The sequence below is a fragment of the Phyllostomus hastatus genome, unplaced genomic scaffold (genome assembly GCF_019186645.2).
Source record: "Phyllostomus hastatus isolate PE091 unplaced genomic scaffold, TTU_PhHast_1.1 phas_scaffold_60, whole genome shotgun sequence".
NCBI lineage: Eukaryota > Metazoa > Chordata > Mammalia > Chiroptera > Phyllostomidae > Phyllostomus > Phyllostomus hastatus.
The window spans coordinates 3,022,614-3,094,702 of NW_025334038.1; the positions used below are offsets into that span (position 1 = coordinate 3,022,614).

Here is a 72,089-nt window from a genome sequence, read left to right on the forward strand (position 1 = left end):
ATGGGACCACCAGGGGGCATCTTAACAGGGAGCACAAAGTGTATGGCCTGGCCTCTGACTTTAAGAAAACAAGGTGCTGCCCTGGCTGGTGTGGGTTGTGGATTGAGTGCTGGCTGTGAGCTGAAAGGTCACTGGTTGGATTCCCAGTCAGGTGACTGGTTTGCTGGCCAGGTCACCAGTTGGGGACATGTGAAAGGTAACATATTGATGTATCTCTTGCACATCAATGTTTCTCTCCCTCTTTCTCTCCCTCCCATCCTCTCTTAAAAAAAAAAAAGAAAAGAAAAGAAAACAAGGTGGTTGCAGCCATATGGGCAGTAGGCAGAGTCACAGCTTACCAGGACAGCCAGGGCACCGGGGTCCTGGGGAAGACTCATGGGGTAGCAGAGAGAGCTATGCCCACTGGTTTGTGGGCTGCTGACTACAGCACAGCAGAACAAAAGGATCCATCTAAGTCCTTGTTACTCAGAGTGTCTGCTACAGAACAGACCCAAGGCGGGTGTACGATATACTATTACCGAAAGGACCCCCCACTAGGTTTGCTATGCCTGCCACCAGAGGAAAGACATCTCTCAATGCCAGAGATTTGTGAAAAGGAAAGGAAATATTTATTGAAAAGCTATACAGACTTAGAATAGTGACTAAATGTCTTCATTAAAATACTAAAGTCCTATAGAATACCCACAGACACACGAAGTCCTTCCTTCTCCCTCTGCCCTTGTCTGGAGTACTGTACCTCAGGAAAAGGAGTAGAAGTCCGTGATTCAAGCTCCTGGCACTATGAGCTGTGTTGCTGCCATGACCTCCTGTTAATCCAAAGCCATGTGGCACCTTCTCATGGCCCCCTAGCAACAGCCTTTTCACCCCTTTTCTTCCAGGCAAGGTCTCTCCTGCTTCCTAAGCCACATGGCAAAAGGGAACACCCCAAAGCCACGTGGTCCTGACTCTGGCCAAAACCATGGGGTCCCCACTCTGCCAAAGCCTCGTGGTTCTCCCTTTCTACTGACAGCCTTGTGGTCCTGTCTGGTATGGCTGCTATGCCTGGGGTTTAAATCCCTGTGCCAATCTTCCTCTGCAGCCTCATTTCTGACTCCTACAATCACTTACATCTGCCAGCATTCCCATCTGCCAGTATCCTTCCAGGTTTACTGTGCTGCCATGGTAAGTCTGGGCAGGTATGGCCCCATGGCATGGAGCCAATCTTCTCTAAGCTCTCATGCAGGTGCTGTAACAAGTGGGAGCTGCCTCCCAGTTACATCTTGGAAGAAGTCACTTCCATCCCCCTGGCTCAAAGCATGGCCACAGCTATTTAACATATCTATGAAACCAGTTAAAGGCTATAGATATGTTAAATGGCCACACCAGAAGTTAGCTGAAAACCTGTTGCTATACAACACAGCTCCCAATGGCCCTGCTCCATGTGTCCCATTCCCCAGCTCAGCCTTGGGTGGGGGGGGCGCGGCGGGGCAGGGAGACATCCTATATATATTTTTTTCTAATATTTCCTGGACACCTTGAGCTCTGGACCCCATTACAAATTCTTATTTGGGGCCCCCCTCTTGGCTGTACCCTGTTACATGTCTACAGATCAACACCATCCATGTCACTTGGGAGCTTATTAGAAATACAGTCTCAGGCCTCATCCCAGACCAATGAATGAGAACCTGTGTGTGAACAAGATCCCTTAAGTGACTCACATGCACATTATATTTCTAGAAGCACTGCTCCTCTAATCTACATTCCAGGCTGCAGTCCTCAGACACAGCACAGACACTGCTCCCTCCAGGAAGCCTTCCCAGCCCCTCTGCAGGCGTTGGGCACTCCTTTCACATCCCCCTGCACTTTGTCACCTGGATCTTGCAGGTTTCCTTACTGGCCTGTGGTTGTAGATCTGCATGTCTGCTCTGCCCTTTCTCAGAGGGGAGCTCTGGCCCAGATCATTCTGTGCTCACCTTGCACACTGCCTAACGCTGAGCAAGCTCCAGTCACAAAGCTCATCAAGCCAATGAACAAATGAGTGGGCGGGCAGACGATTGACAGGACAGAAATAAAAGCCTGACACTCACAGAAGGGTAGATATTTATTTTTGCTGCTTCTTAGACAAGCTCTACAAGGTAAAAATTAGATTCTTTTAATGGCATACATTTTAAACATCAACCTCTGACGTGGCATTTAGGATTCCCAGAGCATGTTGGTTTAGGCACTTTTATACCCAGAGGCACATAGAATTTCCCAGGCTCTAAGGGAGTGATTGGCTCTCTTGGGGATGCTGTTGCCAACTGCTTGGTGAGGAAGGGAAGAACAGCTGCAGACACAAGTAAAGGCCAAGTCCATAGCCCTCCATACCTTTATGTGCTGGTTATCCAGTTGGCAGGTAGGCAGGTCCTTTGTTGTCTGTTCCTTACTGCCACCCACCTTGGCATCCTTTCCCTTCTGAGGAGCACCTGCAGCAGGATGTGGTTGTGAAGGGGAAGGTGCCTACTGGACTTTGCTCTGTCAGCATCTTTGGTATAAGGAATAATCCCAAGGCCCAGGGAGGCTCGGAGAAGGAAGGCAGCCAATAATGACTGGGGTTGGTGATCCTAGGTGGGTTCCAGCTGGCCATATTCTCCCAGTTACCTGTCAGCAGGAAACTACTGAGCCTTCATTTTGCCAAGCAAGGGCTGAAACCTCTGCCTCACCTGCCCCTTTGCGGAGAGCCTCTCTAAGCCCACTCCATCAGGGCCAATTTAGGAGACAAGCACCTGCCACTCAGTGTTGGAGCAGCAGATGGAAAATATCTGCAGAAAGCAATGGCTTTGCGGCACTTCCATCAGTCACTGGTTTAATGAGATATTCTTGCACTTGGCTTTTTTTTTCTTTCTTTTTACTGCAGGACTCTGTTGCACTCCACAGACATGAACTTATGATGCCTCCCCTGGAAGGCAGGGGCATCCTCTCACTCTAGCACAAATCTGCTCAGCCTTTGCCTGCTGGACTCTTTGTTCACCCTAACATGCCCTCTGGCCCAGGAGATCTAAGAAATATGAACGTGACCCACAGTCTCCCACTCAGAGTAGAGTTCACTGTGCAACTCACTGATGTCTCATCAGCATTTTACCCTCTTTGTGTTCAAGGTGCTTTTTCTGAGGAAATGACAGATGCCCTTGTTCTGCCAGGAGCTGGGGGCTGGGGAGTGGGGCTCAGTGGAGAATGCTTGTTCACAGGGGAAGTAAAACCAGTTTTGGTATGAATCAGTGAGGATGGTATATGATTCAGGAGCACATGTCTTATGGCCCTGGCTGTGGTCCAGCCTCTTAGGCTTTGGGGCAGCAGAATTTCAAGCTTGTAGCTTTGGTGGAAAAGACACTCCCGGCTATTTTGAAATGTAACCCTTCTTTAAGAGGAACTTCGACCAGTGTGGTTTTCTGGGTGCTTGGAAGGCAGGCTCTCTGCCCTGTAGCAGCGGAAGAAATTTGAAGAGATCCCAGTGTTTTTCCACAGGACTCATTTAATGAAGACAGCCAGTCCTTCAGCCCCCTGGGCGGGCTCAGGAAAGGCTCCCTGTGACTCTGAGTGCTCTGCCTTGCATTCCCTTCCCTGGCACTGACTGTTAGAGGGCCTGCTCCAGGCCTTCCCGGACACATTCACACTACCGATATAAAAGTGAGAAGGCACAGTGGTCAAAAGAACGGTCATCACCAACTTAAAGGAAGCAAAGAAATTACACTTGTTATCAAGATGGGGTTCATTAGTGGCTCCGGGAAGGAGGTGACTTCACACTTCCACAGGAAGACCAATTTGCAGCCACAGTGGTGATTTCTGACTTAAGGAAAAAAACTCCCAGCTTAAGGAGGATTAGGGGAAGCAGCTTCAGCCCCACCTTCCTCCTTACGCTCCTACCTGGCAAAGGAAAGGCCTTCAGTTGATTGCCAGGGCACAGACACCAGGGCGCAGACACCAGGGCACAGATTCCCTCTCCACCCACCCCCGCTCCACCCAACAGTGGTTGCACCCAAAGGAGCTGCATACCCTTCTCACTAGCAACTCTTCAGCTTGGTGCCAGATGGAGTCAGGCTCTAGGCTGAGCTCCTGTCTGCCTGCCACCTTCGAGCCCCAGCTCTACAAAAGCCTTGGGAAAGTAGCAAAAGAGGAGTGGGATGCACAAATGGATCAACACCAAGGGACAAGCCCCTCATTGCCTTCTCTGTGCAAAAAGTGTGTGTATGTCTCTACAAGTGCCACAAGAATGTGAGCTGCTGTTCTCCTAACATCTGGCACTTGCTTTTAAATCTACAAGTTGAAATCTTAGGGACTCAACAGTTTAGCTGAGTATAATTGCAAATCCTAATATATGTGTGTATATCTCTCTCTCTCTCTCTATATATATATATGAAATATATATGAACCTATATATTACACGCACATGCGTGTCATTCTGAATATTACTGAATACATAAGCATCCCAGGAATTCAGACCTCAAACCACCAATTTGTGCACAATTACACCTTACTGCTCAGTCAGGGAAAAAAGGTCCTGACAGGCTCAGGGCACTGTCTTGCCTGCATCTGGTTTCCAAAGCCAGGTGCAAGCTCCTCACACGTGGCTTGTCTTCTGGGTCAAGGCATGGTCTATTGGCAGTGTGAACTTGACAGCACTGTCCTTCTCCCAGCCCCTCCGGATCTTGGAGAGTCTGTGGCGTAAGCAGGGCAGGAAGAACAGGATCTTGGCCAGGATGACAACGCAGGGCACCAGAAGTGTGAGTGTGAAGGTGGGAGGCAAGTAGAACTTGTAGCGGCTCTCCTCAAAAGCACGGGTCCAGCCATAGGTGAGCGTGTGCAGGGTGCTCAGCACCAGGGCCACAAAACCTAGAGTGGACTGCAGAAGAAAGAAGGCTGGAGTGAGGGCCAAAGGATGACAGACACAGTGATTCCACCATTGGGTCACAGCTTGCCCGCAGAGGGGAAGGAAGGAGTGTGACTTTAGCAGTCAGGGCTCAGGGTTCAAATCCCTGCCCTATCACTCACACTCTGCGTGATCTTATCACTACCTAAACTCCCTGAGCCTCGGTTTTCACAACAGAAAAACAGGAATAATGTTTCTACCCTTAAGGTATGTAAAGATTGATTGATTCATGGGGATTCAATAAAATTACTGTTACTCATACCTTTGGACACTGAGAGTGGACCTCATTTTATTTTATTTGACTTTAAATAATTGTTTATTTTTTAATTACAGCTGACATACAATATTATATTGGTTTCAGGTGTACAACCCAGTGACTAGACACTATACAACCCACTAAGTGATCACCCAGATAAATCCAATACCCACCTGACACTATACATAATTATTACAATAGTATTGACCACATTACCTATACTGTACATCCCCATGACCATTCTGTAGCCACCAATTTGTACTTCCTAATCCCTTCACCTCTTTCACCTGGCCCCCACAAACCCTCTCTCATTTTGCCAGAGGACTTTAGATGTTCAAAGAAGTTTAAAAGTATTTTAGCCATTTTGTGTATGTTTTAGTGTATATTAGAGTAAACAAGTACCTACCAGCACACTGGAGTCTTCATTTCATAGATAATGCTTGGCCTAAGCCCAGATAACAAAGGGAATTGATTTTAAGTTGATTTACAGGTAAATGAAAACTAAAAAATGTACTTGGCACTTGGACTTGGCATCAGTAGTAGCTCACTGGGGCCTAGATCGGGTGACCTGACACTGTGCATAAAGCCTAGGATACCACACAGAAGCTCTTTGTGGGTGCTGGTCCCTCTCTTCCTGCCCACGCACTGAGTCATGAATACCAGGCGGAACTTAACTCTCCTGCTGGAAAGGAGCTTAATGACCACAGGGAAATCCAGACCTTTGCAAATCCTAACCAAGAGTCCAGGCCAGGCTACAACAGAGTGCCCCATTCCTTAAGCCACACACTGGTCACTTCCAGCTGAGATTGGCTCCTGGTCAAGTGCCTACACATGAGTGTCTGTGGGAACCACATGTGAGAATAGCTGGGAAATGCTGCTCTGTAATTCCAGCCTCGGAAACCTTTTATATGTCAGGATTCTTTTTCTTTTCCTTTTTTAAATGAAAGGTTTATTTGCTCGGTACACCAAATAGGATGCAAGCACTAACAAGACAAATATACAGAAATAGGCAGATCAAAATAAAACAGTAATTTAGTTTAAATGAAGGGAAATCTCTTTAAATGACAGCATATTCCCAAGAAGAATCTTTTCTTAATTATTTCAATAAAATAATGGATATGGATTAAGTGGAAGTTAGCTTGTAAATTTTTCTTAAAAATAAAACCCCAACTCTATTAATCCATGCCACTTAAACACAAAAACTAAAATTTCCAAATAAGAGCAAAAGGAGATGAAGGGGTTAGTTACATTTTTTGCTTGAACAGTCCAGAGGAAAATGGTTACTGCAAATACAGCAGGCAGACTATTAACACTGACTGACCTGGAGCTGCACTAAACTTCAGTCTCCATGCTTGTCACTGTGCCAAATGCTCCCTATTAGTATGTGTGGAACACTTTGGTCCACTATATGGTTTAATGTCAAGACATATTTATATATGTGCATATATAAATATATATATATTTAGAAACAAAACAAGCAACAAATTGTGTATGCATCTGTAATAAATTGGGTTGTCTTGGCACATATATATGCACATATATAAATATATAACATTTATATAATGATATAATTTAATGTATAAATATATAAATATAAACATAATGTGTGAATATAAATATTTATATATTTATACATATATATGTATGTATTTTTAAAAGAAATATATTTTTAAATATTTTATTTATTTATTTTTAGAGAGGGAAAGGAGGGAAAAAGAGAGAGAGAGAGAGAGAAACATCAATGTGCGGTTATTGGGGGTCATGGCCTGCAACCCAGGCATGTACCCTGATGGGGAATCGAACCTGTGACACTTTGGTTTGCAGCCTGCACTCAATCCACTGAGCTACGCCAGCCAAGGCTATGTATGTATTTTTAAATATATATATTTAAAAAGCCAGTATACTGCCACATACAAAGGTTTCTCCTGAACTACAAATGATACACTCCAGATTCTACCACTGGTACTGGTCTTGACTGGTGCTGTGAACCTGAGAGAGTCACTAAGCCTCAGTGAGAAGTGATTCCAAACACTGAAGTTGGAGATGTAGGAGCAGTGCTGTGTAGACCAGCACTCTCCAGATCCCAGAGAAGGTAGGCAGATGGAGAGGAGAGCGTACCAAGGGTTGGGGCTTTAGGGGGGCAGGGAGGAGAGGCATGGGCAAGTCTGATTGATTCTGTAAGCACCAAGGAGGAGCCATGGAGAGATATGGGGCAGGAGAGACCTGTATTTGTTACATAATGAATGAAAATAGCAGTCATCCATCAAGCAGTGAACACAAATACATTTTCTCCAAGGACACAGTGCAAAGGTTTCATTGAAATGTGGTAGCATGATGGCACCTCAGGGTCCTCTTTATAGGTCAGTTTTGAGTTTTCCACAGAGAAGCTGCAATTGGCCCCTTGGACTTCCTTTCAGTTCAGCCTGTTAGCACTGAGTCAGGGGCTCAGCTAAGAGACACTGTCTTGTTTGTGCTCCCTCAGAACAGACGTTTAAGTGGGTTTGATTTTGCTACTGTGCCTCATTCTCCCTCTTCCCTAGTGTGGGGGAGCTTTGCTGGTACCTGCTCCAGCACAAACACCAGGACAGTGAACCTCAGTAAATGGAGGAACATGTTTTGGAAAAATTGCTTATAATGCTTTTAATAATATAATAATAAACATTTTCTAATGGCTATTTGTTACAAGTTCGTAGAAAGATTCCCAAGTACAACATTTTTTACTCCAAATAAAATACTAGCTACCAAAGATCCCCAATCTCTGCCCTTCCTAGTCACCTCTGGCCATTCTTGGCTTTGTGAGCACATCAAAGATGCTTTTATCCTTAACAAACTCCTGGCTTAACACAGCCAGTCAGGAAAAGCCATGGTTGGTTCTGTGCCACTACTCAGTTCTGTCATGTGTTATGTTAAAATGGTCAGTCCCCAAATTGAGAACTCTTTGACTATGAGCCACATGTAACCAAATCCTTCTCAATTCCAAATGAATCTATCAGAATTCCAAATCTCCTAGCAAGCTGTGAACAACACCAACCTTTTCTAAGTTCTCATCTATTGATATGGAAGAAAACTGGGTTTCCAAGCTCTGAGGAGATATTTGCAAATCATATATCTGTCGAGTGATTAACATCCAGAATATGTAGATATCTCTTAAACTCAACAAGAAACAAAACAAAACAACACAATTCAAAAACAGGCAAAGGAATTGAATAGGAATTTCTCTAGAAGATATATGAATGGCCAATAGCACATGAAGAGATGTTCAACATCACTAATCATTAGGGACAGGCAAATCAAAACCACAATGAGATACCCATTAGGATGGCTACTATAAAAAACAACAGAAAATTACAAGTGATGGTGAGGATGTGGAGAAATTGGAAACAAGTGCACTGTTGGAGGGAATGTAAAATGGTGCAGCCACTGTGGGAAACAGTATGGCAGTTCCTCAAATAATAAAAATAGAATTACCATGTGATCCAGCAATTTCACTTCTGGATATATATCCAAAAGATTGAAACAGGGTCTTCAGAGAGATGTGTACACCCACTTTCATAGCAGCATTATTCACAGTAGCTAAAATATAGAAGTGCCTATTGACAGATGAATAATATTCTAATATATATTGAAGTATAATATATATTATATATGTGAATATTATTAAGCCTTAAAGAGAAAAGAAATTCTGACACATGTGAGGTAAGCCAGTCACAAAAAGACAGACACTATATGACTCCATTTCTATGAGGCACCTGAGTAATCAAAATCAGAGACAGAAGTAGAATAGTGGTTGTCAGGGTGTGGGTGTGCCAGAGAATGGGACATTTTTATTTAACAGATACAGAGTTTTAGTTTTCCAAGATAAAAAGGGTTCTGGAGGTGGATGGTGGTGATGGTAGTACAACATTATGATTGTACTTAATGCCTCTGACTATATGGTTATATAGAAATGGTTAAGGTGATAACTTTTATGTTATGTGTATTTTACCCCAATAAAATAAAATGGGGGGGGGGGAATAAGAAGGTCCCAGCATCAAACATCAGAAATTAGTCTCAAACAATCCTGATGACCATTCTGACAGTCCCCAGCCAGCCGCCCAGCCCCAAACCCTTGTTCTGCCTACTCATGTGGATTTACGGGGTTTGCTGAGATGGTTGGGAAGTGCCTTTTATCCATGAGAGTTTATTTTATTTTGAGACTGTGGTTTTCAAATCTGGCTATACATTAAAACCACCTGAGGAAGTTGGGAAACCATATTAATGCCCAAGGCTCAGGCATCTAGAAAGAAGTTTGGTGATTATGTCAATGTGTAGCCAGGACAAAAAACCACTGATTTAGGAGATTCTCATCATGCACCCCTTTTAGCTGCAGATTAAGTTCTCATAGCTCCTCTGCCCAGGCCATTAGTTGGGATGAAGCCGGACCTATCTGCTCCTTTGACGAAGACCCACTAAGGGCCTTGATGTGCCCACACTCTGCATCATGGTGCTTCCCAGATGCTGCACCAATGAGAACCCATCCAGGTCTGGGATCCTAGCCCTGGTGGCCTTAGTGAGGCCTTAGCATCTCCCCCAGTGACATGCCCGGGAGCCACTGTCCCCAGCACCTAAGTGGAAAGTGGGTTGTGCTGGGCATGTGGGACATACACAGGGAGTATAGAACTGCTGCTCTGGTTCATATATCCTCATCCTTTTGCTGCCTCAAATCCCATAGTGACAGATGGCAGGAAGCCCCATCCAGGGGCAGGGTTCACAGAGAGTACTAATACTCAAAGGCAGGTCAGTAATGAAGGGACTTGTGACCTTCCAATCCCAGTGAAAACCTGTATGATTCCAGCAAGTTTGTTTTACTAAACTGTTTCCTTAGGAACAATTTAAAAGTCCCAGAACAAGTTCTGGCTGGTGTGGCTCGGTGGGTTGAGTGCCAGCCTGCAAACCAAAAATCCCAGAACAGCCAAGAGGAGGCCAAAAGAAAGAAGCATTCTCATGGGGCACTTAATACCCACACTGCATAAGCCAGGATCATTAAAAAAATTATCTTACATATTATATTATATTTTTTGTTTATTTTTCTTTTTTAATTATAGTTTATTTTCAATATTATTATGTATTAGTTTCACATATACAGCATTGTGGTTAGATAATCATGTATTGGTCTCTCAATATTTCCAGTACCCACCTGGCACTACACATAGCTATTACAGTATCATTAACTATATTCCCTATGCTGTACTTTACATCTCAGAGATTATTTTGTAACTACCAATTTGTACTTCTTAATCCTTTCACCACTCTTACCCAGTTCCCCAACTCCCCTACCCTCTGGCAACCACCAGTCCACTCTCTATGTCTATGCGTCTGTTTCAACATTGTTGGTTGGTTTTGCTCTTTAGATTCCATATATAAGTGAAATCATACGGTATTTGTCTCTCTAACTTATTTCATGTGAGGATGTGGAGAAAAAGGAAACTTTGTGCACTGTTGGTGGCACGCAGACTGATGAAACCACTGTGGAAAACAGTATGGCATTTCCTTAACAAATTAAAAATGGAACTGCCTTATGACCCAGCAATTCCAGTTCTGGGTATTTATCTGAAGAAACTCAAAACACTAATTTGAAAGAATATATTTACCCCTATGTTCATTACAGTGTTATTTACAATAGCCAAGCTATGGAAGAAACCCAAGTGCCCATCAATAGACAAATGGATAAAAAAGTTGTGGTATATATATTCTATGGAATATTACCCTGTCATAAAAAGAATGAAATCTTTTCATTTATGATAGTATGGATGGACCTAAAGTGTATTAGAGCCATTTTTATTATACATAAGCCTGTTAGCAAAAAAGCAGCAGCCAGATGGTGGGTGGTTCCTACTGGTCCTCAGTTACTGTGGCATCTAGGGGCACTGGACAAGTGCTCCCAGAGTTGGGTTGGAGCTAGTTTCTGTCATTATTTCTGGTCAGCGGCTGGAGTGGGTGAAGCCACATGAAGTTCCTCTATCTGAGGTGCTAAGAACTGAACTCCAATTTCTCTGACAAGATGAGCTGCACTTACCTGAGTATTTTATAATCTAACAATTTTTTCTCTCCTTTTTTAAAATTTTACTTTTCAATTACAGTTGACATTCAATATTATTTTGTTAGTTTCAGGTGTAGGTTAGTGGTTAGACAATTATATAATTTACAAACTGATCCCACTGATTTTCCAAGCACCTGCCTAGCCCCATATACAGTTATTACACTATTATTGGCTACATTTCCTGTGCTGCACTTTATATCCAGTGACTATTTTGTAACTACCGATTTTTACTTCTCAATCTCTTCACTGTTTTCACCCAGTCTCCCAACCCACTCCCCTCTGGCTACCATCAGTTTGTTTTCTGCATCTATAAGTCTGATTCTCTTCTGTTTGCTCATTTATTTTGTTCTTTAGATTCCACATTTAGGTGAAATCTTATGGTATTTTTCTTTCTCTGATTTATTTCACTTAGCATTATACACTCTAGGTCCATCCATGTTGTTGCAAATGGTAAGATTTCATTCTTTTTTAAGGCCCCCTAATATTCCACTGTATATACGTACCACTACTTTTTTTATCCATGATAGTCACTTGAGTTGCACTTCCATATATTGACTATTGTAAATAGTGCTGCAATGAACACAGGGGTGAATATATCTTTCCAAATTACTATTTTGGGTTCCTTTGATTAAATGCCCAGAAGCAGAACTGCTGGGTAGCAACATAATTCCATTTCTAATTTTTTAAGGAACCTCCATACTGTTTTCCTGAGTGGCTTCACCAGTCTGCATTCCCACCAACAGGGCATGAGGGTTCCCTTTTCTAATCCTCCTTGCTGACATTTATTGTTTGTTGATTTATTGATGATAGCCATTCTAACAGGTATAAGGTAATATCTCACTGTGTTTTCTTTTTCAATTTTTAAATTTATTGATTTGAGAGAGAGAGAGAGAGAGAGAGAGAGAGAGAGAGAGAGAGAGAGATTTGTTGTTCTACTTATTTAAGCACTCATTGGTTAATTCTTCTATGTGCCCTGACTGGAGATCAAGCCTGCAACCTTGCATAATGGGAAGATGCTCTAACCAACTGGGCTACCATGCCAGGTCCCTTACTGTGGTTTTAATTTTCATTTCTCTGATGATTAGTGACACTGAACATCTTTTCGTATGTTTATTGGCCATCTGTATGTCCTCTTTGGAGAAGTGTCTATTGAGGTCCTCGGCCGACTTTTACATTGCAGTGGGTTTTTTTAGGTGTTGATACAGGAGTACTTTATAAATTGTGGATATTAACCCCTTATCAGATGTATCATTGGTGAATACCTTCTCCTCTTCACGAGTTGTCTTTTCATTTTGTTGATGGTGTCCTTGCTGTGCAAAAATGTTTTAGTTTGATGTAGTACCATTTTTAAATATTTCTTTTGTTTTCCTTGCCTGAGAATATATATCAGAAAAAAAATTACTGCTCTGGCTGGCATATATGGCTTTTATTATGTTGAGGTGTGTACCATCTATTCCCACTTTGCTGAGAGTTTTTACCATAAACTCATACTGAATTTTGTCAAATGCTTTTTCTGTATCTGTTGATATAATCATATGATTTTTATCCTTCATTTTGTTTATGTGATATATCACATTAATTGATTTGCAAATACTGAAACAACCTTGCATCTCAGGATTAAATTCCATTTGATCATGATGTACAATCTTTGTAGCTGAATTCAATTTACTAATGTTTTGTTGAGGATTTTTGCATCTATGTTAATCAGGCATACTGGCTGATAACTATCTTTCTTTCCCTCTTTCTTAAAAATAAAATCTTTTTAAGATGGGGTGGGAGGGAGAAAGAGAGGGAGAGAAACATCAATGCATGAGAGATATTGCCTCTCACATGCACCCAAGCAGAGATCTGGTCTGTAACCCAGGCATGTACCCTGACCAGGACTTGAACTGGTGACCTTTTGGTTCACAGGCTGGTGCTCAACTACTGAGCCATACCAGTCAGGGCTAATTTTCCTTTTTCAAAATGTAATGCCTTTGTCTTGTTTTGGAATCAGGGTAATGCTGGTCCTGTTGAGTGAGCTTGCGAGTCTTACCTCCCTTTGAATTTTTGGGAATAGTTTGAGAAGGGCAGGTGTTAATTCTTCTTTTAATGTTTGGTAAAATTCACCAGTGAAGCCATCCAGTCCAGGACATTTGCCTGTTGAAAGTTTTTGGATTACTGATTTGATTTTGTTGGTTGTAATCAGTCTGTTCAGATTTTCTGTTTCTTCTTGCTTAGGTCTTAAAAGATTGTATTTTTTTCAGGAATTTATCCATATCTTCCCGATTGTCCAATTTGTTGGCATATAATTGTTTGTAGTTGTTTCATATAATCCTTTGTATTTCTTTTTTTATTTCATTATTCACTTTAGAGAGATAGGAAAGGAGGGAGAATGAGAGGGAGAAACATTGATTGGTTGCCTCTCACATGCCAACTGGGGACCTGGCCTGCAATCCAGGCATGTGCCCTGACTGGGAATTGAACTGGTGACCATTCAGTCGCAGGCTAGTGCTCAATCCATTGAGCCATACCAGCCAGGGCAATCCTTAATGTTTCTGTGGTGTCATTTGTCATTTTCCTCTTTTCTTTCTGATTTTATTTATTTGGGTCCTCTCTTTTTTTTCTTTATGAGTCTGGTTAAAGGTTTATCTTTTCAAAGAACCAGCCCTTGGTTTCATTGATCATTTGCATTTTTTAATATTCTATTTTATTTATTTCTGTTCTGATCTTTATTATTTCCTTCCTTCTAGTTACTTTGGGCTTTTTTGTTGTTCTTTTTCAAATTTCTTTAAGTGTAAAGTCAGACTGTTTTTTTAAGATTTTTGTTGTTTCTTGAGATGGGCCAGTATTGCTATGAATTTCCTTTTTAGGACTATCTTCACTGTGTCCCATGGATTTGGGATTGTTGTGTTCTCATTTTCATTTGTTTCAAGAAATCTTAAGCTTTCTTCCTTGATCTCATTGTTAACACACTGTTTAGTAACATGCTATTTAGCCTCCATGTCTTTGTATGTTTTTCAGTTTTATTCTTGCAATTGATTTCTAGTTTCATGGTCAGAGAAGATGCTTGATATGATTTCAATCTTCTTAAATTTATTTATACATGTTTTACATCATAACATGTGGTCTGTCCTAGAAAATGTTCCATATACACTTGAAAAGAATACATTCTGCTGCTTTGGGGTGAAATGATCTGAAGATATCAATTACATCTATCTGATCTAGTGTGTCACTTAAGGCCGGTGTCTCCTTGTTGATTTTCTGTCTGGAAGATGTATCCATTGATGTCAATGGCGTGAAAGTCCCCTACTATGAGTATATTATTGTCAACCTCTCCCTTTATGTCCATCAATAGTTGCTTTACATAGGTGCCCCTATATTGGGTGTATAAATGGTTATATCCTCTTGGAATGATCCTTTTATCATTATGTAATGTCCTTTTTTATCTCCAATCATAGCCTTTGTTTTAAAGTCTATTTTGTCTGGTATAAGCATTAGTACTCCAGGGTTTTTTTCCTGCATGAAATATATTTTTCCATCCCTTTAATTTCAGTCTTGTATGTCTTTCAATCTAAAGTGGGTCTCTTATATATATGGGTCTTATTTTCTTATCCATTCAACTACCCTGTGTCTTTTGAGTGGAGCATTTGATTTATTTGTATTGAATGTGATTATTGATAGGTAAATAGTTGTTGCCATTTTACTCCTCATATTTATGTTTCTTTTTCCCTTCTTTTTGAAGAAGTCCCTTTAACATTTTTTGTAATACTGTTTTAGAGATGATGAATGCCTATAGCTTTTTTTTTTTAAAGATTCTAATTATTTATTTTTAGAGGGAGGGGAAGAAAAGGAGAAAAGGGGAGAAAGAGAGGGAGAGAAACATGGATGTGTGAGAGATACATCAATCAGTTGTCCCTTGCACACCCCTAACTGGGGACCTGACCTGCAACCCAGGCATATGCCCTGACTGGAAATCCAACCAGTGCCCTATATGTGAACTTTTCGGTTCACAGGCTGTCACTCAATCCACTGAGCCACATCAGCCAGGGCTCCTTTAGCTTTTTCTTGTCTAGGAAGTTCTTTATTTCTCCCTAAATTTTAAATAATAGCTTTCCTGGGTAGAGCAGTCTTGGTTGTAGTTCCTTGCTTTTTATCATTTTGAATATTTCATGCTAATCCCTTCTAGCCTGAAAATTTCTCCTGAGAAATTAGCTGAATGTCTTCTGGTAGTTACCTGTCTTTTTCTTGCTGCTTTTAAGATTCTCTCTTTGTCTTTAACCTTAATAATAAGGTTATTAATAAGGTATTTTAATAAGGTATCTAATAATAAGGTATTTTAATAATCATGTGTCTTGGTGTGGGCCTCTTTGGGTTCATCTATGTTTCCACAACTTGTGTATCTTTTTTCTTCAACAGGTTAGGGAAGTTTTCAGTGATTACTTCTTCAAATAGGATCTCAATGCCTTGGCCTCTCTCTTCTCCTTCTGGTACTCCCTACGATGCAGATGTTGTTAGACTTGAGGTTGTCCCAAAGGTCCCTTAAACTATCCTCATTTTTAATTTTATTTTTAAAAGATTTTATTTATTTATTTTTAGAGAGAGGGGAAGGGAGGGAGACAGGGAGAGAAACATCGATGTTTGAGAGGTACATCTATCAGTTGCCTCTTGCACACCCCCAACTGGGGACCCAGCCCACATCCCAGGCATGTTCCCTGAGTAGAAATCAAAGTGGCAACCTTTTGGTTCACAGGCCAGCACTCACTCCACTGAGCCACACTGGCCAGGGCAAAAGTATCCTCATTTTTAAAATTCTTTTTTCTCTTTCCTGCCATGTGACTTTTATACACCATCAACTCATACACTTTATATGTCTTTAACTCAAATCCTACTGATGACCACAGGAGGTGGACACAGACATAAATGAGGATACAGATGCTTTGAGAGACTAAAAAACTGTATGGTGCAGGGCTGGAGAGTGGTCATCCTGGACAGAAACTCAGGTCTGCTGGCTCCAAACCTGTGTCCCCTGCCGAGGCTGCCACACACTGACTGCATCATGCACACCTATGAGTCACCCAAGAAGCTGGTAAAACCTGCCTCCAGAGCCATCTCAAGGCACCCCCAGGCATCTGAGTCCATAGGTCAAGAGAGCTCTGTGACTTCAAACTATTTTCTATAGTAGCTCAGAGTGAGAGTCACACTTGACACTACTGCCCAGTACACAACCAGGCATATCACACATGCATATGTAACTACTCAAGCAACACAGCTTAAAAGAATTTATCCTTACAACATGATATGCACTGGGATGTTTTCTTTCCCATTATATTCTATTTCATGTTTTAAAATCTGGCTGTAAGCTGCTAAATTGATTTCATGACCACCAGTGAGTATCAATCACAGTTCGTACACAGTGACCTGGACCATTCTCTTGCCCAGGGTTGGAGCCTTCTGGCCTTTTCCTTGCTGCCTTCTACTAACTCAGAAATGGCTGATTGGTAGCTAGTCAGAGATAATGGAAATGTGACCACATACCTTAAGAATAATAGCAAAATGCTTTTTATCTTTCTTTCACTCAAAATCTCTCATAGTGGCTCCTGGCATCCTTGTAGGATGGGCTCCAGGGTACTCACAGCTCCTCCTCCTGTCTGTGCTACTCTCTCCTCGGAGAGGCAGAGCATTTGCTGCTTTTGTGGACAGAATGCCAGCAATTGATTTCCATAAGCAAAGCCCTGCCTTTTTCCCATCTCCCGGCCTCTCAAACCCCTGCTCTTACAGTGACAGGAGGACTTTCATATTTGCCTTTTCAACTCTTCAATATTTAAAGCAGAGTGTGGCTGCTGAGGTCCCAGTCAGGTTGGCTAACAAAACAAATCCTCTGGCTTTCCCAGGCAGCCAGAGCCCGCCTTGTAATCTGTGGCTGCTTAAGGGAGCAACTTTCTGGTCAGATGAGCAACCTACAGTCTGTTTTAATTGTGGATAAACCATGCACCCTGGGATACTCCAGGCAGGAACAGAAAAATCCTAGATTTGGGTGTGCAATACATGAGGATTAGTGACAATATATAAAATTCTTTTTTCCCCTCTAATGCTGGCATGTATTGGCCCTGATCACTCATCCAGGGACCTTCCAGGATAAGCAGAGCCAGTAAGAATCAGAAACAGACACACTTAAAGAAAAAAAAAAAACAACCATCACAGCTCTATTTTATTCTAAGGTATATAAGTGGTCCTAATCAAGGGAAATTAATTTGGATTACATAAGAGCCCTGCACCTTCATTGTCCCTCTTTGAATCCTATACTCTGTCCTCACTGCAAAGAGAAGATTGCAACAGATTTTTGCTGACAGTGGGGGTGGATATGATAGCTATTCTCTGTCCTGATATGATAGTAGGGGAGAATCCAGTACTAGTCCCATCCATGGGAGGGGATGAGTTAATTTACCAACACTGAGGGGCTGATCCTGTACTCTGCATGTGAACAACAGCAGATGGCAATGAAATGTAAAAAGGTCCATCCCTGTTGTCCCTATAATTGAAACATGGCTGTGTCTGTCTTGTTCCCTGTCACATCCCAGGCCTAGCACTATGGCTGGCATGCAGTAAGTACTCAGTAATCAGTTATTGAATGAATAAATGCATAAAGAACCTTTTGTCACTAGCAGCATCTCTCAAAGCATATTCTGTGGAGTGCAGATAGTGTTAATGCTCAAATAAGTCTGGTTAACAAGGTTTGTTGTTGCAGACATTATTAGAATCTTCGACATGCCAAAGTGCATTGTGTCTCTCTTGGGAGAAACAAACCTTTACTCAAATTCCTCAGACTACACACCTCCTTTTCTCTGGATTTGTCATAGCAGTGGTGTCATTTGGGAAATGCTGTGTTTCATCCCCTTTCAACTGGTGATCCCTATGCTTACCTCCCCTGTGCCCTGCCCAAATCAAGAGGTAAAAGGAACCAACAGGGCCAGATGGAGAGGGGGTGCTGGGGGGCCAGCTAGGCTTGCTCACTGGCTCACTGACTTCCAGCTAGACCAGTGAGATGTCCAATGATAGTACATCATAAGAATTTGTTCGAGAAGCTCAAAAATTGTAGAAATCGATACTATTTAATCCAGGTTTCAGTGTTCTGTTGTCTAATTTTTTCACACACTTATATCTGGTCTCCACAGACGTCAGAAGGATGGGCTTTTCCCAGGCAGCCCCTTTATGGGGAGACCTGGATGGACCCTCAGGGCCAGAAGCCTCTGGCATCTGACCTAGCAGCCCTGTTGTCCAGATCATCACAACCAAGGCAGTTTGCAAAGAGAAGGCACCAGCTCACGAGACGTGAGGCAAGGCCAGGCTGAGCCTCACTAACAGAGGCAGACCTACTTTACCTGAAAGAAGCTGAACTCCCTCCAGTTGAGTGAGTTGGCAATGGATGGCAGTGAGGTGACAGCCAGTAGGGACAGTGTGCCAAGGGCCAGGACTCCCAGGGAGAGATATATTTCCATCCGCCAAACATTTTCTTCAACCCAGAGGTGACTCTTGTTGGTCAAGACCTGGTGTGGATGGAAGGAAAATCATGAACACTGGGGCTGTGGTTGGTGCCCTGGGATGTGGGCAAGTGAATAAATACCTTCAGATGTAAGACACAGAGTAATGACTAACATTTCCACCACACAGGACACATGCCTGGCTCTTTTCTAAGCTCTTTTCAAGTATCGGATCCTCTAATCCTCACAACCACCTCACAAGGTAGAGGTCCCTCTTATCCTCATTTTACAGAACAGGGAAAAGGCAAAAAGATGAAGTACCTTCCCCATGGTTACACTCAGCTGGGAGATGGCAGAGCTGGAATCAGGGCCCAGACAGTCTGGCTCCAATGTCATGGGCTCCCTTCCCATGGCTTTACAGATCTGCCTGGAGCCAGTTAACCAGACTGGTCACATGAGCCAGGTAAGAGTCAGAGAAGTCAATAAGACATACAAACTCTTCAAACATGATCATATCATCAGTTTTCTGATCCCCAAATCCCCAAAAGGGAGGAAGAAGCTCTCCTATCTTAGAGTCCTGTCAGCCAGATGGGATCATGTTTGAGTTGTCTGCTTGCTTTGTGGATGCTTTGCCTTCCTGGTCCCCCAACCAGCCTTCATCACTACCTTGCACTTGAGGGACTCAAAGACACACCAACAGTAAACCCATCAGCATTTCCTGAGTCAGAGGCTCTGGCTCCCACTTTCCCACCCAGATCCCCATTTCTGTCTGATGCATGTAGCTTTGGCTTAGCACTGCCGGGCAATAGAGACTGACAACCACTCACCAAGCACACCACAGAGCACTTATAAAGTACCTACTGTGTACCAGGCCCTAGGCTGCAGAGAGCAAGGATACCTGCCCTCACAGAGCTTTGGGATCCCCCACTGAGCTCTAGGGACACACAGATCTGAGACCAATAGAGGCCTGGAGATTTCTAGCCCCTCCTGTATTGCCCAGAGTATCTTTGCAGCTGAGCCCCCTGCCAGCCTGACCGACACTCATGCGTACAGTGCCCATGAGGAAGAACTTATCAAGGTCCTTTCATTAGAACCACCATTTCCAAACTAGACCAGGCAGCAGAGCTCCTGGAAGTCAAGGTATTCTCTGAGAAACACCATGAAATGCTGGTGCTTTAATTCTACCAGCAGAACAAGAAAGAGCATTTCCATTAAGAAATATGACAATGCTTTAGTAGGCAGGCCTCTGCTTTGTGAAACAGAATGACTCATACAGGCTTTTGAGAAACTATTTCAGCAGGAAAAAAACAGCCAAGTCCAGTTACCAGATAAAATATTAAAAATGAATCTACTGGGCTGAGCAAAATGGTTGAAAGCTTATGAGATAAAGTTTAAAAAAACTGAGAAAAGCCATCTGTTGGGTACTTTTCATGCAATTTGAGAAAAATGATTGCCTCTGTTCTAATTTGGGTGGGCTGGCTCACTCTGGTGTCTTTAAGCCTCAGAAGAACCAGGAGTCTAGGGACACAGCTTCTCACCCTGACCATGAGTCACACCTGTGACTCTGGACTTCTTTTTCTCCACATAAGAGAGTTGGGTGAGGTCATGTCTAAAATCCTTTGACTCTGCTAGTGTACCAAGCAAATGTCAGTAGCAGCTAGAAAGGTGGCTGACATTACCCCACAGAGGGCAGATGGCTGCTGCGTAACTGAGTCCAAAGACATCTTACTCAGAACTTTGCAGTGTCAACAACCACTAAGTAAGTCATCTCCTTGTTTCAAGTTGTTTGTTCTTCAAGTATACTTTATTAGTCACTGCTTTCTGCATTTTGGAAAAATCAGGCAGTTAATGTCACAAATTAGAGTTTGGATCATTACACACACACCACATAGTTACTTGCAAAATGTCTTGTTTTTTCCCTCCCATATTTCTACTCTGCAGGGATGCTGGGAAGGGGTGGGGGTAGAGGGGTGGCATGGGAGCAAAGGATGGTGTGAAGCCTGTCTGGATCTGGATCCAGCTCCCTTTGATAGCCTGTGAACCCCAGTGCTGTACTCAGGGCTTCCCGGTGCCTGGTGTCACACACGGCTGGAACACAGAACTAGCAGCTCTCCATTCCTAGTAATTCTCCCATGTTTGGAGTTAACCAAGGTGGCCACTGTGAGAGTGATGAGAATTGTTCATCAACAGAAGACAAAATGGTGGCTGGTGTTCACATGGGATTTTGTTTCCCTGTAGGTTGCAGGTTAGCTGTTGAAGAACCCAGGGCCAGGAGGGCCAGCCGGGCTGCAGCGTCAGCCCCTCTCCATGTCCCAAGGGTGGGTGATGGGGGGGGAAGAAAGTGGTGCCAACTCAGAGAAGGGGAAGGCAGGATGTGGAAGGAGCAGCCTGTAGTGGGAGCCGGGGACAGGGAGAATGGCCTCACAGTCTCCAGGCCTGGGTTCCAGTGCCAGCTCTTTCCTGAAGGCAGTCATGGAATCCCAGCTAATGCAGAACAGCCTCAGATGTCCAGTCTCTGAGCCTGAGTACAAGGCTGATTTGCAGACTATCTAGTACCAGTTTGAACACCTCCAGGTCAGGCAACTCACCACTTCTGGGCTGCTGTCTTTGCTCTGTGTTAATTCCCTGTCTTCCTCTAACCACCTCCCCTCCCCAACATACCCAATCAACCCTGGCTCTGCTCTCCAGAAATCTGTAGAACAAGTTTAAGCCCCTTTTTGCGTGACAGGCCTTTGCAGTCTCTGAGAGTGATCTAGTCCTGTGGGAGTGATGGTTGCCCAACAACCTCCACTGGGACCTCCAGCCCTAAAGAACTTTGGAATTGGGGGAAACTACCTGGCATGTGTCCTCTGTGCCCTGGTATTTGCATCACGGCGACACTGAGTTTCACATACTATAAAGGAGAGCCTTGGTAGGGTGGAAAATTTAGAGAATGGCCATCAGAAGGTGGGGCATGAGTTTGCCTTGGGCTCTGGCAGGGAGCAGCATCACCTTCTTCCCCACTCACTGCCTGAAATGCCTGCCACCCTCATCTGCCACCTCCTGGGCAGCAAACACTATGCCAGGCCTGAAGAAACCATGCAGAGCCACCCTTTACAGACGAAAATATCATCAAAGAGCATCAAAACATTAGCACTAGGAGAGACCTTGGTCTATACATCAGGGCCCTAAGAACGAAAGAGGGGTGGGCTATGACTTGTTTAAGGTCAAGGTTTTTGTTCCAATCAGTGATGCTTGAGGATAAGAGCTCAGGGTTCTGGCCTTTAGACTCTCCAGGGCTCCCCAGCCAGCCAAGAGAAGGAACAAGACTATCTAGTCTTATTCCCTTCTGTGATGCCAAGGCCTGGGAGAGTAGGTGCTCAGTGAATGAATGAGTTAATGACCTGAGTTCTGGGATCATTTACTCAACTGTTCATCTGGATTTGCTTCCCCTATGGAAAGCAGCATGGATATGAACATGGATCAGAAGAATGGCTGGATCTGAATCTCAGTTCTGCCACTTAATGACTGTATGACTTTGGTCAAGTTACTTAACCTCTCTGTGGCTCAATTTTCTCATATGTAAAATAAGGGTAGTATAGCATCTGGTTTATAGGGTTGAGATAAGGGTTACATGAATTTATACTGACATCCTGGCTGGTGTGGCTCAGTGGATTAAGCACCAGCCAGTGAACCCAAAGGTCGCAGGTTAAATTACCAGTCAGGGCACATGCCAGGGCCACAAGTCAGGTCCCCAGTTAGAGGTGTGGGAGAAGCAACAGATCGATGTATCACACACACTGATGTTTCTCTCCCTCTCTTTCTCCCTCCTTTCCCCTCTCTCTAAAAACAAATAAAATCTTTAAAAAAAAAATTCACACTGAGGATATAAAGCCCAGCAAGCTCTTTTTAAAGGTTAGTGATTATTATTTTTCCCCTTCCTCTCATTTCCAGCAGGCACCTTGCTTTTCTGCCTGAAATTTGGGGTTCTCCCTTTTGCTTATGAAAGCCCAAGCCCACAGATACATGGTGCCAGGTGTCTGTGGGTGGGAAAGGACAAGGACACTTGAGAAGCTGCCAGCAAGGAAGCTGAGAATGAGTAGGGCTCAGGTCTGTGGTTCATAGGCAGTGACCCAACATCGCCTCCTGGTCCTGCTCTGGGATGTGGCCCAGCCACTGAAAGGATAGCTTCATGGTGGGTGCACCTGGGGAGGGCACAGCTCCACCAGAATCCCTGCATTCCCTTAAGCTAGAACAGAAACTGTAGGAACCATCTGGGCTGGAAAGAGGGGTGGATGACAAGTGTCTTCCTGGCACCTGGGCCAAACTCTGTTGGGTGAATAGTGTCCTGGAGTGGATGGGACTCATATACCAGTCCTGAGGCTGGGGATTGGAGGAGTTAAGCAGGTTGGGGCAATTACAGAAAGGCAGTGTCACTTGCAGACCTCAGTTTGGGACTCAGAATTGGGCCCTGGGAGCTTATATACCAGGAGAGAGCACTAGGGGCCTCTTTCTGTGGGTACAGCTGCCAGCTGATGCTGTCTGTTGCTACCTGGCCTGGCCTGAAAGCCCACCCATTCCGCAGGAATCCTGCTGGCAAAAGAGCAGCATGTGGGTTTCTTAAATGAGTGAAAAATTACTTCCCCCACCAAAAATAATCTTGCTCCTGTAGCCTTCTACATCTCAGCTCATGGCAACACCATTCCTCCAGGTGTTCAGGCCAAAAACTAGGAGTCATCTTTGATAACCCCCATGTCCATCAGCAATGATGTGTACTCTGGCTTCAATATTTCCCCTCCCCTCCGCTGCTCCCACCCCACTCTAAACCTCCATTGCTGGGGTTCCTGCATAGCCTTTAAGTGTTCTCTCAGCATCTGCCTCTGGCCCCCTATTGTCTGTTCTCCACCAACATCCAGAGTGAGCCAGTTAAAGCATCAGATGGATCATCAGTCCTCTACTCAAAAGCTTTTCTGACTCCTTGTTTTACTGAGTAAGGCCAAGGCTCTCCTCAGCCTTCAAGGCTTCCTTGATCTGGCTTCAACCTATCAGGCCACAGTCCTTTCTTCCTTGCTCATCTCCAGCTCATGGCTTCCTGGCTGATCCTCATGTGTGCCAGGCAGCACCCACCTGAGGCCTCTGCTGCTCTCCTGCTAGCTGCAGGCTCACTCTCACCACCTTCCTGCCTTTGCTCACCTGTCAACCTTCAGCAAGGCCTCCCCTGACCACCCTTTAAAATTGTACCCCACTTCTCTCCCTGCTTGATTTTTCTCCTTAGCATTCACAACCTTCTGAAAATCCTCTATAACTTACTGCTTTATTCGGATAAGTCTCCCCTGCCTTGGCTGTGCTCATGAGCATAAGGATTTTCATATTTTTTTCACTGATACTCAAGACTTTAGGCTGTAGGACATGGGCACTGCCCAGTCAGGGCAGAATCACAGGCTAGTGACACAGATGAGACAGTGACCTGCAGGCTGCAGCCACAGGCATGATTGGCCTTGGTACTGGGCACTGACATGGGCTATACCTGCTTAACGGCGAGGTTGACCAGATCATAGCGGTAGGAGAGGCGCACAGGCAGGCAGACGCTGTAGATGGCGTGCAAGGCAGCGCAGAAGAAGCTGAGCAGGCCAATCTGCTTGCGGTGCTGCAGCCAATGGTCCAGCCAATCAGGGAAGCGGCGGTACTTGGTGCCACGCCACAGCTGCAGGGTGGCTGCCAGGGTGCCCGGCAGGTAGACCAGTGACAGCAGCACATAGGCCACACATGGCAGCGTTGTGTTGACCACAGACAGGGGGAGCTTGTAGAACTTGTTCTTGCCCTCTTGCACATAGGGCTGCAGCACATCCCGGATGAAGTTGTAGGCGTAGAAGAAGAGAAAGAGCCACAGGGCCAGGATGGTAGGCACCTTCCAGCTTGGGAGGAGGTGCAGAGGCATGGCCTCCACCTCCCGGGCTGAGGCCAGGGGCCCCATGTCCACAGGCATGAAGCCCATGGTGTGAGCGAGCTCTGAGACAACACGCTTGGCTTCTGGCTGATCACTACAGATGGGCACCTGGGGGAGGAAGGAGAAGGGGAATCAAACAGGCCACTGGGGTAAGCAAGGCCTCAGAGCATCAGGGCCAAACTTCTCACTGAGCAGCTGAAAAACTGAGGCCTAGCTATGCCAGTTAATGGTATAGCTGAGAGCAGAGGTGGCTCTGATTCCCAGGCCAGGGGTATTTCCTTGCCTCCTTGGGGTTTCCCAGACTTGGCTGGGCAATGCCCACTACTCAATAAGAGCACCCAGGGTTTACCTAGCAGTGAACATTTTGCCAAGTTTATCACCATCAGCCTCCACCCAGCCACCCCCCATGTGCCCTTGGAATAGGTGCTTCAAGGACTGTGGTCTGCCCTGGGGCTTTGCATGTGGCCGTGAGTATAGTTCTATCCCTCAGTCTGGAAGTGTCTCTTTTGATCATGTTCCTCAGCCCCCTGTGGCCCTCAGACAACACATAAGGTCTTCCACAAGCCAGCCCCAGCCTCACAATCCACTGCTCCCCACCACAAGCCTTGCCAACACTGCTATGGTCAGTATGGTCTACCAACACTGACGCAGCATGAACTGTATACTGGGCTTTATATCTGCTATCCCTCAGCCCTGCCACAGGCCTATAGATAGGTACAATTGTCCCAGTTTTTCAGGTGAGGAAACTGGGGTCTGTGCCTTTGCAGGCTGTCCCCTCAGCCTGGAATGCCCTGCTGCTCCCTGTGCATAACATGAGGTGGGCCAAGGCCAAGGTCAACCTCAAAGTCTTCCCTAGCCAGATGCTATTTCTCTTCCCTCCAGGCCCTTTCACCTAACATGTACCCACTGTTCCTGGCCTGTCCACACACGTGAACCCTATAATGCAAGCTGCATAGAAGGCCCAGCAGATAGGGATGGCCAGGCACCTGTGTGCTCTCCCACAGCCTGGCATGGAGCTGTGTGTAGGAGGCATCTGCTCTGAACTCACTGGAAGTTCTCACACACATGTGGATCCTGGCTCATTCCTCCAGAAAAATGCTTGGCCTCTTGATATTAAAAACTACCTTGTCTTGGTCAGAGCTCCTACTAAGAAGTGTATGCAGCTCTGGCCATTCTCTGGAGCCATTTTCCACCCTCAGAAAAACCTGCTATTGACTATTTTGAGAAATCTACTCAGTTCTTGGAAGCCCTTGGAATAAACAGATGAAAGAATGTGACACACATGCTTCTTCAGGGCTTGGCACTTAAGTGTGCTACTTTCCCTCTTCTGAGTCCAATTTTAAAAGCAAAGTTTCTTCTCTTTTTGACTCTAATCATAAAAAAGTCATCATCCTTCTTTTCCTCCTTGCCCCCTAGGTAATTAAGTTACCATAGAAGAAAGAATAGGAATTTCAGATTATAGGCTCTGGGTTCAAATCCCACTCACCAATTGTGGGACTTGGCATAAGTTCACAAACATCAAATTTCTCCTCCATAAAATAGAACTTTGCAGTGATGTGAAATGAGCTGAGACAATGAGCACAAAGAGATTAGTATTCTGAGGGCCCTCAAGGAAAATTAGGCATTTATAATAATTATTATGGTGGTTGTTATTCCCCCAGCACCTACCTGCCGGTTCCCATCCCTTGGGCCACTCTGCAAGGTCCAGGCAGAGATGACATTGAAGGCCTTGACCACGGTGCAGGTAGGGAAGAGGGAAGCCAGGTACTCAGCATTGGACTCACGGTGCTGAAGGTGCTCCTGCTCTGTAGGATTGCTCACATCCACCAATATCTTGCCGGCTAGCTGGTCGCTGAGACCACACAGTGAGGAGTAGTGCTCTCGGAATGTGGCCACAAAGATCACCTCAGGGGAGTCTATCGCCTCTGCCTGGAAAGTTACTTGTGCTGCTGACGGGAACAGCCCAACCATACGTTTGGGGTTGCGGCTTCCCACCATCACGCTGAAGCCAGAGCCCACCAGGCGTGTGGCCAGAGAGCGGGCAAAGTCCCCACTACCCAGGATGCCCACTTTGGGGGCCTCATTGGAGGCCTCAGCCAGGCTGCCATCACTATCCACCAGGTGGTGGCTCATCAGTGGCTTGTCCATCTCTTCTGGCATTTTATTGGCTAGAAGAGAAAAGAGGAACCTGGTCAATGCAGGGCTTCTGGACTGTCCTTCCAACACCTCTGTCTCTTGTTTACTGTAACTGCATGGTGCTCAAACATTCACCCAATAGGCCTTCATGAATGCTAACATGTGCCAGCATTGGGGGACAAGCTGAATGAGACCCAGCCCCTTCCTGAGGAGCACACACATTCAGGAAGAAGAAGGGGAAGGACCTTTGCCCTCCATCCTTGGTCTTTCTTCCTAAATTATTTCTTTGAGACAAAATGGCAAGAGTGAGAGTGCTGAGAAAGAAGGGTATGGAATTTCCACAATCACACTGTGCAATGCCGAGGTTATTTTCAAAAGAATTATGTGGTAGACAGTGTTACTATCCATAGTGTCTGTTAAATCCCAACCTCACCGTCACCGAGTGTTATCCTTGATTGTCAAGAAGAGTAGATATATTCTCCTGCTTGTTTACATTGTACATTTTGGAATGGTATCTTTGATGCTGTTCCTTAACTAGGTGGTGAGCAGCTTGAGGACAAGGACCTCATCTTACTTGACTTTGGATCTCACCATTTGCAACAAGGCTGGTGCTCAGTATTCTCTGAATGAATGAATACATAATGAAACCCCACTCTCTGGGGGTTAGGTGGGAGTGGGTCATGACATTGAATGGGATCCTGAGATTGGGTGGGTGCCCTGGGATCTCCTTCACTGAGCCTCAGGTATGAGTAGACATGGAGAAAATCCTGGACTTGGAGCAGGAGTTTATAGTAAAATTATTGGGAAAAATTATATTTTAATTGTCACCAAGTTTTCACCAAAATTTGCTATCTCCTTTATGCACAAATGTAAGCAAAAACCATAGGAGAAGTCACAGTGAGTCTGACACCCATACTGACCAATGTGGCAGCACAAACTTAATTGTGAAAGTTTCCCAAATATTGCGTAAACTTATCACTAATTTAAAATCATTGTAAATAGGATCCTTTAAATATACAGAGCATCTAAATATATAGATATATAAGTATATAAATAGGAGCAACTAAATATATAAAGACAGAAAGTCAATATGGAAACATTAGACAGCCCTGTAGCCTCCTTATGAGTACCTGGAACATTCTCCAGGATAGATCATATGTTAGGTCATAAGACAAATCTTAACAAATTCAAGAAGGTTGAAATCATATAAAATATCTTTTCTGACAACAAGAATATGAAACTAGATATTAGTAACAGGAGGAGAACTGAAAATTTCACAAATATGTGGAAATTAAATGATACACCCTGAACAACCAATGAGTCAAAGAAGAAAACAAAGGGAAATAAAAAAATATTGAAACAAATGAAAATAGAAACAAAAACTTTTGTGATGCAGCAAAAGCAGTTCTAAGAGGGATATTCATAGCTTAATTAAGGAAAAAAGATCTTGAACCATCTAACTTTATACCTCATGGAACTAGGTAAAGAACAACAAACTAATCCAAAGTTAGTAGAAAAAAGAAACAAAAAGATCAGAGTGGAAATAAATGAACTATAAGCTAGAAAAACAATAGAAGAAACAAACTGAAACAAATTTTTTTGAAAAAATAAACAAAATTGACAAATCTTTAGCAAGACTAAAACAAGAAATAAATAAAATAAAAAATAAAATAGGAGAAATTACTACTGATACTACAGAAATACAAAGAATCGTAAGAAACTATAATGAACACTTATATGCCAATGAATTACATAACCCAGAAGAAATAGATAAATTCCTAAAAAAAATACAATCTACTAAGACTAGATCATTAAGAAATAGAAAATCTGACAGGCAAATAATGAATAAGGATATTGAATCATTAATTTAAAATATCCCAAAGAAAAAGCCCAGGATTGGATGGCTCAATGGTAAATGGCTGCAAAACATTTAAAGAATTAATGCCAATAATTCTCAAACTATTCCACAAAATTAAAGAGGAGAGCCCACTTCCAAGCTCATTTTGTGAGGCCAGCATTACCTAGATACCCAAAATAAGAATAATGCAAGAAAAGAAAATTACAGGACAATATCCCTGATGAACATAGATGCAAAAATTCTTGACTTCTGGCCAAGATGGAGGTGTAGGTAGATACACTTTGCCTCCTCACACAACCAAAAGAAGAACAATAACAAATTTAAAAACAAAAAATAACCAGAACCACCAGAAAAATCAAACTGTATGGAAGTTTGACAACCACGGAGTTAAAGAAGAAACATTCATTCAGACCAGTAGGAGGGGCAGAGATGGTAGCCGGGGCAGAGAGGACATGTGACAAGGTGGATGGAGAACAGGGTGAGCGATGCAGCAGCTGACGGACTGGGTGGTCCCACATTTTTATGCAGATAAACTGGGAGAAATAACTGGGGAGCGAGATAGACAATGCGACTCAGGGTTCCAGCGTGGAGAAAGAAAGCCTCAAAACCTTTGCCTGTAAAAATCTGTGGGAGTTGTGGCAAAGGGAGAAACTTCCAGCCTCACAGGAGAGTTCATTGGATAGACTCACAGGGTCCTAAAACATACACAAACCCACCCACCAGGAAATCAGTGCCAGAAAGCCCCAATTTGCTTGTGGGTAGTGGTGGAAATGACTGAAAGCTGGCCAAGCATCAAGCAAGTGGCATTGTTCCCTCTTGTACCCTTCCCCTACATACAGTGCCACAGTACAGCCAAGAGGGTTGCCCAGCCCTGGTGAATACCTAAGACTCCACCCCTTACAACGTAACAGGTATGCCAAGACAAAGACATATGGCCTAAATGAAAGAACAGATCAAAGCTCCAAAAATAGAACTAAGAGATGGAGAGATAGCCAATCTATCAGATGGAGAGTTCAAAACACTGGTAATCAGGATGCTAACAGAAATGGTGGAGTATGGTCGCAAAACAGATGAAAAAGTGAAGGCTATGCAAAATAAAATAAAGAAAAACATACAGGGAACCAACAGTGAAGGGAAGGAAACCAGGACTCAAGTCAATGATTTGGAGCAGAAGGAAGAAATAAACACTCAACCAGAACAGAATGAAGAAACAAGAATTCAAAAAAAAAAAAATGAGGAGAGGCTTAGGAACCTCCAGGACAACATTAAATGTTCCAACATCTAAATCATAGGGGTGCCAGAAGGAGAAGAGGAAGAGCAAGAAATTGAAAACTTGATCCAGCCAAGATGAAGGTGTAGGCAGACACACTGTGCCTCCTCGCACAACCAAAATAAGGTCAACAACAATTTATAAACAAAAACAACCAGTACCAACAGAAAATTGAACTGTATGGAAGTCCGACAACCAAGGAGTTAAAGTAGATACATTCATCTAGACCGGTAGAAGGGGTGGAGCTGGGCAGCTAGGTGGAGAGGGGTTGAGGCAAAGCCGTGGCTGGCAGACTCCGGGCGTGCAACGTGGCGGCTCAAGGACACAGAGAGGCAGTAGATTGTGGGGGGGCGCAGCCCACCAGGTGGCTGGTGAACTGGGTGGTCCCACATTCACATGCAGATAAACCACGCAAAACTGGGCAGCGAGAAAGACCTCACAACCCAGGGCCCCAGTGTGGGGAAATAAAACCTCAAAACACTGATTGAAAATACCTGTGGGGGTTGAGGTACGGGTAGAAACTCCCAGCCTCATAGGAGAGTTCGTTGGAGAGACCCACAGGGTCCTAGAACATACACAAACCCACCCACCCAGGAATCAGCACCAGAAGGGCCCAGTTGGCTTGGGGGAAGCAGGGGAAGTGACTGAAATCCAGCAGAGAGTGGAGCAAGCGCCATTGTTCCCTCTCGGACCCCTTCCCCACATACTGCATCACAACCCAGCAAATGGGTTGCCCCACCCAGGTGAACACCTATGGGCTCCACCCCTCACTATGCAACAGGCATGTCAAGGCAAAAAAATGGCCCAAAGGAAAGAATAGACTAAAGCTCCAGAAATAATACAACTAAGCTATGAAGAGATAGCCAACCCATCAGATGAACAGTTCAAAGCACTGGTGATCAGGATGCTCACAGAATTGGTTGAATGTGGTCGCATATTAGATGAACAAATGAAGGTTACACTAAGTGAAATAAAGGAAAATGTACAGGGAACCAATAGTGATGGGAAGGAAACTGGGACTCAAATCAATGGAGTGGACCAGAAGGAAGAAAGAAACAACCAAACAGAAAAGAATGAGGAAACAAGAATTCAAAAAAAATAATGAGGAGAGGCTTAGGAACTTCCAGGACATCTTTAAATGTTCCAGCATCTGAATTATAGGGGCACCAGAAGGAGAAGAGGAAGAGCGACAAGTCAAAAAGTTTTCTGAACAAATAATAAAGGAGAACTTCCCCAATCTGGCAAAGGAAATAGACTTCCAGGAAGTCGAGGAAGCTCAGAGTGTCCGAAAGAAGTTGGACCCAAGAAAGCACACACCAAGGCACAGCATAACTACATTACTGAAGATTAAAGATAAGGAGAGAATCTTAAAAGTAGCAAGACAAAAGGAGAGAGTTACCTAAAAAGGAGTGCCCATAAGACTGTCAGCTGATTTCTCAAAAGAGACCTTGCAGACAAGAAGGGGCTGGAAAGAAGTATTCCAAGTCATGAAAGGCAAGGACCTACGTCCAAGATTGCTCTATCCAGCAAAGCTTTCATTTGGAATGGAAGGGCAGATAAAGTGCTTTTCAGATAAGGACAAGTTAAAGCAGTTCATCATCACCAAGACCTTATTATATGAAATGTTAAAGGGACTTATCTAAGAAAAATAAGATAAAAAACATGTACAGTAAAATGACAGCAAACTCACAATTATTAACAACCACACCTAAAACAAAAACAAAAGCAAACTAAGCAAACAACTAGAACAGGAACAGAACCACAGCAATGAAGATCATATGGCAGGCTAACAACAGGGGAGTGGGGGAGGAGAGAGGGGGAAAAGGTACAGAGAATAAGCAGCATAGATGGTAGGTAGAGAAGAGATGGGGGAGGGTAAGAATAGTATGGGAAATACTATTAATAGTAGAAGCTAAAGAACTTATAAGTATGACACATGGACTTGAACTAAAGGGGGAGAATGTGGGTGGGAGGGGGTGTGCAGGGTGGAGGGGAGTGAAGAGGGGGAAATGGGACAACTGTAATAGCATAATCAATAAAATATATTAAAAATAATTAAGAAGGAAATTGAAAACTTATTTGAAAAAATAATGAAGAACTTCCCTAATCTGGCAAAGGAATAAGACTTCCAGGAAGCCCAGGAGGTCCTAAAGAAGTTGGATCCAAGGAAAAACACACCATGACAGATGATAATTAAATTACCTGAGATTTAAAGATAAGGAGAGAATCTTAAAAGCAGCAAGAAAAAAGGAAACGCTTACCTACAAAGAAGTTCCCATGAGACTCTCAGCTGATTTTTCATAAGAAACCTTCCAGGCAAGAAGGGGCTGGAAAGAAGTATTTCAAGTCATGAAAGACAAGGACCTACATCCATGATTATTCTATCCAGCAAAGTTATCATTTAGAATAAAAGGGCAGATAGAGTGTTTGCCAGATAAGGTCAAGTTAAAGGAGTTCATCATCACTAAGCCTGTATTATATGAAATATTAAAGGGACTTATTTAAGAAAAAGATGATTAAAACTATTAACAGTAAAATGACACCAAACTCACAACTATCAATAATGGAATCTAAAAAAACAAAACAAAACCCAACAAACTAAGCAAGCAACTGGAAGAGGAACAGAATCACAGAAATAGAGATCACATGGAGGCTTATCAGTAGGGAGGAGGCAGGGGCAGAATGGGAGAAAAGGTACAGGCAATAAGAAGCATAAATTGTAGGTACAAAAAAGACACAGGGAAGTTAACAGTATAGGAAATGGAGAAGCCAAAGAACTTATATGTACGACCCATGGACATGAACTAAGGTGAGGGGATGCTGGTGGGATGGGAGCTGCAGGGCAGAGGAGAGTAAAAGGAAGGAAAAAAATGGGACAGCTGTAATAGCACAATCAATAAAATGTATTTTTAAAAAAATTGTCAACATAATACTAGCAAACAGAATTCAATGGCACATTAAAGGAATCATATACCATGATCAAGTGGGATTTATCCCTGGAATGCAAGGATGTTCCAACATATGTAAACCCATAAATGTGATGCATTGCGTTAACAGAATTAGGGATAAAAGTCATAGGAGCATCTTAATAGATGCTGGAAAACACATTTGACAAAACTGAACATCCTTTCATGTTTAAAGAAACAGGTATAGAAAAAATGTACCTCAACACAGTAAAGGCCATATATGACAAGTCCACACCTCACACCATACTCAATGGTAAAAAGCTAAAAGCTTTCACTCTAAGATAAGGAACAAGACAAGGATGATGGCTTTTTTCACTTCTACTCAACATAGCACTAAAAGTCCTAGCCAGAGATATCAGATAAGAAAATAAGTAAAAAAAGGTATCTAAATTGGATAAGAAGTAAAATTGTCACTATTTGCAGATGACATGATGTTACATACGGAAAATCCTAGAAGAGTCCACAAAAAAAATATTGTTAAAACTAAGAAACTAATTCAGGAAGTTACAGGATACAAAGATCAATCTACAAAAATCAGCTGTGGTTCTAGCCACTAACAATGAACTATGTGAAAGAGAAATTTTAAGAAATCTCATTCACAATTCCATAAAAAAAGAACAACTTAGGGATCAGAAGACTATTGTAAAAAGGTCCACATTGCCCAAAGTGATCTACAAATTCAAAGCAATCTCTGTCAAAATTCCAGTGACATTTTTCACAAATATAGAGAAAATAATCCTAAAATTATACAAAAGACCACAAATAGCTAAAGCAATCTTGGGCAAGAACAAATCACACTTCCTGATTTCAAACTATATTACAAAGCTATGTTAATCAAAATAGTATAGTACTGGCATAAAAACAGACATATGGACTAAGGGAATAGACTAGACCACCCAGAAATAAACAACCACTTATAAAATCAACTAATCTTTGACAAAAGTGCCAAGAATATACAATGGGGAAACAACAATCTCTTTTATAAATGGTGTTTGGAAAACTACATATCCTCATAAAAAAGAATGAAACTGGGCCTTTATTTTATACCATACATACATATCAACTCAAAAGGATTAAAAACTTAAATATTAGACCTGCAATTTACAACTCCTAGAAGAAAAGACAGGAAAAATATCTATGATGTTGGTCTTGATAACAATTTTTTGGATGACATCAAAAGCACAAATAACAAAAGCAAAACTAAACAAGTGGGACTACATCAGTCAGAAAGGTTTTGCATAACAAAGTAAACAATCAACAAAATGAAAAGACAATCTATGGAATGGGAGAAAATATTTGTAAACCACTTACCTGGTAAGCACTGGTCTGATATATCCAGATATATCTATATCTATATCTATCTATCTATCTATCTATCTATATATATCTGATAATATCCAAAAAAATAAGAAACTCATAAACTCAATAGCAAGTTGTATGATATAATCAGATATATATATATATATATATATATATGATATCAGTTATCATATATATACACATATATATCTGGCAATATATATTATCAGAACTATATATATAGCTGATAATATATATATCAGATGCTCTGTTATCAGATATATATATCTATCTGAAAATATCCAAAAAATATAAGAAACTCATACAACTGAATAGTAAAAAAAAAAAATGGGGGGGGTGGGAGCAAAATAATCTAATTAAAAATTGGCAAAGGACCTGAATAGACATTTTCCCAAAGAAGAAACACAATTGGCCAATAGGTACATAAAAAAATGCTCAACATCACTCATCATTATGGAAATATAAAGGAAACCACAATAAATAACACTTCACACCTGTTAGGATGACTATTATCAAAAAGTCAAAAGATGATAAATATTGACAAAGATGCGGAAAAAAGGGAACCCTTGTATGCTGGGAGGAGTGTAAATTTGTACAGCCACCACGGAAAACAGTATGGAGGCTCCTCAAAAGATTAAAAATAATACTATCATATGATCTAGCAATCCCTCTTCTGGGTATTTATCCAAAAGAAATAAAATCACTATCTTGAAGAGAATTCCACACCCTATGTTCACTGTAGCATTATTCACAGTAGCCAAGACATGGAAACAACTTGAGTGTCTGCTGATGGATGAATAAAGAAAATGTGGCATGTATATGCAGTGGCATATTATTCAACTTTAAAAGAGAAGGGAATTCTGTGGGACATTATACTATGTGAAATAAGTCAAACACAGAAAGACAAAGACATATATTACACGATCTCAATCATATGTGGAATGTAAAAAAGTCAGACTCAGAAGCAGAGACGAATGGACTGAGGGGTGAGGGAAATGGGGAGAAATTTGGTCAAAGGGTACAAACTTTCACTGATAAGATGAGTAAGTTCTGGAGATCTAATCTAATGTGCATGATGGTGACTATAGCTAATAGTACTGCATTGTACACTTAAAGTTTGGTAAGAGGGTAGGGAGATCTCCAATGTTCCTAACACACAAATGGGTACTATGTGTGAGGTAATGAATATATTATTAGCTTGACTGTGGCAATTATTTCACAATGTATATGTATATCTAAACATCACAATGAATGTCTTAAATGTAAACAATTTTTATTTGTCAATCATACCTCCTTAAAGGTAGGGAAAATTAAAAAAATAAAACATAATCATAACCCTGTTATTTTATTTTATGCATGTAAGAGCATTATTCTGAGCTTCACCAGCCAATGAGTACCCAGGGGTCCCTGACACAAAAGCATTCAGAACTGTCACCTGCAACTAGTGGAGCAGCAGGGATGGCTTTTAACACCCTGCACAGATGTCTGCCTCTTCCCACTCCATAGCAGTCTCCTGAGACCCGCTCAACACAAGCAAGGTAAAGTGGGTGGGGGTGTGGGGGTAGGGGTGGGTTCCAGGTCTAACACAAGGGGGAGCAGGGGCACCAGGAGGCTGTGGAAGGCTCTGCTGTGGAGCAGCTATTGTCCTTGGACAAGCCCTGTGCTTCTCTGGGCATCCCACCTTTGTGAATGAAATCACAGTCTCTGCTTGGAGATGACAGACAATGCAATCCTAAAAGGCTTTGAAAGCTGTGACATGGACACTTTTCAAGTCAGCAGCAGCTCCTATTTATGAGATGTTCCCCACGTGCTGGATGCTGCCTTTCTATGAGTGAGGTCCAGTCCTCATAAGAACTCCATAAAACAAGTACCATTATTATCTCCAACTTAAAGAGGGAAAACTGAGTCTCAGAGAGGCTGAGGAACTTTCTCCAGGTGGCACGGAGAGTAAGTAGGGAAGGGGCCTTGATGCTGGTCTGTCTGCCTCTGCAGTTCGAGCTTCACCAATAGGCTTACTGCCCAGAAAGAGGACAGGAACCTATCTAGGGACACCCCAGCCAGTGAGTGGCAGAGCTAGGGCCACACCGGCTAAGAAGAGGGGTCAGAGTGAACAGGGACGCACCGACCATCCATTCTGAGTGCCGGGGTCATGCACTGCCATCCTGCCCCTGCCATGTACAGAGGCAGGCAACTCCCTTGGCCTCTCACACTTCACACTAATAATTTCAAACTATCACCCTATGTCTCACACAGCGTATCAGGGACCAGCTGAGCTAAGGCTTTTTGGGGTTATTTTTGTGGGGACCCACAGATGGAGGAGCCATGCTCATACAAACATGCAAGTACCATCCGGGATCCCTGCCCTGCTCACACCAGACTCGACTGTGGGAAATGAAGGGGACAGTACCTCCCTGAAAAATGGGAGTGTTTTCTGCCTGGTTTGGGGGCATTTTCTCAAGTGGTAATGAGCTACCCTTGTAGGTGCAGGGAGGCCTCCTGACTTTCCTTGGCGCACAGGCTAGGAGCTGTGGTTCATGGGTGCGGAGAGGGGGGCTAGGCACCCACTTAAGGTTGCCGGGGCCAAGAGCCAAGCTCCAGAGCCAGACTGCTTGGACTCTAATTCTGGCTGATACCTGCTGGCTCTGTGACCTTGGGCTTGTCAGTGTCTCAGTTTCCCCAGTTATAAAAAGGAGATAATCAGAGTACTTTCCTTACGGGGAAACGGTAGGAATAAGTAAATCAGTATTTGTAAAGCACCCAGAACAGCACTTGCCCAGCACACAATAAGCACTCAGTAGATGTCGGACAGTAATAATGACACAAATACCAGCTGCCAGCACTGAACCAGTGGCAGGGACAGGCAAAGGAAAGGATGCAAAAGACCCTGGCAGCACCTCTTCAGCCATGGGGAAGAGGGCCACATCATGACTGGGGCTTGGCAGGCAGCCTAGGCTTCAGGCCAGCTTAGGGGATCTGGGCCGAGGTGAATGTAAAGGCCGACTCCCTGGGGACTCCAGCGTTCCCTGTGGTCCGTCACGGCTGGAACAGATACACAGGCACCCTTCCTAGTCACTGCCTCAGCCACCTGGAGATACCAGCCCTAGAGCGAGTTTGCGCTTTTGGGGAAAAAAAGTAACCACACTGAGGCCTCCAGACCATCTTCTCCACATTTGCTAGCAATTTGGAGGAGCCTAAGAAGCCTCCCGGACAAAAGTCTCTCTGATCTTTTCTCGCTTTCTTCTCTTTGCCATCTCTTCAGCAACTATTACGAGAATACTCTAAGAGCATAAAAATGAGTAAGATGTGGTCCCCACTTCAGACAGTTTACAATCTGGTTTCCAATGGTGTGTGTGTATGTGTAAGTGGTGAGATGAGATGCACTTGCTCAGGACTGAACACAGGGCACTTGGGATGGAGCCCAGGAGGCAGACATCACTTCCGGAGGGGAAGCCAGGCTGGGCTTTGTGGCACACGTGCATCTCCTGGTCCTTGAAGAACCCTAAGGGTTTATAGATTCAAAGCAAAACCCAACCCACCAAAAGAAAAAAAGACAATGAGAGCAACACTTTGAATGCTGTGTTTAACCCCAGACTTAGCAGTGCGAGTGGGAAGGAACTGTTTGGGGTTGGCTCTCAGGCTCAATGCTCAGAACCCAACGGGACTTGCTTCCTTTTGGGAAGTGGAGATGGAAGCAACTGCACAGAGGGAAGCAAGCCAAGGGCAGGGGCTGGGGGCACCTGCGACTGGTCCCAGCTTTGTCCCAGAAGAGACAAGGGAGCACCACTGAGCCTCTCTGGGTGGCTTTTCTAACAGATCTCTGAGCCCCACTCACCCTGGCAGTTTAGGGATCTATTCAAAGTTCCAGACCTATGGTCCTAAGGAGCCCTGCCGCAGGATGAATGGAAATGAAACATAAAACACCTCTAATGAGCTTCTTGCTATCAAAATTCAGTCCTTAGGACAGGAACCAGCTAGGTAGTAATCTCTCCTGGTAAGGCCTCTATCCCAGGGGTGGCAAATTTTCCTCTCTAGTTCAGATATAGGACAGCCACTGTTGGGCCAAAAGCTGAGGTCAATCATCACCACGCCCATCACTTACTAGCTGGGTGCCTTTGAGCCCTAGTTCCCTCACCTTTAAAATGGGGACACTAACTATACCTTTTCATATGAGTAGTTGTGAGGATGAAAGGGGCTAATTTGTGCAAGAGCTCACAGCCATCTATTCTGATTGGTGCAATGTGCCAAGTTTACGCATCCATACTCTACTCTGAGGTACTTCATGGGCAGCTGGTCATGTCTCAAAATTCTTTGCCCTCCCAGTGCCCAGAACAAGGCCTGCTGTGTGGGTAAAGGCCAGCAAGGGTAGGACAGGCAGGGCAAGTCCAGAAGGTCCCAAAGGACCAGCAGAGCCCCTGTTCTGGGAAGGTGAGGGTGTGACTAATCCTGGCTCTGCCCTGGCTCCTGCTTGTACTATTTGCAGATCTGGGGAACAGAGCAGGGAGGGGATCAAATTGCTGCTGGCTGGGCTGAGGCCTGCCACCTACACACAGAACTGCCCACGTCCCCCTCCCAAGCTTCCAGCAAAAGCTACTGAGATGCAGGCGTGCAGGAGCTCGCACAAGGCACTGGTCCTAGCCCCTCTGGGGCTCTGCCCTGGCTCAGAAATCCCCTCCTACTTCCCCGGCAGAGCCACGACAAGGGCTGTTTGTAGCTGGGAGCCACACCTGGCCTGCGGGCCTGCATGCCAGCAGTCAAGTGGCTCCCAGTGGGCAGTCAGGACACCGGTAGCCCCCCCACTCCCCTGCAGCAGACAACCCTCAGGCTCAAGTGGAACAGCTGCAAAGGGGTCACCATGGGGTCAGGTGTGGGTGGGGGTGGATGTGGGTGGGGACAGAGGGTAGTTGGCTGTGGCACCCTGCAGCTAGATGCAGAGATGGCCTGAAGGCCCACGGGGGGGAGCCTCCCATACCCTCCCAGGCAGAGGGTGAGCTGACATTCCCGGTCAGGGGCTGGACGTGGGCACTTGGACAGGAACGTGGCACAGTGCTTGTCCTCATGGGGCCCGCAGTTATCTTCCAACTTTAGTTTAAATTTTATCTAGTAGAAAAATTAATTTGGGGGAATACATTCCTATTATTGCTATATTTACTTATAAATTAAGTATATTTAAAATGTTATAATTTGTGCACTATAATGTTATATTCAAAATAAAGCATATATAAACAAACAAATGTTAAGGGATACAGCTAACATTTATATACAAACAAGCTCTAAATTTTCTTAGCCCCTGGATAGTTCACACCCATTCTGGAGACCTGTGCTCAAAGACAGTGCCAGGCACAGGAGGAAACTGAACAAGGTCTCTTGAGAAGCGGGCACTGACTTCCAAAGGGGGAGCTGGGCGGCTTCTTGCAGGGGTTGGACCTGGGCCGAGTCTTGAAGGATGTGAGAATGAACCAGAAAAAAGCATTCCAGAGAAAGGGGCCAGTGGGCTGAAAACGGCAGTGTGCAGGGGCCCACCCTTGGCTCGAGTCCCTGGGGCAAACTGGTGCATGCCCAGAGGCTTAGGGGCTCTGTACCAGGGGCTTAGCAACCTGTAACCGAAAACACAAATTACTGTCAGAACTTTTTTTAAGCATAAAAAGTGTAGAAATAGAGGGAGTAAAGAGAGGCTGAAACTCTGGGCTATGTCCTGATGATTTCCTCACCTGGAAACACCACAATCCTATCTTCTCTCTAGCCTCAGTTTCCTCACCTATAAAATAAGAATGCCAATAGCTGCCCAGCTGCCCTCGATGGGCACAGGGTAGTTGAGGGCTGCACACACCTGGGGCATCTGGAAGTCCTCGCCTGGTGGCGTCCATGCTCATCTGCCTTCCCTACCTTCCTGCCAACTTTGGGAGGGCCAAGATCATCGTGTTTTGTTCCAGGGCTGTACCTTTAGCACCCAGCACAGTCCTGGCATGTAATAGGGCTTTCACGCACATTTCTGACTGAAGGCACCCATCCCTGGGACTTACAGCTTCAAAACTTACTCTGTGCTTTGGGGGTAGAAATCCTTTCAAAATGCAGTGTGTATTTCAAGAGAAGACAGTCAGATCCTCACCCAGAACCCAGGGATCACCCCAGGCTGGAAGAGGGCGTGTTCTTAGGTCTTGTCTTCTGTTTTTATAGAACGTGTCCATAGGTTTATGTCCTCCCTTGTTATCAGGACATTTATCACAGCTGTCTGTCTGCCTGCTTGCCTCCCCTTCCCCTCCCACCCAGGTCCTGCTAATTTTCTGTGAACAAGGAATACAAACAACACACCATCAAAAAAGTGAAAAGACAACCCATAGAATGGAGAAAAATTTGGCAAACCATATATCTAATTAAAGGACTTCTTTCTAAATATAAAAAGAACTCTTACAACTAAATATTAAAAAGACAAATAACCTATACAAAAGTGGGCAAAGGCCTTGAATAGACATTTCTCCAAAGACAACATACAAATTGTTAATAAGCACATGAAAAGATGCTCCACATCATTAGCTCCAAGAGAATGCAAATTAAAACTATGAGTTACTACACTTCACACCCATTAGGATGTTATCATCAAAAAGAGAAATAATATCCTGACCAGTGTGGCTCAGTTGGTTGGGCTTTGCACTGCAAAGCCAAAGGTCACTGGTTCAATTCCTGGTCAGGGCATATGCCTGGGTTGTGGGTTTAGTCCCTGGTCAAGGTGATGGGGTACTCAAGAATTGGAAAATTTTAGTTTAGGGAATAGCAAATAAGCTTAATAATCAATGCACATAAAAAGCTATTGTTCCAGGAACTGAAGGTATGACCCACTGTGACTCCAGGAGACCATAAACAGTTCCACCTTCATGTCTCAGGAGGACTACAAGCAATCAAGATGGTATCTGAGCCATTGTACTCCAGGTGAGATGTCTCCCACCCAGGGCACAGGTAAAGACCGCTGCAGAGGGCACAGATGAAAGAAAGATGAATGCAGCTTTATCTGATTAACTTTTTCCCTGCATTCTAAACCCCTTACCTACACTTTTCATCTCCTTATAAAAAGAGTTTGTTGGACCACATAATCAGCCATCTTCTCAGATCACCAGCCATCTGAATAAAGTGCCTATAAAGATCCAACCCCTGTCTCTGCTTATTGGGTCTGGTAGTGACCAGCAGTAGGAACGCCGGCTTTTCCCGTTTCAAGGGCACATACAAGAGGTAACTGATTGATGTTTCTCTCACATCAATGTTTCTCTCCTTATCTTTCTCCCTCCCTTCCCTTCTTTCTGAAAATAAATAAATAAAATCTTTAAAAAAGAGAGATACTAGCAAGTGTTGGTGAGGCTGTAGAAAAATGGAAACTCCCATCCACTGCTAGTGGGAATGTAAAATAGTGCAGCCACTGTGGAAAGGAGTCTGGCAGTGCCTCAAGGGTTACACTGAGCCTCTATGTGACCCAACACTTCCACTCCTAGGTATTTACCCAAGAGAAAGGAAAACATGTGTCCACATAAAAATGTATACATCAACATTCCTAGTAGCACATTTATAATACCCCAGGAGTAGAAACAACTCAACGTCCATCAGCTCATGAATGGATAACCAGAATGCAGTCCATTCACACAATGGAATATTATTCAGCAATACAAGGAAATGAAGTGTTGGCAGATGTTACAACACGGATGAACCTTGAAAACATGTTAAATGAAAAAAAAAAAGCCAGTCACAGAAGGCCACGTATTGCATGATTCCATTTATATGAAATGTCTAGAACAGGCAAATCCAGAGACAGAAAGTAGATTATTCATTGTTTCCAGGGAACGGTGGGTGGGATTTAGGCACAATAAGTGAGTGCTCACTGGTACAGGGTTTCTTTTTCAGAGTGATGACAATGTTATAAAATTGATTGTGGTGATGGTTATACAACTTTAAAATACTAAAACTCACTGTGTCATATAGTTTAAATGGGTGAATTCTATGGTATGTGAATTATAACTCAATAAAGTTGTTATATAAAAGAAAATTGAGATACTGCAGCCTGTTACTAACATGTGTAAACGAAGAGTAAACATGCTTTGGAGTGACAGCTTAAGGACTCTTCATGAACTTAATGCATGAATTTTGGACATCAATGTTGGCAGTTCTAGAATCTTCCAAAGTTATTTCCTTGTTGTTTTCCACATATCTGAGGCTTCTAAGCTCTGTCACCTCTGGTTGGGAAGCGCATGTAGCCAGCACCATGAACTGCTGTTGTGGAGAAATAGTGCCATAGGCTCAGCAGTCCTCGCAGCAGGTTTTGCGCACACACAGCACTTCTCTGCACTTCCCCTGACATAGGCACAGAGCCACTCCAGGCCCACATGGCATGGCTGGCAGAGGAGGATGCTGTGGTCTGAGGCTAACCCTACCAACTGCAGGGATGGGTCAGTGAACAAGGCAGATGTGTGCTAGTGAGAGGGTAAGGAAAGGCATCATTTGCTAATTACCCAATGGCTGAGCGTTAACAGAGCACACAGATGCAAATCTGGAAACTAGCACACAGCTGCAAAGCTGCTAGGCTGGGCAGATTCATTCCCCTTTTTCCACCCAACTCAACCCCTCCCTAATCAGGAAGAGAATCAGCCCCCCTGAGAGCCAGCTAGGCCAGGCTGGCTCCCCACCATGCAGCCACAGAATGTGGGCTCAGGAAAACATCTGGATGTTCTGGATTTACTCAGCATCAGTTACCTCAGTAAAGTGCAAATAGGGCAGCGAGAACACAGGCTTGGAGGCAGCTGGGGTCTTATTTCAGCCCTACCGTGTATTAGCTGGGTGGCCTCACCAAGTGACTGGACCTCTGGGAGCCTCAGTTCTCTCATCTGCACAGCACAATGGCTCTACTGACTTCAATGAGCTACAGTAAGGATCATGTGAGATAGACCAGGTGCCACGGTACAAGCCTATAAAATCCACTATTTTTCATTTTGTTCCTCTTGTGCCTAGAATTTAAAAAAACCTTTGTTTAAAAGCAGAAATAGATACTCTTAAATCAATACATGCTGTTCTCTAGTGAATGGAAAAACTTACTCTAAAATTTTCTAAAAATGTTCTGAGATAATGACCTGTGTACATTCCCCGCCAAAACAATGGAGGAAATGACTAGCTGCTGTTTGGGACTCGGGCCCTGGGAAGATGGGGTCGGTGGAACAGGTAGGGGCTTATAGTTTGGAGAGGCTAGTAGGGGTTGGTTTGGGATTAGGTATTGAGCTCCATGAGTCCTCTAGGGGCTGCTAGTCCTACCATCTGGCTGCTTGCCAAAAACCATCCTCACATCACTGGGGTCTCCAGGCCAACCTCCCTTACCAGCATCCCCAGCTCCTGGATGAAACCCATGCCAGCTGCCTCTCTGCCTCCACACCCTTTGAGAACAGCCCCTTTCCCATGGGCAGGATTTCTCTCTTTCCTGTTTGCCTCCCTCCTGGACTCCAAGCTCCACCAGGAAGGAATGGAGTCGCACTCAGCATTGCGACAGCAGCCTGTCGCCCAGTGTCTGGCACACATTGTGTCAAACTTGAACTGCAGTGGAGTCATTGGGAGGGCTTGTTAAAATGTGTTGCTGGGCTCCTTCCCCAGAATTTCTGATGCTGCTGGTCCCAGGACCACACTTTGAAGTCGATACTCAATAAAGGTCTGTGTAGGGAGTGAATGAATTAACAAATTACTTGCAGGAACCACTCCATATTCAACTTTCTTCCTGGGTCTGTACACTCAGGCCTCTCCAAGCCCACCTCTGCTAAAGCCCTCCCTGACCCCAGGACCACTGGTATCAGACCTCTCTAGGTCTTGAGGGTCAGAGCTGGGTCTTCTCAGTGAGGCAAGGGCAGTCAAGGCCATAGAGGCTTTCTTTGCTGAAAAAATTAGGCAAACACCACAGGGATGCTCCCATAGCCCCCTCCCCTCCTGTGCATGGGTCATCAGGCCCACTATGGGCTGATGGAGAACGGAGGAGTGTTACGGGGAAGCCACAGATCCTGGGAACCCAGGAGACCCCAACACCCCAACTAGGTAGATCTTCGTGGAAGATTGAGTTTCCTGGATGACCAAGAATTCAGATGGCCTGACTCTCCATCCAGGGCTCTTTCACTACTGCAATTTGACAGCTAGGCCTGGAAGAACTGCTCACTAGAACAAGTCATTACTGCCCACTGCCTCCAATAGGCAGGATGGTTGATCAGTGCTGGTTGGGAAGGGCAGGAGGAATGCCCAGTGGTCAGGACCAAAGGCAGCAGCTCGAAGCGGTGAAGATGCTTATGCCCATGGGTGCCATGCTGCACAACCCCAGGGGGTGCCATTTACATTGTAACCCATGTGACTAGTACCCTCTGGAGGTGTGAAGTGCCTATGCAGTTTTCTGTAATAGTTGGTCCTGAAAATCCTCATCCAAAACATTTCCTCATTTGTTATTCCGTGTATACCTACCGTGTGCCCAGCATGGAGCAAGGCACTAGGGCTATGCAGGTGGCCAGAAGACAGCCTGTCCTCTTCGGGCTCTTAGGGGAAAGGCCTTGGGCACACTGCAGCGAGGACTGAAGTGCTTGACGGTGGCAATGCCCAGAACTGTGGGAGCCAGAGAGGAGTGGCTGACCTCTTCCCAGTGAGGTCAGAGAGCTGGCACATAGAGGGCGGCCTGATTCTTCTGCACTGGTTAACCCAGCCAGACTGGAGGCTGTCAGGAGGCAGCAGCTGAATCTGCAGCCTCAGCGTCTGGGGTTGGGTGGCTTCTTGCTTTCCAGGGACACTTGGAACTGTAAACCCTGGGACCAGATAGGTTTTGTGGGCTGTGGCTGCCCCCTTTCCCTTCCCCTTGCCATAGTGTAGGTTTGCAGGATCAGGGATAGAAGCACTGCTCCTGGGCAGAGGGAGGCATGAGTACAGGGAAAGGGGCAGAGGCAGCCAAGACACACAGGGCCAGCTCCAGGGGCTTCTGCCAAGAAGCTCAGCTGCCTCCTGTGATCCAATTCTTGGGCTTGGGGATGCATGCTTCCCCTGCTTTGCCCAGCTGATGGACCACCTTTATCAGGAAACCTCTGAGGGGGCACGGAGGGTCCTCCCCTGACCTTCAGTGGTTCCTAGGGTCACTGGAAGTCACTCTCCACTCTAACTGATACATGGGAGGGTCATACAACTCCTTCCCAATTGTGACCAGTTTTGTCATGGGCCAGCTCCATGGAGAACTCTGACTTTTGTTAAGAGTCCCCAAGAGCTTAAAACGCTGATGTAGGCAGCCCAGGGAGCACCTCCTGGCTTCCTCCTGGGCTCTCGAACTCTGGGACTCACTGTGCACTCTAGACACATTACTACTGACTGCACACCCTGGTTCACTTATCTGTCACCCAACTAAACTAGGGGTTACGTGTTACTCATTTCTGTGTCTCTCCCAACTAACCTGGGCTTGGCACCAAGTGGTGTTCAATGAATGTTTGTGGCTTGAATGACTTCAACTCTGTGCTTGAGGGCAGAGCGTGCTGTGAATCCTGGCCTTTCTCCCCAAAATCTAGCTTGGGCTCTCCAGTACCCAGTGGTGATTAAATACCACAAGTTTCTAATCCTTATAGCAGCCTGGCAATATTGTCAGACCTGGCCAGACATTTCCCTATTTGATAAACTTAATAACACAGAGGACTAATAATGCACAGATGTGTTTAAGCGATGCAAATAAACAGAAAAACACAAATGACTCATGCAGCTCTGGCCAGAGTGGAAAATCAAACTCCACATTTGGGCGTAACAGGAGCAGCTTGGCACATGGGTTCCCATGGAAGGAGGCTGCAGGGATGCTAGGTCAATGGCTCCTGGGCCAGTGGGTTTCTGAGACGGGGGCAGCAGTCATTCAGAGGACTCTGCCCGGTCTCCATCAGGTAGGGTATTCAGGGGCAGACGAAACCCAGCTGATGGCCTTCTTGGCCTTTCTTATCTGAGTCCTGCCCCATCTACAGGCTCGTTAGTGGCCAGCACACCCAAGCCTCACACTTTTTACTGCTAAAGTCATAGATTTAATCTTTTTGTCTGCAAAGTCCCTTCCCTCCAACTGATGAAACTCAAGGTCCATCAGAAAGGCCACTATCTCCTCTGTGAGGCAGGATTAATTCCCTCTCCCTGGGTCCCCTTTCCCTTAGAGGTCCAAGGGGTGGATGGTGGTGGGGTCCCTGCCCCCATAACCTCCATCACTCCTTCCCATATGCTAAGGTTAATATTAAAAGTAATACCTTTTGCCTTGGCTGGCATGGCTTAGTGGATTGACCGTTGACCTCTGAACCAAAGGGTCGCCTGCATGATTCCCAGTCATTGCATGTGCCTGGGTTGCAGGCCAGGTCGGGTCCCCAGTAGGGGGTGTGCAAAAGGAAACCACACACTGATGTTTCTCTCCCTCCTTAAAAAGAGGGAGAGAAACATCCCTTCGCCACCCCCATCTAAAATAAATAAATAAAATCTTTTAAAAAACTAAACTAAAATAAAATTATATTTTGATACAATAATTCACAATTCCTAGTCAGGTAAAATGACTAATAGCTTCTGTAAAATCTTTCCCATGTTATGGATCTGAAATAAGCAATCTAAGTAAAAAGTGGACCATTTGCTACCCAAACAGAAGCCACTTTCAGGGAAATCTCCTTGTTCTCTCTTCTCCGTAGAAACTCCGGGCTTCCCCGGGAGCTATGAAAGTCCACCTTCCCCTACAAAGAAAGAGGCAGCAGCCAGCCTCACCCCAGCACCCAGGAAGTGTCTGGCATGAGGCACTTCTGCAGCAACCAGGAATCACACGAGGAGAAGTCACTGTGAGGTGAGGACAGGCTCACAATGAAGAAATTCTGACTGTGGACTTACACTCAGGGTTTAATGTGTAGAAAACTATCCTTACTTCTATTGTGCAGATGAGAGAACTAAGGCCCAGTTAGGACTTCTCTAAGGTCCCATCCAGTCCCTGCATTCCAGCTGCCTCCAGGGTGCTGAAGGCGGGCAGCTCATTGTCATGGGCATGAGAAATAACCGGTCAGTTCAGTTTATTCATTAGATTCCCACATGTGAGTGAAAGCATATGGTATTTGTCTTTCTCTGACTGGCTTATTTCACTTAGCACGATGTTCTCCGGTCTATCCATGTTGTCCCAAAGGGTAAAATTTTCTTCTTTTTTATGACTGAATAGTATGCCATTATGTGTATGTATCATAGTTGTTTTACCCACTCATCTACTGATGGACACTTGGGCTGCTTCCAGATGTTGGCAATTGTAAACAACACTGCAATGAACATAGGGTGCTTATGTTCTTTTCAATTAGTGTTTTGGGTTTCTTCAGATAAATTCCCAGAAGTGGAATCACTGGGTCATAAGGCAGCTTCATTTTTAATTATTTGAGGTATCTCCATACTGCTTTCTATAGTGGCTGCACCAGTCTGCATTCCCCCAACATGAGACAGACTTATAGTCAGAGAGCAGGCTGACAGCTCTTGGGGGTAGTAGTTAGGGTGTGGAGGGATCGAGCAAAAAGGAAAAAGGACTCATGGACATGAACAACAGTGTGGTGATTGCAGGGGAGGTGGGGGAAGGGGGACAGGGTATAAAGGAGTTAAATGGTAATGAAAAAATATAATTAAAAAAATACTAACTAAAGAAAAGAAACAGCCGGTCACCTGGTCCACATGGGGCTCTAGGGTGGTCTGCTCCCTTCCTCTCACTATCCCTTACCTTGCTGAGTTGCCCGAACCCATACTGTCTAACCTCTCATTCTCAAACTGTTTCTGCAAATCCAGGGCCACCCTCTAACCTAGATTCCAAACCATGCAGGATGAGCCCCAGGCCCTCCCTCCCTCTTGGGCTGAGGGGTTCAGGAGGCCAGAAGGATGCTCCATCTGAGGCCTCCTTCCCACCACTGTCTGCACAGCTGACCTGAGGGGAGAGAGAATAGAGAATGCCAGTCTCAAATCAGGCTTAAAAGCTGGGTTATAGCCACACACATCTTAATTGGTGCATTTCTATTTCTCTGTGGGAATGTTCCCTTTCTGATGGACTCTCACATTTACTGTTATATTTCTTGTATCTCTGCCTGGAATTGTTATTTAGACATCATAAAGCAAAATCATTATATTTTGAAAGGGAAGACTGAGAAGTTTCTTCAAAAGAGAATACAAAAAGCTGGGGCACACACAGACACAAGCCAATCCACACACAATGCACATGTGTGCAAATTGGTCTGATGGAAAAGAGAAGTTTATTACCACAACGCTTCTCAAAAAAGAAGTGAATGAATAATTTATAGGTCTTTTTACAAACATCTAGATTTTCTAATCATTCCAGAAAAATCCGGTTTGATTACTTACAGCAGCAGTTCTGTGATAAACCACCCAAGAAATGGTTACCAATAAATAAAATTTACAATTCCCAGTGGGCCTGCCCTCCAGAGAATTAATCATAAACATTAACATTTTTTTTCCTTAAAACATCAGACCCCACAACACTGTGACTCTAACTAACTCAAGGCACTGTGTGTGATAAATCCTTGAGCCGTTTACTTTGAAAAGGCTCTGGACTTAATGTTTAGATGATAATATTTCCTGTTTTATTTTGGCAAGAACTTCATTACATTGTGCTCTTTGCTGCCAGTCCCAAAGTAGCCTCACCCAAATTGAGGCTGTGCAGCTCTGGCCCTTGGGACCCTGAGATGACAGGGTAGAGTGACCAGGCCAGGGAGCTGCTGGGGCTGTTGGGAGGCGACTGCACATGCCCATCTGGGGTCAGTGTCCTAACCAGATTTACCAACAACAGTCTGGCACAACATCTAGCTGACAAAAGGGTCTGAAGTACTAGTCCTTGACAGCTCCACTGTGACCTGGGTCACCCTTCTTGCCTGGGTCTCCCTCCAACCTGTGGGCAACCTGACTTCTGTTTTGAAGGTGGGACTCCAGCTGACCCTCAGAAGGCAAGGGACCTCCCCGGGGGCTTGGACAACAGGGTGGCTGCACCCTCACCCTGCACTCCGGTTCTTGGCAACACAATTGGCTGGGGAGTGGTAACTGATGATCAATTGCAGAGTATATGTGAGAGAGCAGTTCTGGCTTGATACACCTATTTGGGGAAGAAACCTCACCAGTGATAAGTAATGGCTCAGACTCAAGTCTGTTTTCTACAGGAACTAGGGTAGAACAACGAGCAGAACCCATGATGTATAAAATGAATAAATGTCATTCAGGGCAGGGAAGACTGCTTCACTACGGTGTGTGTGTGTGTGTGTGTGTGTGTGTGTGTGTGAGAGAGAGAGAGAGAGAGAGAGAGAGAGAGAGAGAGAGAGAGAGAGAGAGAGAGAGAGAGAGAGAGATTGAGAGAGAGAGAGAGAGAGAGAGAAGATATGTTCGCACTTTGTAATACAAAACCAAACATAATGACTGCAGAAAGTGCAGGGGTAATTTATTGCAATCACTGTTAAGTGATAATTCTCTCCGCATTTTGTGCCAACAAAGGCTTCCTGGTTGTCTTTACTTGCTTGTCAATGCCCATCGTGGGGAGAAAGACAGAAGGACCCACAGACAGAAGACAGCACTGTCACAGGGCAAAGCATGATGGGTGTGTGCCTGCCTGCTGATGAGGGCTTTCAAAGTTGCCTGGAGGCCATGCCGACAGCACAGAGGGAGGCCAGAGGTTTGGAGGCTTCTCTATCATTAGAGTAAATTATGCCATGTTCAGTATTAGGACAAGTATATTCGATTTTCTACTTGTTTGAAAACTGGTGATCTTGGGAAATGGTAGCTCTGAATAACCCTGAGCATTTGATAACCAGAATATATACCACAGGCTCCAGGCGGGTTTACTCTGTTATTACAATGGAACAGGGCCTGCACAATTCTCTGATACTGTGGCCCCTGTGTCTTGTCTGCTAGACAGAAAGCTCTTGTGAGCAGAGGCATTCTTGACTCTCGCAGAGTCCAATACCGTCCAGCATGCACAGACTGACTCCTGCTTAGCTCATTTTCCACTCCCCTTCCTTCCAGTCCCTGCTGCTTCCCACCTCTGCCAACCCTGTTACTTCCACCTGAAGTCTGGACATCCTCTTGGCCATCTAAATCCCCCTTCCTGAAGAGCCGGCCTCAGTGTCCTTGGGCACTTAGGCACTTCCCAGCCCTCACAGCCCCACAACCAGCTCTCCCTGCTCTGAATTCAGAAGCAGCTGTGTTCATTGGTGGATCTAGTTAGACAGACTTGGGAGTGAATTCAGGGTCAGCCATGTACCAGCCCTGTGACCTTGGGCAGGTTACTTGCCTTCTCTGCTGTGATGAGTAAGCAAAATACTGAACTTGAAAGCCCTCAAATACCCACCTTAGAACTGCTCTTGTTTACACATTTCCTATGCTCTGCTCTGAGACTGGGCTCTTCTTTGCTGCCAGGTCACCTTTTGTATTGTCATACAGCCTCCCAGTTAGACTTGCATGCCCCACACACCTGTGTATCTATCTGCACAGTCCTGCAGAGTGTGCTCTGTTCATTGGGAGTTTGGTCGATGCCTGTTGGGCCAACGGCTCAGGCAGTGAACACTGGATCACCTTCTGTTCCTGCTGAAGCTTCTAGGTAGCCTGATCTCCTTGGAGAAACTGCCCTGTCAGGAAACCATACTTCCTTCTGACAGAAAACCATACTTCCTTTTGACAGCAAACCTTCCAGGCGTAAGGGAACAAGACTTCCAAGAGCTTCTGCAGTTCCTGGAGTCGTCAAGCTGTGTTTCCCTATATACTGGAGTTCTCTCTGAGCCTTTAGTTATGCCCTGAGCTCCCTGCAATCCTGGAAACTGCTTCCCCTACCACAAACAGCCGTGCCAAATCAGAATGTTCAAGAAGAGTTGTAGAAAGGCTATGAGGGGACAAAATGCAGCCATGCCAGAGCTCACCAGAGCAGAACATTGCCATGTCTACAACCTCTGACCCTCCAATCCAGGAAGGCCAGAGGGTGGGTCTTTCCCAATGGAAGCACCCTGGTGCCCATCATAATCCTCCACTGCCCATGCCCAGCACTATCCTGTTTCCTTCTCTTCTAGTTCTGGCTGCCACCATATTCTTGGCCAGCCTGGGGCCAGCTCCACAGACCAGCCACAAAGAGCATGGTCTCACTTCCTGCACCACTCAGCCCCACACCCAGGCTGCGGTGGATTTGCTGCAAGTGGTGACTGACCCCCACACCCCTACCCCACTGTGTCCAATGCAGTACTACTAACCCGTGTGCAAGGCTGGTGGTCATCCAGAAAGTCTCAGCACAGGCCCCTTGGACCTCAAAAGGCCCACTCTGATGACAGTTGCACCACAAATGTGGACACTATAGTTAACAGGCAGGGTCATTCCATCACAGATGCCAGCACACTGGCTTTGGGAAACCTGCTGCCTACACATAAACTGAGCCTGCCCACCCCACCATGGAAAGCTTAGCAGGCCCCTTCACCAGCCCTGACATCACATTTACCTGTGACTGATTTTGTAATCTTGGGGCTATTATTCTTTTACAGTTTAATCTCCTCAGCTGATAGCTCCAGAAGGCTTAACAATGTGCTGTTTGCTTAGATCCCACCTAGCTCTCAGGGACCAGAAGAGGGAGACAAGAATAAGTTACTGTGTGATTGACTGCAGGACAATTAGTGCTCACCTGTTGCATGTTCTGCCAGGTGACCATGTGATTTATGAGGACCACCTGGGAAAAGTTGAGCTTCAGGTAATTCCCCAGGGACAGTGTTCTACCCCTGAGGAGGAGGGACATGTGTCCCTGGGCTGAAGTGACAATTCAGGAGTTCATGGTCCCACATAAATTAGCGGTCACCAATCAAGCCCTGACAGCAGGTACAGTGGTCAATCCCTCCAGCTCAGCAGGGAGCTGTTTCTGGTTTTAAATCCTGGCTCCCATCAGCTGTGGGACCTCACTGATGCCTGGTTCCCTCACTTGCATTCAGAAATAAGTGGAAGGTGTGAGTTTTGTGAAGGGTTATAAATGACAATCAACACTCATCCTGCCAGAAGTGAGACTCAGCCAGGTCTTGAATGCCTGTCACCAAATTGGTTCTCAGTAAATGTTTATTGAATGAATAAATGAGGCAGAATTTGGAAAAGCATATATAGTTAGAACTTAGAAGCCACAAGTTTGGGGTTGAAAGAATGGATTGGAGTTTCACGTATTCTCAGAAAAGTTAAATGGTTCAGAGAACATTATCTACATCTTAAGAGTCAGAAGGTTCAAATGTGCTCATATATAACTTGCCTGGCCTAGGGCCTGGCACATGGGAAGCTGACTGTTCAGTGATGATGATGATAATCACTTCAGGTGTGATGGAAGTGATGCCCCAGGCACACTGAGGATATGAAGGGCTGACATACAGAGGCCTGAGATTGGTAGGAAGTCAGGCCAAATAGGTAGGTAGGTGGGCCTGGTTGTAGGAGGAAGTACAACTTCTATAGCCAAACCTCTGAAAACCCCTTACAGTGGCCCCTCCCTCCCTTCAAGTTCTGTACTCTCCACAGCTTCCTGAAACAGGACGGGGTTGTCGAGAACAGGGCAAGTGAGAAAAAGAGGCACTCACCCCTCCAACCCCCAGGAGAGAGGAAAAGAGCCAGCTTGGCCTTAGGTTTTAAAAGCTGCCTTAAACTGGCAAGTTTCTTTGTTTTAAATTAAAAGACCCATTCCTGGTCCAGATGCTAGAAAGTAATTTTTGGAGTGTTTAACTTACACAGCTCCAACTAACTGCCCAGCCCAGGAGAACCTCACTTGGTGGGGAGGGCAGGAAAGGTGATTCCAGCCTCAGGTGGAGTCCAGAGAGCCTGGGTATCACTGAACAGCCTGCTTCGCCCTACCCCAGCTTACCTGAACATCACCCCTGCCTCCTGAGGCTTTATGAAGCAGGAGGCACAGACCTGTCCCACTGTGGGAGTCATAGGCCAGGACACTTAGCAGGGAGTCCTGAGGCTGGGCCTGAGGCCACTCTCTGGGCCTTAGTTACCTTCTCTAGTGTACTGAGGGGTTCAGGCTAGGAGACCAATGAGCCTGGAAGGTCCCTAGCTGATTAACACTCAAACCACAGGGGAAGGGGGAGGAATCTGATATTTATTGCACTCCTAAAAGCACTGCCCTTCAGACAATTAATCACCCAGGCAGGCATTATTGTCCTCCGTTTATAGGAATATCAGATGCAAAGCCCTTAGCAAGATTTTATAGATGAAGAAACAAGGTCAGAGAACTGAGGACTGTGCCAAGGTCATCACATGGCAAAGAGCTGCAAGGATGCAGACTTGGGTCCATCTGATGCCAAAGCCAGGTACCCTTCCCTACAATCAGTTCAGCCAATTCATGCCTCTATCACTGAGTTGTGCAGCTATGGACTTTGGTCATTCACTTTCACTTTTAAACTACCTGAAGCCCTGCTGAACACTCTGATAAGTCTAAGGAGGGAAGAGCAATGGGGCAATGGAAAGGAAATGTGAACAGGAGAAGAATTCACCTGTTTGGCACTTCCAGGCTGGACATGTGGTCCCAGTATGACCAGGCCAGGCCCTCGAGAGCTCAGCAGGCTTGGGCTGCCTATCCGACCCCCTAACTCCCTGATGGCTTTGAGGCCAGTGTCATCCCATGCAAACTCCAGGGGTTCCTCCCACATTGCCTGGCTGAGGCCACTTATCCATTCAAGGCCTCCTCCAGGAAACCTTCTCTACCCCAGTGATAATGTCCCCTGCCCCACTAAATCCACTCATCTATCAGATAACAATTAAGGACGTGCTCCATGCTGGCCCCTCTGTAGGCCACTGGAGATAGAGAAGAGTAAAAGAGGTCCCAGCTGCCTAGGTGCTCCTGGCTGGATGTGGGGCTGGGGTTTCACGCTGCAGACTCAGATTCCATCAGCTGTGGGTTGGACATAGGCATCCATAGTTCTAACAAACCACAAAGGTGACTGAAGGGGCATACTCAAGTGAGACCCTTTGGTTTTGTGAATAATCTGGCCTCCAGCACTTTCATTCTTGGGCTGCCACAGTCCTGAGAACATGCCTCCTTTCCAGTGGTAGGCTCTTCTGGGCTGTGTACAAATCCTCTTCTACATCTTGCTACCTGTATACCTTCACAAAATGCCAATGCTCTCAGAAGCTGTTTCCCTATCTTTAACTAGATAATAATGGTGCCTTCCTGTCCTGAGGATTAACTGGAATACCGTGTGCAAAGCAAGCTGCCTGGCACAGATAAATGAATAATAAATGTCTGCTCTTATTACATCATCACTGCACTGATGGACCCCCAGAATTCCCTGGGGGTATTCTGAGAACCTCCACTTCTGGAGCGCCTATTTCTTACACCTAGGAGGCCTCTCCATGCCCTCTGTCAGGGCTCCAGCAGGATCTGCCTTCATTTTCTGCATGGATCCCGCCTCTTAGTCCCTGAACAACATACAGGGTTGGGTAAATAGGTTTACGGTTGCGAGTATGCAAAACAGTGTATTCTTGGATTTTTATTAATTATTGTATTACTTGTACTTTTGTATTATTTATTATTATTATTGTATTATTTGTATTGCGACTGTAAACCTACTTTTGCCCACCCCCATATTAGCTTAGCATACCCTTCCCTTCATTTTCCCAGAGTGACCAAAGTTTCAACTATACGTCTTCGGGCACCCTATCCTAAATTTCAGGGAAATGAGTGGGAGAAGTAAGTTTGCCAGGCAAGAGCTTCTTGGGCAGAGGCCGACACTGCTCAGCCCAGCCTCTTCCGACCAAGGAGACGCAGTCCACTGCTCCCAGCCGAGCTGCGGCAGCACCAGCCAGTCAACACCGCGGGTGCACGTAAGGGGCGCCCGGGCTGCACCTAGGGGTCCCGAAGCCGGCTCCCCCTAGTTCCGCGCCAAGCGCAGGGAGCACAGGACCCTGCCCGCCCCGGGCGGCGCACGCGGCTGGCGTCTGTGAAGCAAGAAGGACGAGTGGAGTGGGGACCCGGGACCTGACTCTCCGCCTCGGGGCACACGTGGCTGGTCCCAGCGGCCACGGTCGCCTGCAGACTTGTGGCCTCCGGGTGGTGATAGCGCAGGGGGGCAATGGGGCAGTGCCAGGTCTCGGGGTCCCGGGGTCCCGGGACAGGGCGCAGCCACAGCCCAGCCACGGTATGGGAAACGGGTCACTCACCTCTCAATCCCGCCGCTCCGAGAAACCGCGGAGGCTGAAGGTTCGAAAGAGGCTGACGGCCCGCCCCAAGGCTCCGCCCCCGCCCCTCGCGCCCCGCCCGCCTGCCGGGGGTCCGCCCCTGAGGGGGAGGTGACTGGCGGTCAGCCCGCCAGCGGCGTCTGGTGAGGCTCCCCCACCTACCCCATGGCCGAAATCCGGGAGTTTCAGGGTCCTTGTCACCGCAGGGCTCTGCAGCTGGGGCGGCGGAGGCGGGGAGCAAAGACCCTCCGCCCCTAGCCCAGTATTCGGAGTCAGTCCCGTAGATTGTGGATCTGTGCCCATCTCCTCTCCCGACCCTACTCGCGTTAAAGTGCGCGCAACTCCTGTTAACCAGGACAAAAAAGGACGTGGAGGCCAGAATGACTTCTGAGACCCGCTCCCTTACTCAGAGGGACACCGCAAGTCCACGTCTATTTCACAAGCCACTTTAAATGGCAGGCACAGATGGTAAGAGGCCGACGTGCCAGATTGGATCTGGCTTCCTTCTTTTCTGCAATGGAAGCAGGCAGCAAAAGCCCCTTAAAGCTGCATTCAGGCCTGTGTGGCCCTGTCACATCTCTGTCCCTTTTCCACCCTTAGGGATGACCTTTGACCCTTCCCAATAGTCCTAAGGTTTCAAGATCCTTGGGTTTCCAGGGGACTCTGAAGCTTGACTCTGGGTCTTGACCTCCTGGACTCCAAACCACCACTCTACACCTGGGAAAGACTGCCTCTAGCAGGACTGACTGCCCTCCTGTTCCTCATGCTGATGGCATCACAGCACAGTAGTAGGGGGAGAGTGAGTACCTTTTGGGTAGCTTCCCAGAGGTATGTACCTTCATCTGAAGCCCTGTCTCACCCAAGACTTCACACCAGGGTGGTACTGACAGTTATTCCTTTCTCTTTATGGGGGAGGACATGGGGGCTCTTGATGGCTAAGTCAGGCACCAAGGTTGCTTCTCTTCTGGGAAGCTAACTAGGGGTTATCTGACCCTGGGCTCTTCCTGAAATATTGCTGGAGGGCGTATTCCACCAGCCGATGTTAAAGATCTTCAAATTACACCAGGAAGCCAACCTGTGCTGGAGAGATAAGCCCTAACAGGGGCTATCTGAACCCTGAGGACAGAGTCATGGGGGCTGGGCCTCAAGAATGGCCCCACAACTAGGCCTCAGAGAGCACAGTGGGAATGAAAATGCATAATTGGGACATCCCTGTGGTGGGAATGCAGCTGTGAGGGGCCTCTTCTCCACCCCCTACCCCCACCAAGACCCACCCATGAACATCTTGTGGTTTCTCACCTCCATGGGTTTCTTTCTGTCTAAAATATCCTCCCTTCCCAGCTCTCTGTTCTGCCTGGCCCTCATCCTCTCCTATCTTCTTCAGGGACCCTCCTGAATTACCCTGAGCCAGAGCACCACCCTCTCTGAGCTCCTGTGGAAGTTCTCATGGGTCCTTTATTCATTCAACACTCAGGGAGCCCCCCAATGCCACACAATATTCCAAGTGCTTGGGACACAGGTGCTTGCCCTTGGACGGTGAGTTGCCCCTAGTGTGGTGCCCTGCACAGAGCAGGTGCTCTCCAAATATCTGGTCTAGCCTGATGGGGATCTCTGAGCATCCTTCCTGCAACTACAATGGGTGGCACAAGAAATAGAACTTGGGAAATGGAGGTGCTAAGGTCTTTCAGCATTCTTGGAAGGATCCTTGGATCTATCCAGCATAGATTTGATAGACATCTTTGTGGGGTTCCCCATTAGCTGGAGAGAGAGAGATCTGAGCAGAGGTCTTTCTGAGAAAAGTAATCTCACAGGGTGATCTGATCATAAATTCTTAACTAGGCAGGTCATGGTGGGTAATGACACCCACAGAAATATTAGCTCCCCAGGGCAGGAAGTGTTTTTCTATCTCATTCACTTTTGTATTCCCAGTACCTAGCATATAGTAGGTGCTCAGTAAATAGTTGTTGAATTAATGCATTCTGATTCTCACCTCCTTCCACCTACTTTTTTTCTCCTCCCTTGCCTGCCTCAGAGCTAGCAGGGTGCTTGTACAGAGGACATACTCAGTGCACCAACAAATGCTTATTTATACCTGGAGTTGCTGAATATTCTCTTTATAGAGTCTATGGCTGTCAGCCTCTTGAGATTTCCCTTTTACCTGAAGACAATGCTAACCTTTTGGTTAAGAGGACAGCAGCATCCAGGTTGAGAATCTAGAGTCATCTCCTGCTTGGGTCAGAGAAGGGACAGCTGTTGTTCCCTCTCAACTTCTCAAATTGATGCAATATTTATACACTGGGGCAGAACACATCCATTTCACAAAATAAATACTCTAATTGACTGTCAAAACCAGGTGGTCAGGAGAAGCTGTGTGCCCTGATGTACTCTGACAGCGTTGGCTGGGAGCCAGGTCACGCAGATGCAGTCCTGCCTGACCAACCTGGGCAGAAGCCCTAGGGAAGGGGCCCCTCTCCTATGCTCACCACCCCTCTCACCCAGGCTTGGTGAGACTCCTTCAAATTTGAGCACAGGGAGCTACTCGCCTCTGTGAGAGAGGGAATGAGGCTACAATTTCTCGACATAAGAAACGTCCAACCCTGTAGAGAATTTTTATGAGTTTATTTGAGCCAAACTGATGACAATTGCCAGGAAGAAAAAAACTCAATGGACTGAGAAAACACTCTGAAGAAAGGCAGTTTTGCAGCTTATTTTACACACTAGAATCAAAGGGGGAGTTGTAAGGGATTACCTGGTAGTAGATTAAGGGAGCAGGAGAAAGCAAAGGGGGCAGTCTCTGGGCTTGGACTAGTCAAACAGAGACATATGTCTTTTACTTTGGTGGGTAGAGGATAGTTAACAACATTTATAGCATGTAGAGATGGTATGCAGGGAACAAGATAACAATGAGGAGTTCTGTGGTTTCCTGCTTTGGTGGGAGGTTGTTTGCTGAGGAGTCTGGAAAAGGAGATTACTCAGACATTTCAAAGGTATGTTATCTTACCCCTGGGCATATAACTTAGTTGGTTGGAGCAGTCCTTATACACCAAGGCTGTGGGTTTGATCCCCAGTCAGGGCATATAGAAGAATCAACCAATGAATGCATAAATAAGTGGCACAACAAATTGATGTCCCTCACCCGCCACCCACATCCTTTCTCTCTAAAAATCAATCAATAAAAGTATGTTATCTTAGTCGGAAAAAGACAATAGGCATGCTCTGACTTTCCTAAAGTCACATCAAGGCCTAGGACGTGACTACAGCTGTGGTCTCCTTTCAGTTAAGAATTTTTATCTAGTTTTAAATTTTTATTGACTTTATTAGGGTGATACTGGTTAATAAAATTATATGGGTTTCAAGTGTACAATTGTGTAATACATCATCTGTGTATTGTATTGTGTGTTCACACCCAAAGTCAAGTCTCCTTCTGTCACCATTTATCCCCTCTTTGCTGTCCTTTACCTCCCACCCCTTTTCCCTTGGTCAGGAATTTTTATGTTCAAACCATCCTCTCTGGTTACTTTCGGTCTCTGAGTTTGTAAAGCTGCCATGCAGGCCTCCCCTGAGCTTGTCAGGTTTAGTATGTTGCCCCTTTCCTCACCCGCAAATTCATGGGATGGGGATCTTCAGGATGATTTGGGCAAACAGAGAGGTCATGCCTGCCACCGTGATGACTCAGTGGGTTAAGCCATGTCAGAACCTCTGGGAGCTGAGGCGGTGAGAATGATGGGGATGGTCTATGAGGGAGCAGCACTGAATGGGAAGGCAAGCTGGCAAAAGTGTCTTTGGGGCCTGGGATTTAAGCTTATAGACTCTGTTCTCGCATGGTACCTTCTTTTGTGACAGGGCACTGGAATACACCCATCCCTACATCAAATCTCCCTGCATCCCAGGCCTTGGTACTCTACTTTGGTATAAAGCTGCCCTCCTTCTGGTCCTCTGCTGAAACTTGAACTCTCCTTAGAGGAAGAGTCCTCTGAGCTCAGAGGGATGAAAATGGCGTATCCTCTGAATATTTAACTGTGGCCAGTACCAGAGTGTGGAAAAGGTTCAAGGGAAGCTGCTAAAAGGGAAGGGTAGATAAAGAACTGGGGGTGGGGTGACCAGAAGCAACCTTTTTTCCAAGGTTGCTCCCTGGCACACAGTTGATACTGTCAAAGTACTAATGTCCAAACCTATGGAGAATTTTTATGGAAATTCATTTGAGCCAAACAGAAGATGTGCCTGGAAGTAAGATCTAAACATAAATTAGGAAAGTACATCCTAAAATGACAGTTTGCAGCTTTTTTTGTCCATTTGGAATTAAAGAGGGAACATAGGAAGATTACAAGAAGGAAGAAAGCCATGTGGGGATTGGTGGACAGAATAGTTAACAAGACCATGTGTTCTTTTGAGGGTGGTTTTGCTTGAGGGGTCTGAAAAGAGGCATTTCAAAGGTGTGTTAACCTGGATGCACAAAACAAAGGACAAGGCTTGCTTAAGGCAAGGATAACCTTTTACTAGGGAAGTTATATGCCTGGCACATTGTTGGAAACTGCCCTGCCTGGTTTCAGGGGCTGTAACTCCCCCATGGCTAAGGCTGAGTGACCTTCGAACCAGAAGCCACTAAGGAGACAAAGCTTATCTCCCTGGCAGGGGCACCACTTCTGACCACTTTACTTGACCCTGGCTGGCCCCAATGCTTGGTCCGTTAGCCAATGACGGGTAAGATTCCCCAAGTGGGGAATGATCTAAGACAGGCACGATCACGTGGGAGGCCCCCAAGGAAGGACTTTGGGGGCTACAGCAAAAGGGGGTGATGGACCCTCGCCCCTCGGCTTTGACAAAGCCTGAGTCCTCATTCTGTCTGAGAGAAGTCTCCTAATCTTTGGGCTGCCTTACTTCCCTTGCTCCACCTAAGCCTGAAACAACGACAGAGGGTGGTGCAGCCCTGTGCTGGAAAGGGTAGGTTACCTGGCCTAAGAAAGAATATGTAAAATCCTGTGAAATCTGCTTTGTTTAGAATGCTCTCCATTAAATGATAAGGGTCCAAGCAAGGAGTAAGTTTGTCCCTCAAAGTTTTATGGCTCTTTAGCTGTCTGACCCTGACCCAGAATAGGCCCTCAGAGTTCTTTGTTACCTATTGTTTGATCCTTACTGCCTGACAATGATTAATGAGCTTTATCTGTATTCCTGAGCAAAAGAAACTCAATAAAAGCCCATTGAGGAACACGCTCCTGGCCCTTCTCCTTTGAGACATCCGCCATCTTTCCTCCCCAAGCAGATCATGTCTTGGTAGACTTATTCTCATCCATGGTGGCCGGGGGCTGGGGGTGGGAGCCTGTGGGCGGAGCCCCCCCACAGCACATAACTTACCTACCATGACCTGCCCAGTTAGGAATTTCAGATCACCTTGTGAGGTTACTTTCTGTAAAATCCTTTTTTTTTCTTTTGTCCATGGTACTTAATAAATTTTTCTGTAAGACCAAGTGTCTTGGCATATAACCAGGCCATAGGTGGCCAGTGGGAACATAGGAAGCTGGCTCAGCACCATCAGGGAGCATTCAGTGAACCCAGGAGCACATCCTTCTTGTGTGTCTGTGGGACTGTTGCATTGCCTTTCAGATGGGGGAGATTGTACAGGCACACAGCTACAGAAGTCTGGGCCTCAGACCCTTGCTCTGAATGTGGTGCACATGATAGCCTGGAAGGGTTTTTGTTTTTAATTTTTTTAAAGTTTTTATTTATTTTTAGAGAGAAGGGAAGGAGAAAGAGGGAGAGGATCATCAATGTGTAGTTGACTCTCACACGGCCCCAAGTAGGGACCTGGACCGAAACCTGGGCATGTGCCCTGACTTGGAATCTAAGTGGGACCCTTTGGTTCACATCCCATGCTCAATCCACTGAGCTACAGCAGCCAGATTTTTTTTTAAAATTTAATCTTTATTGTATTTTTTCCCCATTACTATTTAGTCCTCTTCCACCCACCTCCCCCACTAAGAGGGTTTTAAATTGCAGAGTCTCAAGCCCACCCCAGACCTGAATCAGAAACACATTTTAACAAGACCTGCCAGAGATTGCATGCACATTAAAGTTTAGAAATGCTGGTCTACAGTGCAAACGACAAACGCATAAGTCCTGGAATAGGTAGGCCAAGGCAGATAGCCTATATTGGACCACAGTCATCCTCACTGGGTTGCACTTTAATATCATACACATCCTTTCCTTTCTCAGAGGTCCTTGTGAGCCAAATAGCCTGATTTAATCTGCTTCTGGATTTTTATAAATACGTAGTAAATGGCTGTCCTTCACAATATTCAATGCCTATTATTATACAAAGCTTCAAGAAAAAATATAGGACTAGTATACTAACCCCTTTCCAGAAACTGGTCTTAATTCTCCTTTTAGCATGGCTGCTATTGTACTCAGACACATGAGTCTATTAAACTATCAAATATATTTAAGTCCTACTTTATTTTCCCTCAGTCCATGATTTTTTGTATTTGGTTTAGTATTAGCCTTATTGTTAAAGCTTTTTGCTATAAGCTATCTTTTTTAAAAAAATTTATTGTTGAAGTACAGTTGTCTGTCTTTTCCCCTCACCTCTCCCCACGACCCCAGCCATACCATCCCATCCATCCATCCCCGCCTTCCCCCCCTCATTATAAGCTATCTTAAGTTGCTTTTAGGAAAAGCCAATTGTTCAAGTAAGATAATTGGAAACATCTGTGCTACAGCAGCACATCCTCTCTGTCCCCTTGGTGGCCATCACCCTTTTGTGGAACGAGCCAGGTCAAGGATCGTCCTTTGCTAGATTTTGTTTGAGAAGAGTTTGGAGGGTTTGGGAGAAGGATGTGTCCTTGGTCACTTTGAGACAGGCTAGTAAGCCAGGACAAGTGAAATGGGGTAACTGAGGCTGATAGTTACTGTATTTTGCTGTGTATAATGCACACCCACATTTTTGGCCCCAACTTTCAGGAAAAAATCTTTCGTTTTAATTTTTTAATTAATTAATTAATTAACTAATATTTAGACACTTGTTTTTTGTATTATAAAGGAATTTTAGCATTTATTTTTGAACATATTATGGTACAAGAAATTTTATGTAACAAATAATTACAAAACACAAGAACAGAAAGAAGGTACAAGAAATTTTATGTACCGGTAATAAATTCATGATACTTATGCATCATAGAATGCCAAGAACTCTTCACTGTCAGTATCAGAAGTATCATCTTCTTCAATTTCTACATTACTGGGGTCTTCTGAAGAGTCCCTTTCCTCATTTTGGTAAGTTTCACTGTCCTCAGTTTCATCCATGGCATTGTTGATGCCACATTTTCAAAAAATTATTTTATTGTTGTTCAATTACAGTTGTCTGCATTTACCCCCCCACCACTTCCTCCCACCCTAGCCAAACCCACCTCCCTCCCTTGCATCCACCCTCACCCTTGGTTTTGTCCATGTGTCCTTTATAGTTCCTGAAAACCCTTCTCTGCATTGTCCCCTTACCCCTCCCCTCTGGTTATTGTTAGATTGTTCTTAATTTCAATGTCTCTGGTTATATTTTGTTTGCTTTTTTCTTTTGCTGATTATGTTCCAGTTAAAGGTGAGATCATATGGTATTTGTCCCTCATCACCTGGCTTATTTCACTTAACAGAATGCTCTGCAGTTCCATCCATGCTGTCTCAAGGGGTAGGAGCTCCTTCTTTCTCTCTGCTGAATAGTACTCCATTGTGCAAAGGTACTATAGTTTTTTGATCCACTCATTTACTGATGGGCACTTAGGTTGCTTCTCACACTTGGCTATTATAAATTGTGCTGCTATGAACATTGGGGTGCATATGGTCAGTTAATATTTGACAAAGGGGGACGAAGCATAAAATGGAGCAAAAATAGCCTCTTCAACAAATGGTTGGGAGATCTGAACAGCTACATGCAAAAAAATGAAACTCGATCTCCAACTTACACCATAAACAAAAATAAATTCAAGGTGGATAAAAGACTTAAATATAAGTCATGACACCATAAAAGTCCTAAAGGAAAACATAGGCAGGAAATCTCAGGTATTCCACGCAGCAACATGTTCACAGATATGTCCCCTAAGGCAAGGGACATAAAGGAAAGAATAAACAAATGGGACCTCATCAAATTAAAAAGCTTCTGCATGGGTAAAGAAAACAGCATTAAAATGAATAGAGAACCAACTATATGGGAAAACATATTTGCCAATGATACCTTGGACAAGGGTTTGATCTCCAAAATATATAAAGATCTCACATGACTCCACTCCAGGAAGACAAAAAACCCAATTAAAAAATGGGCAAAAGACTTGAACAGATACCACATTTTTTAAATGAGTTCACAGCCACTTCCTTCGTGACATCATTTCACAATCTTAGGATCCAATTACAAACCTGGGCAATGGATGCTTTCTTGGTCCTGCCTGTAAGTGTTAGATCATTACCAGCTGACTGCAGCCACAATGTCGCGACTCTTTCTTCATTAGGGTTTTAAAGGGCTTGTTTACTGACACATCAAGAAGCTGTAGTTGGCTGGTTAGTCCAACAGGTATCACAGCAAGTTGGGTTTTCAAGTCTGCTGTGATTGCTTTTGCACTTTGTGTAACGTGGGCTTTGAAGTGATCCAAAACAAACAAAGCTAGTTTTTTAAATAATTCTTCAGGCCTTCATGTCCAGACTTTGTTAAACCAGATTTTCATTCCTTCTTCATTCATCCATCCTTTTTCATGTATGTGGACAATAACACCACTTGGAGTCTTGTTTTCTTTTTTTTAGAAACACTTTTTGTAGGGTAAGTGGTGGCAGTCTGGCTCCCTCACCCGGGTGTCTGGATAACTAAGGCGAGCATTGTTGCCATAGCCTTGGAGGGGCCTGATAACTAGTGTTCTCATAGCCCTTAGACTGGGTCTCATAAACTGTTCCCTTAACTTGAAGTGCAGAACTTTACATGTGCAGAATTATGTTATGTTATGTAATGTTCTGCAGTTTTCTGGCTTTGTTCTCCTCTAGTACTTAAATAGGTAGGGACTCCCTGCTCAGGGTGATGATGACAGACATGCAAGGGGACAGGTACCACAATGGGTGCCACGCTAGGGAGCAAGGGCCATAATGTGTGACATGCAGGGAGACTCGCAGCTCACCGTGTGTGTGGCTCGCCCACCCATGAGTAAAGGCATGCCAGACATCCCAGTGGCTCTGGGAATATTATTTCATCTGTGTGAATACCATGGACCTGCTTAGTCTTGAAGCATTGCAACACACTTTTAAAGATGGTTGTAGGTGGTAGCTTTGTCCCATCTTCACAACAGGCTAGATCAACAGTGAAATGTGTTTTCTCATGACCACTAGTTTTAACAGCCATGGTCTTTGCTCCTTACACATGAAGAGTTCTGTTGGATGGTACATCAAATGTGAGTGGGACCTCATCCATGTTGGTGATTCTGAACAGCTCAAAGTTGTACTAAGTCTTTCAAAGATTAATAAGATAAGAATGAAATTACAAAACTTGGTTCTCATAGGCTGCTGAAGCTTTGGGGCAAGTTTCATTCATGTCCTCATACTCAAACCTTCTCTCTTCGTAAACTTAAAGCACCATTTAGGTACCTCTGAGAGATCATCAATGCTTTTTTCTCATGCAATCCTTTCACCTTCTTCTTGTATCACCTTGGTCAAAACAGGGATCCCAGTCTGACATTACTCCAGAGTCCAGGTCTTCGCTCCTGCTCCACCTCCAGCCACTGTGGGGGTTTCCCTTGCACTGCCTTCTTCTATCTTGGCATCTGAAGAAGCTTTTCTTCCGGTTGCCTCCACAGTCTGATGGCACTCTCTGAAGGAGGAGGTCCAACGTGTCTCTTGGCAGTTTTGTTGCCATGCTTTTTAGCATGTTTATTAACTTTTAGCTTAAAGCTTGCAGTGTACAAAAACCATTTAGACATTTCCAAGATATTTCCAATAATTTCTCCTGCCTAAAGTGTATGAAGAGAAATGTCATGCTGCTCACCCTGTGGTAATGAAGTTGGCATCACCTGTCTTACCAAGTGGATGACAGTCGGCATCATCTGTCTTGCTTTGTGGATAACAATATGTCGCTCTTTGTTTCATTTCATTGAACCACTGGCTGAAACTGCTTTTGTTGCAAGTTTAACAAAACCAGTTATTGTATTCCAGGGTATTATTTTGCATACAGATATCATTATTGTTTTCTAGAGTTACACTTTCAACATATAAGCATAAATAAAAGAATTAAGAACATTTATATAGATACAGAGTTAGTACTACCCATGTATAATGTGCATCATTATTTTTCTCTTGAAAACTTAGACAAAAAGTGCACATTATCCACAGCAAAATATGGGTAAATGGCCAAGCAGTTTATAGCCATCCAGTGAATCACAAAATCCTGTCTTCTGTAACCAAGGACACTTGGAGTAAATGGTTTACACTCATCCTAACAGAGGACAAATAGCTTAAACCACCCTGCTCGGGGGAGATAGGTAACAAAAATCCAACTAGTGCCACTGGTGCCAACCGCACCCAAAGATGGATGAACTCAGGGGGATACCATATTTTTCAGACTATAAGGCACACTTTCCCTCAAAATTTGGGAGGAAAAGGGGCATGCATGTAGCTTACCGAATGTAAGTCTGAATGTAGCTTACCTGGCTAGTAAATGCAGAAGAGTTTACATTTACATTGGTGAAATATTATGTTATTAAATATTTTACCACATATTTTTGCCTCAATTTTTTTCCCTGTTTTCCTTCTCTAACACCTAGGTGTGTCTTATGGTCTGATGCCTCTTATAGTCCTAAAAATATGGTAAATCTCATTTAGGCACAGCAGCATAAAGCTGATGAATATTCTGTTGAGATCTTCCACTAAGACCCTAAGACCTCCCCTAAACTGCCAGTCTCTAATACCCTGAAAATGAAGGACCCGCCTTGCTGTGCTAGCCCTCTCAGGAGCTCAGCAGCGCCTTTCCCTTACCCCTAGGTGCATTACCTTTACCTCTCTCTCCTAAGCTCCAAGGATCCTTCTTTTGCTTCTGTATCTCATTTCCTGAGCCTATGCAGCTCGGCTGGCTCACTTCTACTATCTCTGTAACTTTCTAAGTTAACTTTTTCTTATAATTTGAGATCCTGGCTCTGAATTCTTTCTTTGCTGAACTCAAGAACCACAGTCCAACTTTGCCGGTAATGACTTGGGGTGATTACACTGTGTCCCTCCAAGCTTTCTCTCTACACATCAGTGCCCATCTCACCTGATCAGGGGTCCTTTATGTTAGGGGACTCTCCACAGCCTAGGACAGAACCCTGTTCACCAGAGCCTTCAGCTGCCATCTCTCCATGTGCTGCTGCTCCTTTGGTTGGGACCCCAGGCTGAGTGGTCGGCACTCACTCTGCACAGTGTGGGCTATGGAGAAAGTCATCTGAGGCCGCTCAAGATCAGGAGGGTCTCAGCCCAGCCCAGCACAGGTGGGGTCAATGGCCTCAAAGCTATGTACAAAAAAACTGGTTAGTACACATCCTTCCAGGCCTGGGGATGTGTTTCAGCTTGCTCAATTCTGCCTCATGGGCTTTGGCTCCCAAGGGGAGGTGGAGGGGAACAGAGTTTGCTACCCCAAAATATGCTTCTTTGGCGTTATTATGTTAGGCTGGTTAATTTTAAGAAAAAGGCTACATGGGAGAAGCTCTGAAAATGAAGAAGTTTCCCTTTGTAAAACACATTTACATTTGTGAGGGAAATATCCACCTGTAAGGGTGTCTCTCTCACTGTGCCAGGCCTGCCTCATATCAGTGAAGGCCTGAACTTAAATCTGCAGGACAACCTTTGCCTTGCATGCTATGCTTTTCCTGGTACCTCCCATAGCTGACTCTTCATCCTAATATCATCTTGTTTCTTTAGCTGAAGCCATTTAAGGCAATGGCTTCAGCCACTTTGGCAAGTTGCTTAGTGTTCCTGAGTCTCTCCCATGTATAAAGGAGGTATACAAGTTATTAATCTTTCATTTGCTTTTCTACTGCTAGTCTGTCTTGTGTTAATTTGATATTAGTCCGGCCAGAAGAACCTTGAAGGGTGGAGGATCACTTTTCCTCCCCAAAAGAGGTAGGGAAGTAACATTTGTTAAAGTTGCACCTTGAGGCCAGTACTGTGCTGTGCTTACTTGACCCTCTTTAGGCCCCACCCAGACCCATCCTGCCAGGGATCAGTCCCATGTTTCAGATAAGGAAAGCATCATGCAGTGAGGAAGTGGCAGAGCTAGGATTTGAACCAGGTCCTCCTGACTCCCATATCTTTTTGACTCCTCTGACTCTCTAGATGGAGGGCTCCTGTGGGTAGTGGCCAATATCTTTGGTGACATCCTCAGTGTCGAGGACAGAGCAGGGGGCAGTCCATGTGTGTGACCAGGTGAACCAAGGAGGCCCTTTTCCCAAACACTTCTCACAGCGCGCCCCCACCCCACCTCGGTGAGATATCACCAGCTGTCCCCAGTCTCTCACAGGTTTGTCCACCTGATATTTTTACAGCCTGCAAGCAGGTCTGTGGAATGTCAGGTACATCTTCTGGTTCTACAAGCCTGGTTCTATCTGCTGTGATGCCTGATTCCATTGACATGCACACAAGTGGACCATCATCCTCAGAGACATCCTTAGGCTTTTACTGGTCACTGGCAGCATCTGAGAAGCCAGGTCCCTGCAGGAAAAGATAAGGGAGATCATGGCCTAAGACCTGCTATATATGCCAAGGGCCACACACTGTAGTCAGCCAGGTGAAGGGCCTGCAGGGAAGAGGATGGGCCCTGGGCTTGGTCTCTGGAGGCAACAGTAGGACAGTGAAACACACTGTCCTGGGTTCAAAAGCAATCTCTCCACTGAACCTTGGCTTCCTCATCTGCAAAATGAGAGTATATACCTCCTCAGGAGGGTGTCAGAAAGTGAGAAATTACCAGTAAAGTGCCAAGTATTTAGTAAGTGTTCATTAAAGGACAATCAGACAATCTGAGCAGAAAAAAAATGGTGTTCAGGGAGAGGAAGGCAGACTACTGATAAAGCCAGTTCCACAAAGCTACACCTCTAGACAGGCCCTCTCTTCCCCTTTGCAAAAGTCTTCCTGATCCTGGTCCTGACCTAAACAAACTCTCTGAGAAGCCTTCAGGGAGCAAACTCTGCTCTGGCCTCCCTTTGCCCCATGGCAAGGAACTCCAGGTGGGCAATGAATGCCACCCACCCCTCCTACCTCTCCTCCCCTGTCCCAGTGGTCAGGTGGCTCTGTGGGTACCCTGGTGTGGGAATAAGGAGGCTTGGCCATGCCCTGCCTCAGGAGAGACCATGGAATCTCTTCTTGTCGGACCCCTGCTCCTGCCAGCTCAAGGTGTTTGAAACTCACTGCTTTGAGGGCTGCTGGGAACAGGCCCTGCCCTGTGCATGGTTTGAGGGGCCCTGGCATGTGAGGGGGTGATGATCCTGATGGGGTTGCAGGGAGAGGGTAAGTGAAGAGAGACCCGGTTTGCCTTTGGATGAGCAGTGGGGCTTTATCTCCTGGCAGTGAGAACCCAGGAAGATTTTAAGAGGCTGAGTGTGTGTGATGATAATAGCTAACATTTGTTGCGGGCTTGCTATATACCAGGCACTGTTCTAAACATTTTAATGATATTAATTCATTTAATCCTCATGGCACATTTTCCTCCATTTTCAAATAAGGAAACTGAGGGACAGGGAGGACAGGACAGGGCCTTGTGGTCACCCAAATCAGGCACTCCAGGCAAGTCTGGGGCCAAGAGTGCACCCTGGGTCCTAGCACTCTCCTTGCATCCCCTGCAGCTTGTGGAATCAATGGGCTGGGTTGATTGTGGAGCCAAGGAAGTATAGGTGAGGAGAGGTGGGGGATTAACATGGGTTTAAGGCCCAATTTTACCATCAGCACTTAGTTTACTCCTCCTGCTGTCATCATCCCCATTTCACAGATAAGAAAACTAAGGATCAAGCCCCAGCTCTTGTGGCTCAGAGGATTGAGTACTGGCTTGTGAACCAAAGGGTCGCCAGCAGAATTCCCAGTCAGGGCACATGCTTGGATTGAGGGCCAGGTCCCCAATAGGGGGATCATGAGAGGCAACCACACATTGAAGTTTCTCTCCCTCTCTTTCTCCCTCTCTTCCCCTCTCTCTAAAAATAAATAAATAAAATCTTTAAAACGAGAGAGAAAGAAAACTGAGGATAAGGATTCAAACCTAGGTCCTTGTAGCTTCAAAGACTTCTTTCCAAGTGTCAGTCAGCACATACCCCATGGGTCCTACACATCCTCTCCAAGACGTAACATAGTTCAAAAAGGGGTAGAGCCAGGATTGAAACCCCAAAGGCTATTTTCGGTGCACAGTCCTCCTACTCTATTTCTGTTGCCTGGGTGCAGCCTTGGGGGAAGTGGATCAAAACAGAATGGGGATGAGCTGTGTTTTGAAGTCTACCTGGCATCATAATAAGTCTGTAAGTCTTATGTGTTGGGAACCCCTTGCCCAGGCCCAGAGCCTGCACAGTTAATCAGAGTTCAAAGCAACTGCCTGCAGGCCTCTCTGACCTGGGGTGAAAAGGCTGCAGAAAGGTCCAGTATCCAAGGTCAAAGATTTTTTTAAAGATTTTATTTATTTATTTATTTATTTATTCATTCATTCATTCATTCATTCATTCATTTATTTTTAGACAGAGGAGAAGGGAGGGAGAAAGAGAGAGGGAGAGACATCATTGTGTGGTTGCCCCCTATGTGCCCCCTACTGGGGACCTGGTCCTCAACCCAGACATGTGCTTTGACTGGGAATTTAACCGTTGACCTTTTTGTTCACAAGCCAGGGCCCAAGGTCAAATCTATTGCCTGTGAAATCCAGCAAAGGAAGTGAATATAACACCCTTTGGGCACGTACTGACTGATACTTAGAAAGAAGGCTTTTGAAGTTACAAGAATCTAGATTTGAATCCTGAGCCTCATGAGGTTTTCTTATCTGTGAAATGGGGATGATGACAGCAGGAGGAGTAAACTAAGTGCTGATGGTAAAATTGGGCCTTAAACCTGTGTTAATCTCCCACCTCCCCTCGCCTATACTTCCTTGGCTCCACAATCAATCCCAGCCCATTGATTCCACAAGCTGGAGGGGATGCAAGGAGAGTGCTAGGACCCAGGGTACACTCTTGGCCCCAGCCTTGCCTGGAGTGCCTGATTTGGGTGACCACAAGGCCCAATCTTCGCAAAGACCCCTCTTTCCCTCTTTTTGCTCCAGACCCATCTGGCTACTCTGATTCTGGAAGTCTCTCCGTGAGGCTGGGAGTTTCCCAGGCTTGTTCTCCATCCCTGCTGGGTGAATGGACACAGCAGCTGGTCTGGGTTCTGGGTTCAGCTCTGCTGCAGCCACTGTGACCTTGACTGAGACCCTTTTCCTCCTTGGGCCTCCATCTCCCCAGAGATAAAGTGAGGGGTTTCAAATGCTCTGAGGAGCCTGAGGTTCCTGCAGACACCTTTGTGGTATGAGGGTCTAGACCAAGGGTGGAAATCTAGGTCCCGCCCACCCCTTATATAAAGCAGGGGGCCTCTTACCTGTCTATAGGAGGATCAGGTTGAACACCACCCAGTTAGACATCCTAATAGTTGCCTCCACATATAAAACTTTAATCTGGTTAAATTAGGGCACTCAGGAGTTGGGGAGGATTGAACTTGTCAAATCCTGTCTTCCCCAGGTGATAGAAACTTCTGGTGGCCTCAGTCAAAGGCAATGGGCAGTAGCTCCTGAAGAGGGTTTAGGGGCCCCAGGTGTGTTTGTGGGATAGGGAGATGCCAGCCCAGGGGAGACCATTTTCTGCTGGGGGTTGGGTAGGGCTCTGGGTGACCTCTTGACACAAAGCCCAGAGGGCCACATCTTTGCTGGTGCCCTTTCCTGGATGCAGAGATAATTGAATGAAATAATTGGCTACACGACACAGGAATACAGTGTTCATGCAAATTTATGTAAATAGAATGTAAATATAGCTGGCCTTAGGCTGGGTGCCCTGGGATGGCAGTTGATTGGGATGAGGTGTTCCTCCCCAACCTTTTTACTTCTGACTTTGCCTTCTGTCTCTGCCTCCAAGGACTTCACAGGGAGAGGCCTGCCATCTTCCCTGTGCATAGTTATTCTCAGTGAGCTGAAGCAGGAGACAAGCAACTATGGATGGCCCACTGCGGGTAGGTCTCACTCTGCAGGAAGGCACCTGGGGCACTGATGGGAAGATTTCAGGCACAGACTCTCTGATTTGTGACAATATTCTCATTCCATAAAAAAGGACAGTGAGACTTGGAGAGGTGTGGTGAATTTTCCATCACACAGGTACAGATGACAGAACTGGAATTCAGTCCAAAGCTGTGTGATTCTAACTCCATGTCCTTTTGCCATTGCTGCTGTCTACTGTGGAGTGCTTCCTTATGAGTAAACACCATACCATGCATGTACATGTGGGCATGGAAGTGCCTATAGCCTACAGACCCCTGCAGTGGAACTCAGACCGTCCTAAATGTGTTACCTCCAGGCCACCTCTCCATTTCAAGACCTGAGGCCTGGCACTTGGTAAGTATAAATGCATGAAAACACCCTTTTAAGGTGGTACATAAAGTCTATTTCAGCTACTAGGGGTATTTGTTGATCTTTCCCTAAGTTGGCTTCGTCTAGGTCAGACCATACTTTGTGCATAGCTGGGATAGGTTTTTTTTTTTTAATTTCAGGAAGTGGATGATC

The 72,089-nt window shown here is 45.2% G+C and overlaps 1 protein-coding gene across 2 annotated transcripts; it reads right to left on the reverse strand.

Moving 5' to 3' along the window:
- Positions 1 to 2,062: 2,062 nt before the first annotated feature.
- On the reverse strand, positions 2,063 to 55,637 carry STEAP3 (STEAP3 metalloreductase). Of its 2 annotated transcripts, none has more exons than XM_045826275.1 (5): positions 55,502 to 55,637; positions 26,275 to 26,774; positions 24,187 to 24,714; positions 18,582 to 18,746; positions 2,063 to 4,858 (listed from the first exon to the last, which is right to left on the reverse strand). In XM_045826275.1, exons 2-5 carry the CDS (start codon positions 26,764 to 26,766, stop codon positions 4,577 to 4,579), a joined length of 1,467 nt encoding a protein of 488 aa, XP_045682231.1. In that variant the 5' UTR covers positions 26,767 to 26,774; positions 55,502 to 55,637; the 3' UTR covers positions 2,063 to 4,576. The 2 variants fall into 2 exon arrangements, with proteins under 2 accessions (XP_045682231.1, XP_045682230.1); XM_045826274.1 differs by lacking the exon at positions 55,502 to 55,637 and adding an exon at positions 55,322 to 55,379.
- Between the last annotated feature and the right edge of the window lie 16,452 nt (positions 55,638 to 72,089).

Excerpts from the sequence above, each read along its gene's own strand:
- STEAP3 (XM_045826275.1), bottom strand. The coding sequence starts at position 26,766 with ATGCCAGAAGAGATGGACAAGCCACTGATGAGCCACCACCTGGTGGAT. Across the intron at positions 24,715-26,274 it reads CAAGGGATGGGAACCGGCAG|GTGCCCATCTGTAGTGATCA; the intron begins GTAGGTGCTGGG and ends TTCCTCCCCCAG. Across the intron at positions 4,859-18,581 it reads GGGAGTTCAGCTTCTTTCAG|TCCACTCTAGGTTTTGTGGC; the intron begins GTAAAGTAGGTC and ends TTTCTTCTGCAG.